Raw genomic sequence first — 71,316 nt, forward strand, 5'->3', positions numbered from 1 at the left:
GGATTTTGATGTGGCTTTTATTGGCACAGCCCTTCCTTGTATAAATTGCAAACTTTAGATCAGTTTAGACATTAGAAACATAACTGCAGAAAGTATAAACAACAGAGCCAGGAGAAGTGATCAGCTCCAGATGACTGTGCCAGGAGGACTGGGATGAGCTCCTTCCAGGCTGGAGCCCAGCTCACTAGCAGCACCACACAGGGCTTTTATTCCACAGAATATCTTCTTCTTCTCCTTCTCCGTTCCTCTCTTCACTGTCCTTCCTCACCAACAAAGAGAGAGTGGGCAAATCTTCTGCTGGAGTCCTGAGATAGAATCACAGAGTCATTTAGGCTGGAAAAGCCCTCTCAGCCCATCAAGTCCCAGCTGTGCCCGATGCCCACCTTGTCCCCAGCCCAGAGCACTGAGTGCCACCTCCAGCCCTTCCTGGGACACCTCCAGGGATGGAGACTCCAAACCTCCCTGGGCAGCCCCTTCCAATGCTTGACAACTCTTTCAGTGAATAAATTCTTCCTGATGTCCAACCTGAACCTCCCTGGAACAGCTTGAGGCAGTTTCTTCTTTTTCTGTCCTTTGTTCCCTGGGAAACAGACAACACCTACTTGAAAGGAACAGGGGAGAAAACACCAAAAATTTATCTGTGAAATACAATGATGGTTACTAAAAAGGCAGTTATATGCAGTCATCCATGCATGTACAGATGGTCAGTTATCCAAAATATCGGTGAATCTGTAGTTTCCCTGCAGGAGACTCTGCATTGGCTTGCGCTGAGCAAGTGCAACTCATCACGGTAGTACAGAGATCAAGCACTGCTGCAGGGGATGCAGCACATCATATTCAACTTGCTGCACTTAACACAGGACAAGAATGTGGCTGGAAGATGTGGAAAGGGCTGGACAGGACACAGGATGCATCCTTAATTGCCTGAGTGGTCTTTTCCAGTGTCTGCGTTGCTAAAAAGTAAATTGCTGTGAGCCTAACTGATTGTAACTGAAGAAATAATGCAGATATAAATCATGGACTTGCATGCAGAACCTCATGGAATTTGCAAGTTGCGAGATAAATCCTGAAATACACATGATTTCTGTATCTAGTTCTTGTTTGGATTAACCATTCACTGACTTTTCTCAATTTTTTATTTGAAAAAGGGGGTTTTGCACATTCTGTATTTAGGAACCATTTAATTCACTACTGCAATGCAGTTTCAACTCAGATGCAATCCAATTCACATGCCAGTCTGGCATTACCTATCTTTGAAATTGGACAAGACATACACTTCTTTATAGGAGGGACCAAATAATTTCTAAGTGCTAAAGATCTGTTTTTTGTCAGTTCTAGCCAAAAAATTTCAACCAAGATATTTTTCCCAGAAAATTTAGATTGTTCAAAAAAAAAAATACAGATCATAAAGAGAAATATTTCTATTTAAACATTGAATTTCACTGACTTAAGTAATCTTCTTTGATTATTTATTTATTAGTGGGGTTTTTAAGTCAGATGGCATCCTCTGCCCAGCCTGCAGCCAGGGGCTCATTGTTGCCTCCCTGACAGGAGATGTAGGTGGTGCATCTGTGGATACATCCTGGTGCTAAGAAGCACATTCTCCTTGGAGCAGAAATGTTTCCAAATCAGTTCTTTTTTTTCTTTTTTTTCTTTTTTTTAATTTTTATTGAAGCATTCTACAACTGATTTTGGTTGATTTGTTTTTTTTTTTTTCCCAGGCAAGCTTTATTTTTCCTTTGTTTTTCTTCCTTTTAATTTTCTTTTCCCCTTGATGAGCTTGATACTTGATTTTCCAAGCCGGAAGAACAGCTCAGAAGTGCCTCAATGCTACAAAAGGCCCCAGCTCTCCTATCTGAACACCCACAAATGAGAGGGTCTGTGGTTCCAGATCCCTTTCATCCACATGGAATTGTCTACAACACTGTGATACGTATTTAAGTGCTTCTCTGAACATATTGCCTCAGCTCCAAGAGCTGTACCTGTGATTTTCTATCCTTTAGTGTCAGCTCCTCAGAAAATATCATCCCATGTTCACTCCTTGTCTTTGCGTGAGCCAAGTGACATTGCACTGAAGTTATTGTCGTGTGTTGGAAAGCTGGAGGCACATCTATCTTGGGAATGTGCCTTCATTATTTAGGCAATAAAAAAAAAAGGATTTTTGGTTTCTCGGACCTGATTCACACCCTGCTTAACAAGGTTCTTGATTGCCTGGCATTGCTCTGGCTTAGGAGATGCTGAAATTGCAGTGAAATGAGGGGCACAATGAAAGCTACTGGACAAACAGTTTAAACTCAGGAATGAACACTGGCATAGATATTGGCTTTTACTCTTAGTTTGCTTTCAAGGTACAGAATTAAAGACCTTCAAAGTACCACCTGATGTGTGGACAGGAACTGAATTCAGGATGCTTATAGCTGATATCTGAGGTGCATAAATCTGGCTCTGAGGTGTTGAGTTTAAGGTGTGAGTGCTCTGGAGGATAAACAGGGACTAAACCAGCAGCTTTAAAATGCCTTCCTCTCAAAATCAGGCCAGGGGAGCCAAGCTGAACAGGCAGAAGAGGCAGATTCCCCAGAGGGAACACGAAGGAGAGAGAACCAGAAAAATTCCCAGCAGAGCCTCTTTGTTTCTGTTGCCAGCAGTTATCACCTCCCTGCAAAAGGTAACAAACCCAGAGCACCCTTTTCTCCGATCCAAAAGCCTACCTGTAGGGACAACCAAGCTCTACCACCTTGGAAACAAAGGGATAAGAAAGACTTATCCAGGATGGGCCCTACAATGGCCAGGATCACTCTTGTTTCTGTTCTCATCCTCTGGGCTGCTGCACGACAGGGAAGGGGAGATGAAATTACAGGTGAGTGAAGCAAAACTGGCCAGAGAACAGCTTAGTTTGGATGTGGGATAGATATTTCTTTGAAATAAACCAGCCAAGGTGGCCCTCTCTGGAGAACTGGCAATGTCCCAGCGACCATTTAAGGATCCTCTGTTGATAATTAAACAGAGAAAATCTAACCAAGCAAAAACGCAACCTTTGTCTTCAGCCTTTCATCCTCGGGCAAAATCCTTGTCTTTTCCTTTGTGCCAGAAATAAACAAGGAGAATTTCTGCTTTGTCTTCAGTATTGTGCAAATTTTTAATGAAAGTTGTCTTTAAAATAAGCTTTAGGAGGAAATGATGTAGTAATGTGCCTGGCAAATTCCTAGAGGTGCATAAAGTGAGGCTGTAGAAGACATACTTAAATATCATCTGTGGTGTGGGCTGTAATTTTGAAAAACCCTAACCCAATTGTAACTGCTAAATGAACTCCTAATTTACTCGTCATTTCTGCTTTGATTTATGTAGATGAGAAAATACTGTGATTTTGGCTGCTCTTTGTTGCTTTTCTTTACCTAAGTGGTTTTGTGAGTCTCAGTTAAATATAAACCATATTTCTTAGAACCTTGCAGACTTTTCTGTTATTCTGTCAAAGCCACAGGTGAAAAGAGGCTTGTAATGATTAGGGCCAACAGAACCCCCATCCTAGTGCCATTTAAAGTAAATAGTGTTGACTTTAAAATTTGGAATTTGGAGAAAAATCGAGCCCGTGATCCATTTTTTTTTTTTTCATGTTTTTCAAAAGTAAACTTGAATCTGCCCTCCAAGAATCTGTTCCAACAGACTACGTTTAAGGTTATGTCAAGATAAGAAAGGGGCTTATCTTTTGGTCTTGCTGCTCTCCAGTGAGAAAAGATTTTGCAGATCCCAGTGGTTCCTGTATCACTTGAGGGGTGAAGTTTCCAGAACTGCAGCTCTGTCTGTGGCGTAAATGCTGTGAAGCATTTTTTGCTGCTGTTTTTTGATCATGCTCTCAGTGCTGACCTGGGTTTAGCCTTGAGTTCTAAGGAGCCTGCTCTTGTGCAGCCTTTGCTCCCAGGCTTTCCTCTCAGTATTGGTTTCTGTTAATAAAGGGTTTTGCTTTAATTGTTTATGCTCTTGCTTAACGTTAAAAAAAAAAAAGATATTTTCCCTGATGGTACTGAAAGCTGGTGGTCTCTGGGAAAAAATTGTAAAATCCAGAAATGATAGGTGTAACATATCCATACTAACAGCAGGTGACTGCCTTCTGCTGTGCCACTGACTTCAGCTTTGAGTCACTGAAAACAACAGCCAGTGCATTTTAATTCCATTTGATTGTGCCATAATCCCATAGACGGGAGTAATGAGAACAGAAAGCCAATTTGCTAAAGAGCCCAAATTGATCCAAGCCACATTGCTCAGCAGCAAACTGCTGTCAGCAAAATAATTGAACTCTGTGAGTGTCAAAGCTTGTTTTGAACGGTACAGAAGTGATGGATGGGGCAAAGGTTGGTGGTGCTGCACCTTTCCCTGCCACCTTCAGTCCAGCTTCTTCCACTGAGGGCATCTTTTTGTACCACCCTAACCTTATCTGAAAGCTTCTCTTTAGGCTTTGGCAGTCTCATTCTACACCTAGTGCGTGTACATATATATATACCTACTATTAATGTTTAAGTATGAAATATGACTTCATATCTGCTCTGACAGCTGTCGCTTCCAATTATAAACTGCGTCTAATTCTACACCATCTTATTCTCAGTTTCATACCTGTATTTATGTTGCACATTGCTGTAGAGACTAAGCCAGCTCAGCTGACACTGGAATTTTTAACTTTCCAGTGCTACATCCTCGCTGTGGCCTGAGCTCTGCATGGACAACACGAATCCTCAGTGCTCTCCTTACTCAGTTTTTCCCTTCCAGTCCCTGCTTTGCTCTTGCCAGGCTTTACGTGAGCTCTGGAGAAAAGGAGGGGTCATAGGGATGAGGAACAAGGCTGAGCTCTTGCTTCTTACCTGCCCTACTCTCCTCTAATTTATACTATCACAGTCTGGTTCCTTAACACATGAGTTTCTCTTTCTCATTTTCATAGAATAAAATTTGTCCTGCTCCTCCCTCCTTCCCGGGTCACAACAGATGTTTGTGCACTTTCTCCAGGGAAAGGCTGTAACCAAAATTATTTAGGTATTGCTTCTGTTCCACTCTGCCATTCAGGTTACAAACTAATTAAAAAAAAAAAAGCCAAATAAAAAAGCTGAAGCAAGATTTTCCCCCCCCACACCTACATGCCTAGAAGCATTTGCAGAGAAAGGTATTCTTGGATCACTCTTAACACATGGCAAGGGAATGCTTTCCAAAATGCAATGACAGCTGCCTGTTTCTTCTCAGGCACTTGTGCCTCATGTGAGGTGTTAATGGATCAAATGCATTGAATAAAAAGCACCCCCTGATCTCTGATTTCTGCTCCAGAACCCATGTTTGTTTTCCTTTCCCCTTCTCCCAGAGAGTTACCCTAAAGTTAGCCAGAGGGAGAGACCACCTTGCTTTCTCTGGCTCACTTCTCCTTCTATCTCCTCCTGCACAGCCACAGCTGGGTCCTGGGCAGTACTCCATCCCAGCCTTTGGGATCCTCTCCTGGCTCAGGCAGGGTCTGGGCTGGAGCCAGGCTTTGAGCCAGGCTTTGAGACAGGCTGGATGACTCCCTGCCCCTCTTGACCACCTCCTTCCACTCCCTACTTAGGCACAAAGAGCAGCCCTGGTGCCTTTCAGGGATGTGAACACCTTTCAGCCACTCTCCCAGAGCTTCAGGGACCGGACACAGAGGTGCCCTGCTGGAGGCTGGGCAGGAGGAACAGGCAGGGAGTGGGGCTTCCAGCTATGCCTTCACTCAGTATTTTCCTGCTGACCTGCTCCCAGCAGCAGCACAGAGTCCCTGGAGCCTGCTGGGAGGTCTCTGGCTCTCACATGCACTCCCTGGAGCACAACCCGGCATCAGCTCTGCCTTTTGCTGCAGGAGGATGCACAGATGAGTGAGGCAGGGCAGGGCTGGGCTTCCAGGGGCCGTATCTAGACATCATGTCTAGTCCATGTTTTCTTCTGGGGACAGTCCAGAAGAAAACATGGACTAGACATGATGTCTAGACCCATTTGTGCTACAAATGGATTGTCCATTCCAAAGCTCTTTTCCTAGTCCTGCTCAAATTGCACAAATGTCTTTTGTTTAGCTGGAAAGCTAAATGTGATAAAAGCACAGGATTCCTGAAAGCCTAACAATTCTGGTTTGTCTTCTTGAATTGTTTTTAACATGTTTCATCTTTTCAGGCAGGAGATAAGTTGTACAAATAAGATAAGCTGTAAATGTTTTAATTGTATGCCTGTTGTGTATATTGTGTTAGCTTCAGTCTGTCTGTTGGCTGACCCTGGTGCCCTCAGAGCTCTCAGAAAAAAACAGTCCTGCTATATTTGAATCTCTGCAGCTAATTCATATTTATTAAAGTTTCTTCTGCTTTGGCTAGAGGATGATACAGGCATTTTAATTCCATCCGATCTGTTTCCCAAATGGGACACAGGGTGACTCAGCCCCTCTGGCTCCTATAACATCTCATTAGGGAGCCAGCCTGATGTCTGTGACATGACTGTAGGTTGCTTACTGCTAATTCTTAAACTCCATCTGCTTTTGTTGCTGTTGTTGGGCTTTCTTTCTGTTGTTTGCTGTTGGGGTTTTTTCCCTATCCCTGCTGAAGTATTTCAGTTTTAAGTACAGCATGTAACGAGTTCACTCCTCATCAGAAATGGTTTCAGAACTCTGGAAGCTGAGTCCCTTCCCCAGACCTGTGTGAAATGATGTCGTTAATGGCCTTATCACTGACTTTGTTTATACTCGAAGTCAATGATGCACTGCAGGTTTCCAGTGGCCTGATCAACAAGGCCTGCTGCAAATGCAGAGAGGCAGCACAGGATCTCCAGGAACACCTTTTGTGTCAATACGTGGAAGTGCTTCCCACTGATGTATGAGTACCCAGTTTTAGCCTAGGGTGATGTCTGAAGGATGTCTTATTCCAGACATCTACTGTGACTCATCTGCCCATGAGTTCCTCGCCCTTTGTTCCCTTCATAACAGGGGGGAGTGATGAAGGCTTTGGCAGCAGGAGGCTGGAGCGGGCATTTAAAGTACTGGGATGACTCTGCCCTGGAAGTGCCTATTGTGCTCTACTGTTAATTTAAATTAACATATGTAAATGTCCTTAATATTAACTTGAGTTAAATTGCCCTTTTTCCACCTCGAACCTGAAGGCACCAAGAACTCTTTGAATTTTCTGCCAATCTGCATCCTTTCATGACCAAAGTGATGCCTATGACAAGCAGTCACTACCAATTCTTTCTTGTGTCTGTTTTTTGAAGTGATGCTCTTCCCAACATCAGCCTTCCTGGAAATCATTCATCTGTGTTGGTTCTGTCACTGCTTTCTCATAACACTGTTTTTAACTGGATACTGCAGGGAACTTCTGCTCCGGGGTGACAAGTTAATGCTGATCCCTTTCTTTCCTGTTTCTCTCCCCTAGAAAAAGGGCTCTCTTTGCTTGGGTACCATCTGTGCAACTACACCCTGACCAAAAGTGTGTTTAAAATGGTTACCTACCAGGAGTCCTATGAGAAGAACACATCCTGTGGAGGGTGGATCCCGTGGATGGTGTGTCCCCGGACACACTACAGAACACAGTTTCACATGGTCCAAGTCCCTGAAACCATCACTCTCACAGATTGCTGTGAAGGATATGAACAAGTTGGACTCTACTGCTCTCTAGGTAAGTTTTAGTCAGATTAAGAGAGGAAATAAATGCTTCTTAGGGAAGAAGATTCACTTCAGCTGAGATGTGTAAAGGCTTAATTCAGTCCTAGGCCACAGGTTCCTATTCACTGAAGTAAATGAGTCTGCAAAAATGTACAGTAAACTTTGTCCAGCGTGGCAAGGAGTAGACATAGCAGATTAAAGCTCCTCATTCTTGCTCTTTGCCACCCCTAGTCACAAATTCACTAAACTTCCAGGGGAGCCTGAGGAAGGCACCTGCTTGTTACCCCTCCAAGGGCTCATTACCTGTCTGGGTTCAGGCCAATATCCCTGGCCAAGAGCAATAATTCACTGCCTGGTGCAGTGTCTGCTCTGAGCCTGCCTGCATTTACACCAGGAGCTTTCTCCTCAAAGCTAATTCAGGATGCACTTGGTATAACATCTCCTTTGATGTGGAGCAGGGTTTGTTCCCAGATTACAAACCCAGTTTTGGTTCAAATTTAAAACAACCTATCACCTCAGGGCAACTTGGTACCAGATGCTTTCCAACCAAAACTGCACTAGGACCCATTTTCTTAGGGCTTCTGTGGTTACCTGGGACTATGTGGGAGGTCTGAAAACTGGTGAACTTTTTGGTGGATCTGATCTAACATCTGAGTCTTAATGAGACTGCTCAGGAAGACTTAATCACCTTTGTCTCAAGATGGGAACTTTTTCCCCTTCCCACATCAGGGTTACCAGTTGTCAACCAGAAATTCCCAATTTTATCAGAACTTGAGATGTAGATGGAGGGGATTCCTTGGGGAAAAGGAACTTTCTTTCTCTAATGGATAAATTTAGATGCTCTTAAGCTGAACAGGCATCTTGAATTATCTAAATTGTTGAACTGTTCTGTCATCCAGAAAAGTTCTGCAGGACATAGTTTTGTCTCCTATTTTCGTATGACATTGCATTTTCTCTATTTCCACTCTACAGTAGGGCCCTGGGCATTTCCACAATCACACACAGGAACACCAGATTGAAAGGAAAGGTCCTGTTGCAGCCCTAGCCCTTGTTTTGGGTCATAAGACTTGGGTGACTCAGATCTGTGGGAATGTCCCCAAACCTGCTCCTGCACCGAATCATAATGTGGCATGAGGGGGGATGAGCTATATGTCCTGTCATGGGATCTGTCAAGAGCAATGTGTTCATCCCACATTTAACTTGCTTCAGAGCATTGGAAAAAGAACTTCCAAACTTTTTTTTTTCCCCAGGCATTTTCTCCACAGTCACAGGTAGAATATTGTGTCTAGCAGGATTTTAACAGAAGGAAGCAAACACAGAAGTGGTCGATGTGTTTTACTTGTTCCTAAAATGATTTGCTAGAGAAGAGAAATTAAAGCATTATTTTTAATTTACTGTATCCTGCCACTGTTTGGCTCCGTGGCTGTTGTGGAGTCTCAGCAAAGCAGAATTTGAGCTGCAGGTTACTGTGTGTCCAAGCAGATTTATCAGACAGGCAAAGGACCTGCTGTTGATCATCTGTATTTTCCAAGCATCAGTTTCACGCTGGGGAAAGTCTCCAGTATGTCTAATTATGGTTGAAAAGTTACTTCAGTGAAGTCTTTTGGACATACAGGCATGTGCATACATGTGTGCCTGTAAGCATCAAATGGCAAGACTGAGGTAACCAGAGAAAAAGGCTTTTTAATGCTGTAGTACAAGGAAAGAGCTGTGCCAGCTAAATGTGAAAGAGTCACCGTGGTTGTCACTGTTTGCACAAGAAATTCAGGTGTTTCTGAACCTCTGAAAATCAAGACCATCTTCTTGTGAGGAAAAAAAAAAGCATCCTGTTAATGCTTGAAATATTTTTCTCCCAGTATAATCTATGTCTCTTAAAAGCATCTCTAGGGATATTTTAGGCTTGAGACCTGTTGATGATTCTGTTTCATCTAACAGGAACAAATCTGTAAATCTCTTACTGCAGAATTTCCACCCTGCTCTTGCCATGTTGTTGATACACTGGGCAAGTTTGTCCATGAAATACTGTGGTCACCCTGACACTTTTTCCTGTCAAAGTTAATTTGGGAATATTTTAAACCATTTAAGGATTTGTATGGCTTCTAGGTGATTTCCGTGTTTACATTATTCCGGTATCTTTGCTTTTCAGGGCATTAGTCATAAATTCTGTGAATGGTAATGCACTGTCTAGACACAGTCTTAAATAAATGATGAGAAGAGAAACTGGAACTGCAGAAATTACTGCACAGCACGCTGTTGAACTACTGTTATTTTCTTCTTGATGTTATCCATGCTGACGTGCTCTCCATCCTGCCAGGAGTGGAAAGGTCTCCATGACCTTTCACAGCAACCTGCTCCTGGCCACTGTTCACCTTCTCTTCCTAGAAGGAAACATTTACCCCTGCCTGGGATATGGCAGGCCCTGCTTTTATTATTTCTTTACTGTTGGGGAAAAAAATGTCCAGATCATTGGTCAAGTTGCTGTGGTATTTCTCACTAGTTGTGTGTCTATCCATTGGGATAGTGTTACAGATACATACACAAATGACTTTGACATTTTGAAATAACAGCTGGAAAGTTAAGTATCTAAAAGTTAGGAAGTGCTGGAATTAATTCTAAAGGTAGAATTAAACAAAACAGCCTTCGTTTTCTCTCTTTGTGCCCGTGCTTGCAGATTAGTGAGTTCTTTTAATTATCTCATCCAGCTTTGCAGTGCCCCAAGGACCACATTTCCCTGTGCCCAGGGATGATGGAGTCCCTCTAAGGAGCTCCTCAGAGTGTGCCATCCTGACCTCCACATTCAGTGCTCTGCTCAGCCTCTCACTGAGTAGAGAACTATTTATCACCTCTTAAGGTGAATCCTGGGGAATTCACAGGCAGCAATTTGTCTTCATGAAGCCTGTGGGAAGCGAGGGAGCTTCTCTGTCTTTCACAGATGGGCACCTGTGCTGCAGAGAAACTGAGATCAAACCATTCTGTGTTGGTTTCAGACCCACTTTCAGACACCTTGGGTGCAGCTTTAATTTTTTCATAAATTCATTCTGATTTTCATGGTGCTTAGTGCTGCTTTTAACATGTGTGGTTGGGGCACAGGGCTGCAGGTCAAGCTTGTGGACCTGTGAAACCCACAGCTCTGAAAGGTTGTTTCACCATACAAAACTTCTCCCTGCATCTTGTCTTTTAGGTAGAGATAGGATCCAATTCTCCAGGCTTGCTTCCAGCTGCTTGAATGGATGGTATGGTTACTTCTCCTGTGACTGGCTTGCTGCCCACTTTCCAGCATAAGATGAAACCAGAGAGCTCCTTATCTGCCATCTAACCCTGCCTGATCCCCAGCTGGGGAGGGAAAGAGTGCATCAGCACATGATGAAGACTCGTCTTTAAGCACACGTGTACAAAAATGCCTTGAAATAAGAAGGCCCAAGACAACTTTAAGTGTGGAGTTTTTTGAGAGCACTTGATTTGCATTGTTAAGGTCACGCTTTAATCGGAGTGTGCTTTGTGTGCACAGCTTCCTAAGGTTTCCAGAAAAATGTCTGCAAAGTAAAAAAATGTTCATTGTAGGTGCCCAAGCAGCTCCTCAGCAGTGCTGGGACCTTTCAGAGCTGGCACACAGATGTTCCCATGCTGACTGTAACCAGAGCAGCAGGAGCTGGGGCACAGCTGTCCTGAAAGCCAGGGGACAGTGGTGTCACATATGGGCAGCACTGCAGCTTCAGCCTGGCGTGGGAAAGGTGCCAGAATGTCCTATGGGACCTCACCCAGAAGCAGGTGGCTCTGGTTGCCCTGCAGTTTGGGTCCCTTGTGTGCCCCCAGCAGCTGCAGAAATAGGATTGTCAGTGTCCCTGCCTGTTCCCAGTGGTGTCTGCTGATGGGAATCCCTTCTGGGAATTGCCTTGTCCCTTTTTGAGCCCACTGGAGCTGTCTGCCTCCACACGCCCTGTGCTGACAAATTGCAGAAGTTCCCTCCCGTTTGGGTAAAGAAGTGAGTTCTTTCACCCATTTTATTCTTTGGTGAAAACCGGCTCTGCCTTCACCTTGCCTTTGGGATTTTGTAAACCTTGATCACATCCCCCTCAGCCTTCTCCCCTCCAAGGCAAAAGTCCCATCCAAGAAGGGTGCTAAGTATTTGTCAGATGCTGGACCAACATAAAACTCTGTTAGCCCCTGGAGAGGCAATCAAGATGGAAAATGTCCATCTGAGCAAGCAAAGCCTACCAATGCTCAAAGACCCCAAAACCAGGGTTGTATGATGAAAACTGCCAGCCTGCCTTTGGAACAGACTTTCCCAGGAGCTTTCTCTACAATTTCATAGATTTGCCTCCCCCTTCTGATACCTGAGACAAATGCAGGGTGCTGGTCCCTGGCTCTGCCACACCTTCTGGATGAAACCATCCCTTCCAGATGGAAGGAGGGAGAGGGAAGGGGTTATGGCTGAGTTAATGTTGTCCCTCAGCATCACTCTCCTGGGAGATGGCCCATCCTGCAGTCACAGCAGATCCAGCAGCTCTCCAGTGGGCAGGCTGGCAAGTGACCTTTGGTTGCTAAGCTGCAGTTCTGCTTCCATACATTTATGTAAATAAAGGAGGAGAAAAGCCTGTACTTCATCCAAATGACAGAGGAGTTGGCTGGCTTGCTCCTCAGTGCTTGCTTGGTAGGTGACTGTCCCCAGCATGATTGAAGAGGAGGGCATAAATTGGATTTCCAAAGTGCATCTGGTACAATTAGGCAGAAATGTGAAGTGAATCCATCTCCGCTTCCGCTGATCCGAAAAGGATGACCTTTTGATTTCAGATAAATATCTGCTGTGGCACCCAGCCAGGATTCAATAGTGTTTTCTGAGATTGCATGTGACTCATTAAACCATTTACACTGCAGTTAAACACACCAAAAAAAAGAGACCCAGGTGGGAAAAAAAAGCTGCTTTGAACCTCAAACCTGCTTGAACTGCACCTGAGTCTCAGAGCTGGAGGAATTTACACGCCTGGGTCCAGCTTGCCAAGATCCACCTGGTTTGAGCAGTAAGAAGCACTGGTGAACAGGGAATTTCCTAACACAGGGCAATCCCTTGGTGCTTGTGTTTGTGCAGGCTCCAGTGTGAGAGGCTGCTTAGCTCCCTGCCCAGGAGGCTGAGAAGGAGCAATCACAGGAGACTGGGAATGCGTGTGAGACTCAGCTAAGGGCAACCGAGGCTGTATCACACCTTAATGGGGCTTTTAAAATCAGGAGGGATATTTCTAGGAGAAGGACCTGTTTGGGGGAAACACCTGTAGTGCCAGCCCCAGAGAGAGGAGGACCTGGAATGTGCATGTGGCAGCAAGTAATGTAGATTTAGTTTAAATCTTGATTAGTCAAGATAATTTCCCTCATTAAGAAGGTTACTTTGCTGAGGCCAAAAGCGCTAGATTCACTATCCCCTCTGCTTCTCAGAAACCTCACATTTACTCTCATTCAGAGCCTTGGGATAACAGAAATTGGAAAGCCACAGAACTGACTGTTCATGATAGATTTATAGTTTGCAGTGAACCTTTCACTTGCTATGGGCTTTATGACGACAAACGTGGTTTTCCTGCACCACAACGGTTTCTATTGCAACAATCAGGTTCCTTTCTCTCCTGGCTGACTTTAATTGCCCAGTAAAGGATCAAAACCCTATAGGTGCAAAATGAATGGAAAAGAGAATTCTTTCAGGTTGATTAGAAAGACCAGAGCTGAGCATTACTTGGAGCTGTGTTTGAGAGTGTGGGTAAAGAAATGAGTTTGTAGGGCTTGGAAATATTTTCTCTTTCCACAGAAGAGATTTTGTGCTGGCACTGACCCAGGACCACTGTCTGCCCTTGGCTTGGGAAGCAGCAACCTCCTGCCTTAGCTGCCCTCTCTGCAAGGCTCTCTGGCATGGGCTACCAACCTCCTGGAGTGGCCAGCTGGAACAGAATTACTGCAGCTAAGGTTAAATTTGTGCCACAAAATGTTAAATGAAAGTTCCCAATTTCTATCTTAGACAGTACCTGTTTCCTTTATCATTATGTATTATTTGGATTAGTCACAGCTGACATCAGGCACATTTTCTGTTTCGCAGTGCTTCAGTGTCTCCACATTTAGAAACGTAACTGTCCACCCATCCATCCATAATTATTAATGGAAAGTTATAAATTCAAAATTTCTGTAACAGAAACGTCATGGACAAGAGAAAAATCTGAGAATATTTACACCCTTGGAATGAAATAATGATATTTTAGGCTGCTGTTTTCTCCCCATTAAAACCTCGGAACAGACGTGCTTCTAAAATGAGGAGGAGGTGTTTGCTATAAATTAAATATCACAATTTTGTGGAAACAACTTTCTGTATTTTTGTTCTCAGAAATGTTTTTGTTACTTAGCACTCAACAGATCCAGTGTATTCTCCTCAAGACCTGGTATTTGTCCAGTGAAGGATATGGAAACATCTGATTTTCCTTGCACGTTCGATACTGAATGTCCAGGGCTGAAAAAATGCTGCAGTTCTTCCAAAGGAGCAGGCTGTGTGGATCCCATGCCAGAGGGTATGTTACTGATAAATTCAACACTGCTTCTAATAGAAATATCCTTAATTTTCCCTTCTGAGGGTGGGAGTGGGCAGGAAAACTGTTACCATAGCTCTTCCTAAAACAAATACGGGAATCTGCCTTGGTTGAATTCCAGGATATTCAGCTTCAGCGCTTGCACCCATGAGCACTGAGTGGTGTGTGGGTGCTGTGGGTCCAGCAAACCTTCACTGGCTCCCTCCCCTTGGCTGGCTCCTCTGCCTGTGGCATATGGCAAACGAGGCCCTAGCTGGTGGCTGTTCGTGGGCCCTTCACATTTGCCAAGTTAAATCTTGCTTTGTTTCCTCAGAGACTCCCTAAAGCTCTGTCGCCTTCTGCAGCACCAGCCCTCAGATGACTTGGCTGTTTTATTTCCTACACTGCAGGGAGGACGTTCTGGTACAACGTGACAGTGCTTGTGAAAATGGATTTTAATGAATTAATCCGGGTGGATTCCCACCTTCTGAATCATTCCCGCCTTTTGCACTCTGTGGTATGTACAAACACAAACGCTTCCCTCGTTGTGCCCATGATTCTGTTACTCAGGGGCCACTCTTTGCTCCCCCTTTGTTCTGCCACATTGATTTTTTTTGGCCCTATTTCTGATTATTTCTGTATTTCTGATTACTGAATGCCAGCTGCGTCCTTAAGCAGCTCAAGTATAATGAATTTATCAGCTTCTTTAGCAAATTTTTCAGGTCTCTTACCAGGGCAATTTAAAGACATGCTGAAATAAAGGGGTTTTTCCTGCTTAGGTGGTGCTTGCTCCAGTTCTGTCTCAGTTCAGTTTTGGGACTATGACAGACTGGGACCAGACTTCAAGACCTTCAAAGCACGATGTTTTCTGATATGGAATTCCCAGTTAAAGTTTTCCAGAGACAAACCTATCTGCCATGATGTGCTGGCACTGATGGGCAGGAGAATAGAAATGTTAACAAAAGCATGGGTGTAATTCTTCCTCCTATTTGATTTCCCCTTCTCATATCCTGAAAAAGCAGGAAAGCCTGGTCCTGTTGCTGTGTAGCAGGGAGTAGAGGACAAGGATCCACCAAGGCTTTTATATCTTGGAATAAAACAAGCTATGTGAAAGACAAGCACTCAAGAAATGGGGAATTGAGGTGGAGCTGTTCAATAAGCTTCTTCTCAGAGTGTCCTGCTATCTGTTCCACTGACTCCTGATGCTCAGCCTAGCTGGTCCCTTCTCTCATTCCTGACTCTCAGCTGGGATGGTTTGGTCTCTCTGTCGTCTCTCTGTGGCTCTGAATCCCACCCCTCATCCTGAGTCTATTGCTTTTCCTCTTTTTCTTTCTATTCAGTCCTTCTGCCAAAGCATTTTGAGTTCAGCTCCACACCCCCCTTAGCTTGGCATGTCTGTAACATAAATCTGTTGTGAAATGGGGTAATAAGAAGAATTCACCTTGCATAAATACAGGCCTAACTGTTACCACTTTGCCATGGTGTCTGAATTTCTTTCTACACTCAGATTATGATAATAACCATTCCATAATTCATGTGCTGGGAAAGGAACAAGGTGCTCCAGTGTTTGCTGCCCTGTTTTGCAGATTACTGGTGCACTGCAGCACCTGAACACCTCTGTGCACCACATCCAGAGTAATTTTGGGGAAACCTACGCTGGGACAGTGGCCTCCCAGGTTCTCCTTGGAATGTACCATCCAGCTCCTCTGGCAGAGGTTTCCTCCTCCCTGAAGGCCATGGTGAAGCGCGTGTATGAAGTGATTGACGCTGAAGTGCAAGGTCCTTGATTGTAATTCTGTCATATTTTAGGGGTTTTCATCCCTCTTCGGTTGGGATCTCATTTACATGACCATTAATTTGCTTTCAAAGATAGCATAGAGGACCTTGCAAACTTTGCAAACACGGCCCTGACCTTTCTGTTAGCAGATGGAGAGTTGATGATTATTTTGGAGTGAGTAGTTTGGAAGGGAATGCTCCTGAACCCTCAATTAAATTTATTTTCTCCCAATAACATAGTTTTTCAGGTGAAAAAGCAAATAGGTGCATATTTGTAGCACAATCATTAGTTGTATTAAACAGGCTCTTAAAAAAATCTGTTTTCTTGGGAAGCAGATGGACTCTGTTGCCATGTTACTTCCAGTAGCTTGCATGAAACAAGTCATATTTATAGTTTGTTAATTACTATAGCATACTACTACATACTACATTTCAATAGATTAATTTTAAATTCTGTCAATTTACTTATTGCTCTGTATTTATCTGAACATTTTCACTTCTGCAGTGCTTCATAAGCACCATTTTCAACTCTTCTTATTCTGTGTTTACTCAGTCCAGCTTTCAGTGAAATCACTGGGTAGTTCTCCTTCCTCCTGTGCTGACATCTCAGGTTTGGATGGCATCCTACAGGTGCAAGCAGGAGCTGCCCCTAACTGTCCTTCAATTCCAAAGAATTGGGGTAAAAACTGATTGGGTGATAACATCCAGAATGGCTTTAACAGCACTAGTGCAGATTTACACTGAATTTATCATACCCAGAGCCTGATCTACACACATCAGTCAGACGTGTGATCAATCTTGATGCTGCTCTCAATATCTGTGCAAGGTGTGCTGTTCTTCCTAGATGTCAATGAATGCTCCTATGCTGAATTCAGTGCTTGCCCTGAGAAAAGCAGCTGTGTAAACCTGGAGGGTCATTACAGCTGCCACCCTCAGCATGAACATGCCGGGGTCACCCCTCACCAGCTGAGCTCAAGAAAGGAAGGTAAGAAATGGAGGTCTCACCTTGGGAAATACTGAGGATGTTCCTGCAGGACTTTGTGCTCCTTCACAGGAGGCACCTGCTGGGATTTCTGGAACACGAGTGCCCCTTCTCCTCCTGTTGGGAGAAAATGCCACATAAACCTGTTACCTATTTCTGATTGAAGAGCAGGGTATTAATTTCACAGTTTGCTGTTTCATCTATTTCACCCTCAGCTGTCCTCACTCACCTGCCAAAACCTGTTAACTCCAGACCCTGACTGCTTCTCAGAGCAAGTCACTTGTTGTCAGTGCACCTCCCCAGCCTCCTGAGAAACAATTAATGGCATTATTTCTACTATTTTCTTTTTTCCTGTTTTGACTGCAGCCCAGACTCAGTGGTGGTATGGTCCCACCCCAAGCTGCTGCACTGCTGCTGAGCCCTCTGCTGCAAGCAGCTGGAGTTTGGCACTGGCTGAAATAATTCCTTGTGGTACCAGTTCAGCAAAATATACTTACAGCCCACAGACATCAATGGGCCTGCTAATAGGCTTTAAGCTAATGAGATTAATAACTGCTTGCAGATTCGATGCTTTAGTTAGAAAACAATTTTACAATCCCTTAATCTCAAAAATTAAGGTAATGTATTACTTCATGCTTTTGTGATGTGATAATACTTTTATTTTCTATTTATATTACTTCTATTGCTGCTCTTCATGTGGAAAACATGAATGGTATTATTTTGGATTTGCTTTCTTAGAAATACTCTAACTCTTTGATAATATAATTTTCCCCTAGGCATTGCAGCATTTAGTCCAAGTTCAGCAGTAAATGCTGTTAACACTGGCAGTAGCTCTCCTTCTGTAAGGAAATCAAATCTCTTGTCCATAACCAACCAATCTACAAATGCTGGGTGCTGTAAGTAACCTTGGATTTTAATGAATGTTTTCTTGATTTGTGATGGGAACAAACCTCAGTAGATTTGTGCTTCTATGGATGATCCAGCCCTTTCAGGCAAGAGTTACCACAATCCTTTTAACAACACCCTGTTCTTCTTGTGGGAGGAAATAGCTTTAAGTGGTTCTTTGAGAGTTCAGAGAGACAGACTGGATATTCCTGATCTTCATCCACAACTTCTGATCAAAGCTGAAGCTAGAGGAATTAAACTGAGGCCCCTCTAGTGCAGGGGGGAGTGGCTTTTGAGGCATTTGGCAGCTACTTGGCTCAGAGTGCCGGAAATAACTGTGTTCTATTGAAGCAATTTATGAAAACAACCTTTTTTTCTTAGTCTAACCGTCAGCATGAAAGAATTGGAGCTGTGGCAGCAGCATGCCCTGGTCTCTGGCTTAGCACAGGATGTGATGCTCATGTTGGCTGGCCCCAGCTCTCTCCAGCAGAAGTGTCTAGGCTGGGCTCTCTCTCTCTCTCACCAGACAGACTGGCTCTGCTGCAGGGCAACTCACCCTACCCAGTTTAGACACCTCCTCCTCCCAGGAGAGGAATCATCTCTGAAGGGCCCTGTCTTTTCCCATTGACATGACAATGATTGCACTGGACTGGAGTGGAATAAGAGGTGAAGTTCTGCACGCCACTCTGCCCCCAGCCTCTGTTAGTTGGGGTCTGTGTGGGTTTTCCAGGATAAATCCAGGCAACCTTTGCCTGAACAGGTGCATTTTGATGATTAAAGTGACAGGAGGCAAAGCAGGTGTCAACACATGTAGAGTACACAGAGTCACTCTTCCAAGCTTATTCCTGTTGCTTGCACCTGTAGCTCACTGGTTGGTTATTTGTGTGACTGGAGATTTGGAGGAGATTTGGTTGTCCAGAGGAATTGTGGCTGCCTCATCCCTGGAAATGTTCAAGGCCAGGTTGGATGGGGCTCTGAGCAGCCTGTCTAGTGGAAGGTGGAACTGGATGGGCTTTCAGGTCCCTTCCAACCCAAACCATTCTAGGACTCTGTGATTCAGTGGAAATGCATATACTAGAAGGAAATAAAAAGATTAAGCTCTAAATCAGTCATGAGGGGACCTGGTAATGTGAGAGGGGAAGATTCTGTCCTGACATAAAGAGGACCTTACCCTATTGACTGTCAAAGTGCTTGTGTGTAGTGGATTCAGAATAGCACAGTTTAAAGGAGAAATGTTGCTTTTTCTGTGCCAACTCTTCCTGGGACTGCAGCAGATCCCTCTGCAGTTACAAACCATCGAATCCTCAGCGTTACCAGCAACAGCTTTGAAATGTCCTGGCTTGTCAGTTCCACTCTGAACCACACTTTCCAAGTCCGGGTGCTCAAGGGCAATGAGACTGTGCAAACCCTGAAGACAGAGGAAATGCAAATGGATGTGTCTCACCTGGAAGCAGGTGTGATGTATTCAGTAGAGATCAGTTATGAAGCCTGTGGAAAAACCATCATCTCCCGTCAAAATGTTAAAACAGGTAAAGAAACACTTAAAAAAAAATTTAAAAATATATATACTTTTTTTCTCCTCCCTTCTCCTCCCTCCATCCCCACTCACAGTTCAGCAATGATCCTGTGCTCCTCACTGAACAACATTTCCCACCTTCTTCAGCACTTTTTATCTCATCTACTCCAGCATTTATCCAACCCAGAATATCAGGCAGCAGAACTTTGGCCTTAGTTGATAAAGCAGTGCTGGAGCTGATTAGACTATTACAGATATCAGGCTAACCTATAATTATTTTTTTGAAATTTATTTCTTTGGTGCCTGGCACTGCTTTCTGCTGCCACCTATCTCCCAACAGGCCTCATTTTTTCCTGGTTGATGGCTGTGGCCAGTGGGAAATGCAGGCAACCAGTTTGTCAAGGGCTCAGCTGAGCTAACAAGAGTGCCCAGAGGAAGGGCAGATTCTGCTGAATAGAGGATTAAAGGGAATTACAAGGGCTGAGTAAGAAAGCTGCAGACTACCTGCCCAGTTCGGTTCAATTAACTGGTGATGGTAGCTTCCTGAGGCCCTAGTGTGTTGATCAAACATAATTTTGCTTTTCCCCTAGTCTTAAATGATTTCCTAAGCCTCTGTGCAAATAAAGAAATAAATCTCTCCCCATTTTTTTCAAAAAGCAAGCAGTGAACTATTTATTCCTGACCACAGTGAGAATGCTGCTGTTCATGTTTATCCCTAAGAGCCTTCCCTTTGATCAGATGAGGGATGACTCCAGTTTGGGTCAGAAGGGAATTACTCCTTTTGTGGAGGGAAAGTAGGAGGTCTAGTGGTTATGAAAACAGAGGGCTGAACTTCAGAGTATGAAGTTGGAGCCCTTGAAAAAAAGAAAAGTTTTCCAAGGATCAGTCCAAGGAGTAACAGCCTCGGGGTGTTTATACAGGACAAAGCAGTTAGAGATTCCTTGGCTCTTGGTTTTAGCTCCTGTGCTCTGTACATTATCTGTCAGGGCTCACCACACAGACAAGGGGCATGCAGTGCTTTTTGTTGTATTTTCAGTTTAAGAATGTATTTACTATCCCCACTACCAAGATCAGGAAAATAAATAAAAATTGTGACTGGTGGGCCAGAGATGAGCCCACAGGCAATTCAACCCTGAGTGTAACTTCAAGGCAGGAGCTGCGTAGGGCCAGGCCCAGGTATGTGTAAACCCACACATAAAGGTATGTGTACACCCAGTTCTCATGCAGTTGCAATTAGGCACCTAAATATCTCTTTAGGCTTGACAAATGTGCATGTTCTCAATGTATCAGAAGCTTGTAGGACCCTATTGGCTTTATTTTTTTGATTTAATACCGATCTTTCAATCTTGTCCTCCCTTCTTCCATCGTCAGACATTTGTTCTGGCTACATCAGTTTAAACTGAATCCTTTCCTACTTTGTCAGTGTGTTTTAATGTTGTGTCTACAGAGGCCAAGATATTTGCTGTTACTATGAGGATTCTCAACTACAATTTCACTGATGATTTCCATAATTCCAGCAGCTCAGCATATGAAGAATTTTCAAGACTGTTGCTTACAGAGGTAAAATGAAAATATCTCTGGGTGATGCAGATTTTTTTTCAATTTACAATTGATTTAATCAAACAGAGGATTTCATGCCTGGATGAAATATTCCCTCAAAATCATCACACTGTTTCCTGTGACCTTTCTTTATAATTAAAACAAAATTCAACTGACTAGACAGATCAAGCCCTTGGCCTTGTTAGCAATGAAGCCAGTGAGAATTTTCCCCTACAGAAGAGTGAAGGAATTATAAATGCAGGCATGCAACAGAGGCTCCTTTCCTTGGATCTTTAATTTGGCAATAAACTACCAGTAAATTAACTTGAGGCTTTTTAATGGATTATTGAAATGGCATTCCTGGCACTCATTTCAGCACAGTCTTCTCAATAAATGTCTTACTTCTCTCAAAGCTCTTTCTTCTTTTAGGAAAAGTGTCTGGACCAGGCTTTCTTCTCCAGCCCCATTCCTTGCCTGCACACATGTTGCCACTGTCCACAGTCAGGTGTAATCAGCCAGAAACAAAACTTGAGTCATGAAGTCTAATACCAGCTCTCAGCTTCCCAAAAAAAAAAAAAAAAAAAAAAAAAAAAAAGCTGGAGCAATCTCCTACAGTTTTGTTGCACAGAACAGGGCCCATACAGTGGAACTGGGGGGATCTCCATCCAAAACAAGGCTTCCCCAAAGCAAAGGGTGACTCATAATCATGTGTGAATTTAAATGCAACAGAAAACCCCAAAACAATAATGGAGCTTTACATTCAAGGGCAGCAGAGAAGAGGCATTTGCCCAAAAGAAATTGCAAGTTGAACCTCCCGACGTGGTTTTATTTCCCATAGTTGCAAAGTGTTCACTTTTGTTGTGTAGGAGGATTTTGGTGAGTGAGTCTTCTCTGAGATTAATGCAGACCTGATGGGCTTCATCGGGTTGGGAAGAAAAAGGAGCATCACCCATCTGTGTTGCTGCTGCCTCCTTGGGTGTTGGGGAGCACAACATCCCCTTCTCACTTCTTCTCTCCTCATTTTCTTGCCTTCCTACCCTGATATGAGCCTGGACCAGTTAAACAGCTTGTTTGTAGGAATCTTTTTGAGCAAGCTCTGACTGAATAGGAACAAAGCTGTGCTGAATTATGGCTCTGCGATTCGTGCTCCAAGGCATGCTCTGAGGTGTATGCAGGAACAAAAGGCTCAAGCAAGGAGCTGCCTTCTAGACATGTAAGGTAAAACTGCCAGCTCCTGCACAGCTCAGATATTGACAGCAGTGTGCCAGCTTTAACTTTCAGAGTAATGCCATTTGTTCAGCTGAAGTGTCTGCTCACTGGTTTGGTAATTAACCATGATGAAAGTGTGATACTGCCTTGAAGCTGGGCTGTCTCAAACACTTTTTTTTTTAAGTTACCCACCTCCATTTTTCTGGTCTCTCATCCTGAGATTTCTTTGGTTTTGGACTCGGCTGCAGGCTGAACTTGAACTGGGGAGTTTCAAATGCTCCCTGGGAGCTAAAGCCATGCCCACACTTGTAAATAAAACGTGTATGTGACATATAGGGATAACATCAAGGCTCTGCTGCATGCACTTACCAGAACAGTTCAGCTCTGTTGCAAGCAAACAGGTCCAGGGGGAATTCTGCTCCCTTGAGCCAAAATTTGGAACTTGGTTTGTGGGACCTGTGCTCAGATGGATACAGTTTTCAAAGGTGTCATAGAATCATATAGTCACAGAATGGTTTGGGTTGGGAGAGACCTTGAGGATCATCTAGTTCCAAACCTCTGCTATGGGCAGGGACACCTTCCACCAGACCAGGTTGTTCAGAACCCTGTTAAACCTGGCCTTGAACACTTCCAGGGATCCACAGCTTCTCTGGGCAACCTGTGCCAGGGCCTCACCACCCTCGCAGTAAAGAAGTTTTTCCTGATATCTAATCTAACCCTACTCTCTGTCAGTTTGAAGTCATTCCCCTTTGTCCTGTCACTCCAGGCCCTTGTAAATAGTCTTGCCTCATTTTTCCAGTAAGTTCTCCTCAGGTACTGGAAGGTCACAATTAAGTCTCCCCAGAGCCTTCTGTTTTCCAGGCTGAACAATCCCAATTCTCTCAGCTTTTCCTGACAACAGAGCTGTTCTGATCTTGGTGCCTCCTCTGGCCTCCCTCCAGCAGCTCCACATCCTTCCTGTGCTGGGCCCCAGGGCTGGGGCAGCTCTGCAGGTGGAGTCTCACCTGAGTGGGGCACAGGGGCACAATCCCCCCTTTCCTGCTGCCCAGGCTGATTTTGGTGAAGCCCAGCACAGGGGGGTTTTCTGGGTCCCAGCACATACAGCCAGGGCATGTCCAGCCTCTCATCCACCAGCACCCCCAAGTCCTTCTCAGCAGGGTTGCACCAAGGAGACTCATATTACTTTGTGCCACAGTAATCTCTGAAAAATAAGACTTCTCAAACACTTTGAAACTTTTCTTTTTACAGCATCTTCTATGTTCTGTTTATATAAATATTTAAAGAGGTACCTGTTGGCTTCCTCATTCTCAATGCTTCTCTCCCTTTGTTCAGCTTGAGAATTCATTTCCACCCAATATTTCTGCCTTGTACAAATCTGGGAAGCTGAAAATGAAGATTGAATCCCTGGCAGCAGGAAGCATCATTGTGAGGCTCAGGATCACCATGCAGGATCCTGAGTTTCCAGTGGATGCCTTCACATTTGCCCCAGTGCTTTCCTACCTGCACAATGGCTCTGTGCTTGTGGTGGATGAGCAAAACACTGCAGTAGAAGGTAATCTTTATTATTATTGTTTCAAAGAAGAAAGCAAGGCTTGTGTTTTGATCACGTGCAGTATCACCAGTATTCTTCACAAAATAGAGAAACAAAGGATGTGGTTAGTTGAAGAGAAAACCATGGTGTGAGAATTCTTCCAGGGGTTCTATCCATAAGCCCAGAAGGGCCAGCCAAAGGGACACTGGCTGTCCCCAGGTACCCGCAGGCACTGCTTCCCCTCACTGTGTTTAACCCAAGTGGAGCCCTTGGCTTCCCTATTCATTTTCCTCCCTCTCCTCTCTGTCCGTGGCTGGAAGTTTGCCATATCTTCTGGTGCTGAATGGCAGACAGGATTACTGTGGAATATTTGTAGCCTTTAGATACACACACCCTCTAGACAGTGTTGTGCTCCAAGACTGGGGGACTGTATTTGGGCCAGGGTTTAAGAAAAGAAATCTAACATCTTCACTCTAGAAACCCAGCCAGAGAAATTTCCAAATGTCCTTACTGTGAATAGGACTGAAGAAACATGCATGGAATTTACATTAAACCAGGCCTTTGTTTGATCTTCAGTAATCAACACTTTTATCTTCAAAGGACTGAGTTCTGTCCTCAGGTTTCCCAGCTGGCAGAGACAGCAGAGTTCAGAAAGTTGCCTAAGCCAACAGAATGGGTTATTCTTCTCTCTCTGTGTATTAAGCCTTTAAAAGCTTAGTTACTGTGAGCAGGAAAAACTCCCTTTGGAGTTGCAGAGCATACGGAGGTTAAGGAGAACAGGACAGGAAAAAACCAGGAGACAAATTGCACTCGAAGCCTACAAATATCACAGTGGCAACAGAGACTGAACTGCAAGATGCTGATGTGTGCCAAAATACTTTATAAATGTTATTGATCCTGGGACCAAAAGGCTGAGGAGGAAGAAGGCAATAGCTCTGGACTGTCACTTTAGCTGCAGAAAACCAAGTGGCTTCCACACTTATCCGGGAGCACAGCCAACACCTCCACTCCTCCTTAGGGGCTGAGAAAAGGTGTTGCAGTGCTAGGTTTGGTTTAGCAAGCTGCAGCTTTCCCAGAGAGCACAGCTGGGCTGCTTAGGGCAGGGCAGACATTCTGCCCTCCTGTAGTCCTTTTGGATTCCCTGAGCTCCTGCTCTGGCTAGCTGGGCTCTGCAACACAGTGATGGCAGAGGAGGCGAGAAGGGTCTCTCCATCGGGAACCTTTATTGTTTCCTGTTGTTGGCTGGTTCCCAGAACCAGAGTGCCCAAGAGAGGCCTCGTGGTCGGGCAGCAGAGGGGTTTTCTCAGGGGCCCAGGGGCAGTACATGGGCAGAGCTGGGGTACAGGAACCAACAGGGAGAACCCGAGGGAGTGGCCAGGGCTAGGGACAAGGGAAGGGGAGGAACAATGTGGAATAAGAAAAGCAGTGGGTAAATAGACCACCACAAAAAGGGGTTTATTTCTTAGGTCTAACCAAAGAAGAGTTTCTTCAACGTGAGTTTCCTAAGTGGAAAATAAGGAGTGAAACACACGAAGGAAGGACTTGTATAATGGGGTGTTTTGCTTCCTGACCCCGGAGAGGCTCAGGACATGACCTTTGGCAATAAACCCACCCAGATCCTGTCCCCTGGATCCTCCCTGCAGCCTGGCCACCACTAGGCTTTGTGCTTGGTTGAGTGACAGTCCATTTATCTGTCAAAAGCAGGGATGAGAAGTCAGAAGGGACAGCACAACAGAAGGGAGTGGACCAGATCTTCTCGAAGATTCATAAATTATTAAGTTGACTGCCATGATGAAGAGAAACAATAAAATCTGTTGCGTGGGGCATGGTAAGAGAAGAGAAAGGGATGTGTGCTGAGTCAGGCCCAAGATCTTTCTAGCACAATGTCACGTCCTCAGTACCAGCCAGGAGCCAATTCCTGGAGAGGCATCGCCTACCACTAATAATCCCTTAGCCAACAACTGTTTTCAGCTCCAGTACTCCCTGAATCCAGAGGGATTTCTTTGGGTTTCTCCTCCATGAATGTCCCCCATGAAATCAGACAAATCTTTAGCATCTGCAACATCATTTGGGAGGGAATTTCACAGATTTTTACCCTTTGCACATACCCCTTACGGGTATAATATGTAATCAGAATGTACGCAAAGGTGGCTTTTTAAAAAATTTTTGGACTAGGACTGTTGGTTGAGGTGTGTGTGTAGAGAAGTGCCAAAGGTGAAAGGCCAGAGAGGTGCCAAGAGCGCAGAAAGAGAATCCAAAACACATCTTAGCTGAGATGTGATGGTTTAGAGAGGAAAAAAGTGCAGTGTGTGTGTGTGTGTGTGGACGTGCACAAGTGATGCACCAGTCAGCACCAATGTTTTGACCCGATGCATGATTGAACGTGGCCATCAGAGGTGAAGGAATTTGCTTAAAAAGCCGTGCTAAGTGAGGAGAAAGGAAACCCTCAGAGACAATGGAGGCAGTGAATGTAAATGATTTGGCAATTAGCATCTCTCAGATGGTGTTGGAAGCCAGCAAGAGTCACAATTACTTCATAGCGCAGTAAGGAATTCAGGAGATTTCATCTCTGGTGTTCAGTCGATCTCGCACCCTTCTGCATTCCCTCTAAGTGGCTTAGGCTGGAATGTAGTATGGCAGCTGCTGGCCACAGGCACATGAAATTGTCTAATGGAAACTGTCATGGACACAGCAATTACCCAATGACAAAAAAAGTAAAAAGAATTGAAATACTAGCTGGAAGGCAGGAAAAGCAAGCAGCAAGATGAGTGCATGTATGTGCATACACAGGGAATGGGGCACTCCTTTGTTTCAGAGAAATAATCATCCTCATTAATCTGCAGGTTTGCAGGACAAGGACTTAATGTTAATTTGTTATTCAGAACAATTTTCTAGGCTCTGATCAGAATGATTTGTCCCAAGACACGGTTTTTAGCCTCATTTGCTGCTCTCCCTCTCTCAGGGCTCTGAGGCAGCGAAGGTGAGTGCACGAGGGAGTCACACAGGGAGGGCTCACCTGGGATTCACTGGCATTGTTCCTGTTCAAAGGACTAACTCAGCCTTTGCAACTTTTCTGGAACAGGGTGTGAATGGCAACACAAGACTCCAGATATAAATTCCTCAAAGGAGAAGAGACTCAGCAATAAAATAGGTCTACAACTGCATGAAAAGGCATCTCTAACTGATTCAGAGCAGCTGAAATCAAACTTAAGGAACACTCTTAGAGCATCTTCATGCATTGATGAATCAGGATGTCTTTTCTGATACTACCAGAAAGAGGCTCACAGTTTTACAGTACAACTTTTGAGAAGAAAAATTGTATAAAAAGAGATTTTGCCCTTAGCACTTCCTCTGTTAAGAACAGAAGAGTGCTTCCCGTGGGAGTTACTAGCATTTACTTTTTATTTGAAGCAGAAGATTATTTGGATTAAGTCTCTATTTAACGTTGTATCTGCTGGTAGCTAGTGGTAACAGATCTATTAATTACCTGATACATCTGGAGGTGCTGTACACAGAGCTTGGTATAGTGAGTGCTTTTGATAAAATTGTAGTACAAACCTCGAGCATTTTTTCACTTTAAATGTGTTTACTTCTAAAAACAATTATTTAAAAAGTCTTTACTCAGAGAAAATACTTTTCAGAGTACAAGAACAAGAGAATAACAAAACACAGTGTTCTGCATCACTCAGAACTTGGCTGACAGGTAAATGATGAAAAAGGAAGACCACATAAATACATTTAAAAAGGACTACTTAATGATTATTTCTAGCTTAATGCAGCCAGCAGGGAGGCTCTCTGACCCACGTTCTTGTTTTGGCCCCACAGACTGGGATGAATGTGCTTCCCAAGCTGAGAATGACTGCTCTGTGTTTGCAGAGTGTATCAATTTGATGGGCTCCTACCTGTGCAGATGCAAGACAACCATGGATACCAATCCATCCCAACCTGGAAGAAACTGTGAGGGTGAGAAAAAGGCTGGCGTGTAGTTTTTCTTTGCCATGAAACATCGGAATAAGTTGTGGGTTTTCACATCTGCTTTTATTGCATCTGTTCATATAATTGCACCTTTGCAGTCTGTGCCTGAGGGATTATATATGACTGATCTGTAACTTTACTTATTTATTTATTTATTTATTTTATATATATATATTATATTTTCAGATGAAATCTCCCTGAGATCCTCCTTGATAAGCCTGATAACTTCAAGGAGTACTTTTCCCTCTTTGCTATGTCTGTGGCTAATTTCCTCCTGTTGAGTTGATCCACGGCCTTGCCAACCAGACCCAGGAGATCCAGGAATCAACTCTGCTTCTTTGTGTCAGCACAAGCCCATAAAAATCAGATTCAACCCCATAAAAATCGCAAATTCTGCAATGCGTTCATGAACATCCAGCACCTGTTTTTGTAATGCTGCCACGGGTGCTTGAGTGGCCTTGGGGCCATTTTCAGGCCAGGCCCTGGTGCCTCCTCCCCCAGTTTGAGGCCCCGTTTCAAGGAGTGTTTACTGTGTTGCAGGTGAGATTGTGGATCCTCTCACTGAAACCATGGCTCCTGAAATAAGAAACAGCACAGACTTTACTCTTGAAGAAGGAAGCCCTGCAGGCCCTGCTCCCACTGCCACCACCGGGACAGTGGCTGCTGCAGACCTGGAGTCAAGCACCGTCACACTCCTCCCTGCTGTGCTGCCCCTGGGTGACAAACAAGCATCCCACAGTCCCACCAGTGCCCCTCCAACCCCTTGGGAAAAAGGTCTGGCCCCACAGATAGGTTTCAGCAGGGACAGCAGCCCCACGGCCACGGGAGTCACACCCAGCGGGGCACTGGCCATGGGCACAGAAGCCACAAGTCCATCACAGCAAAGCTCCGTGGGCAAGGCTGCTCTCCCAAATGTGCCCATGGGCACGGCCAGGCAAGAGCAACTCAGTTCAGTTTGGCTGTCTCCAAATCAAACAGCCTCTGCTGCCACCAGGACTCACACGGGAGGTGGCCCTGACACAGCTCTGCCGGGCACAGGGAACATTCCCACCCTCAACGCCACTCTCAGAGCAGATGGAGAGGTGGGGAGAGAGAAGAGCTCTTGGTCTGAGGAGCACACTGGAGCCCTGGGGTCACCTGCTTTGCCTGGCACATCTGCAGCCCCCAGCCCGGACCACAGTGAGTACACATCCCACGGGATCTGCACATGTGGGAATTCAGCTGGGGGAGAAGCGAAGCCTCGCCCAGAGTTGGGAAAAAGGCATCTAAAACTATTTTTTCAATGTCAAAACAATTTTCTTGTTGTCTGCAATTTTTTCTATATCAATGATATTTTCTGCAGGAATTGGCACTCTCTCTTTTCTAAATCAGCTTGTGAAAACGATTCCTCTTCCTGGCAATTTAGCGGTTGCTTTTATTGCTGTTACATTTCTTCAGCTCAAAGAGGAGGAAGCACATCAAAGAGTGCACTGCGAGTGGCTCACGGCAACATTTGCTGCTTGTCCTTTTGCCACACATCCTGGTTTTTCCTGCAGCCTCTGGCACCAGGGCACTGCAGCAGCAGCTGTCTATGGAGTTAACTTAGGCAGCTGGGGAGGAAAAGGACCTGCCTTCCCATTCCTCTCAGCAGAGGATGATTAGTCAGAGTCCTTCACAAATCCCCTGTGAGGCAGGAGCTGCCTGGAAACCTGTGAGACAGTTTCAGGAGCTGTAATTGAGAGCAACCAGGCTGGCAAAGGTTTCATCTGTTTGGGTTTGGGCAGATGTGTTGCAGCTAATGAGGGGATTTTTCTGTTGATTGGAGCTGAATCATATTTCAAAGAATCAGATTTGGTCTTAAAATTATGGTTTTGTTTGGGATAGGACAGCTGCTGTCTCTGCCCATCACTAAATGTATTTTTTTTCTGTAGTGTGTCACTATTCAGTTTGGCTCTATCAGTTCTGATTCTGCTTGTCTTTGTTGTGTCTCTCATGCCCTCCACATCTCTCTGATCCCAAGTCACACTTCACTCTGCTCTTTTCTCTCCCCCTCCCCTGTGATCTCGTGTTCCTGGTGGTCTCCACTCATCCAGCCCCACTTCTGGTTCTCCTTCATTCCTTTCTCCCTGGAAAATGCCTTTTTCAGCCCTGTAAGGCCAGTTCTGCTGCTTCTCCAGCCTCTCTCCTCCCCCAGCCCTGCTCCCCTCCTGCCACCCTGCCCTGCCTTGGGCAGCTGTGCCAATGCCCTGTTCAGCTCCTGTCTTCTCTCCTCCTAAAAAATGTGTTTGGTTTTTTTAAAATGAAAACAAAGTGAGTTTGGGGTTTGTTTGTTTGTTTGTTCTAAGTATAAAATTTGCTAATCGTAACTGACAAAAAACCCCCATAAAGGTTGTTTTCTCCCAGCTGGAAAACAAACGGAAGGATTCTACACAAAAAAAAGTTCCATTTATAGAAACTTGTTTTATATTCCTTATGAGTCAAATATTTATCCAAGAGCTTTTGCTGGGAAAGAAGCTTGTGAAGGGATTATGCCTAAGGAATAAGAGCAAGAGCCACCAGAGTGGCATCTCACTAGCCCAGGGCAGCAAATTCGGAGGGCAAATGCCCACATTTGGTGAAGTTTCATATGCAGCTCCTCCTTGTGGCATCATCTCTGACCTGGAGGCTCAACCTCAGGCAATTTTGCATAGTCTGGTCTTTTAAATACCAGGGGTTTTATTATTATTTGAGAATTGTTCAGAACATTTTCCCCTCTCACCTGAGATGTGTTTTATCCCCTAAATACCTGTGTTCATGTGACAGGACAAGCGATGGCAAAAAACCCTGCCCAAATCCTTTGATCTGACTGGTGGTGGTGAGGGCTCCTTTGGGATCAGAATTATGCTGGGATAAAGGAACCCTCCTTCAGTGGCTTGCTTCAAGCAGGCAATTCTCCCCTCCTCTGCAAAGCTTTACCTGATTATTATTTCTTTTTCTCCAGTATCTGTCCCAGTTCAAATGATTATTTTTCCAGTGTGAGTAGAACTCTGATGTAAAGTCATCCACAGAGCTTATGCAGAGCTTTATAATTCCTGCTGCTTCAAGGAAAGCAGCTAAAATGGGAGATGAAAACTGAATATAGGAGTCTGACAGTGTCAGAGCTGGAACCTGGTGCTTGGTATCCTGTGGAGATGCACTCAGGTGTGTGCAGGGAGGAAAGCAGGTTGCTACATCAGAAAGTAAAGACTGGTAACTTGATTCACAATTTTAAACTGAATCCTTAGCCAGATGACAGAGTTCTTGAAGTTTTGGGTGAAGACTATCCTATATTTATATAAACCATTGAAACATTAGGTCTTGCTGTGCCAGGAGTGATGATTTGTTAGGAGCTGGGGGCAGAGTGAAGGCAATTTGCTGGCAATGGTCACAGTGTTGGGTGATAGCAGTCATCACTAAATGGATGCCAGGGGTACAACCCATGCCTTGAGAAGCCCTTTCTCTCATCTCTGATCACCTCCAGTGTCCACAGTAACAACGTCAAACCCAGAGATATTGGGAAACACAGAGAAATAAGGAAAGAAACTAAAATGTTTGAGTCTGCCTTAATGCCATTCAGCAGATGTGAATTAATGGGGATGTGCACACCCAGTTGGGATTCATCTTGTCCCACCACAGCTGTCCAAGGTGTGGATGTCTAAGCTCAGGCAGCCACCCAGCCTTCCTCTGAGGCTGCAAGGAGGACTTGGTGCTGCAGTGGTTTCCCTCTGGAGGGACTGGTGGGACAACCAGCTGAGCCTGGGAGAGCAATTCCAGTGCCCGAATAGAGCAGCATTTCAGACATCCCAGAGCATCCAAGGCAGAGCTGGCAGATATAAGACCTACAGGAGGTCAGTGCCTTTCTTGAGAATCATCTGGGGCTCTGACAGGGCAGACTAAGATGCTGGATGTCTTCTTTTTAGACTTTTGGGGTTTTGGCTACATTTCAGAGGGCTGGCCTTCTGCTGCTATGAGTTGATGCATGTGGCCAGGAATGCTGGACACTGTCACACACCTGTCCATGCACTACAGTCCATAAAACACGTATTTAAATTGTCTTTTTTCTTACTTTGCAGCCTTCCAGAAGCTTAGTGGCACAGTTTGGATAACAAACATGGAATACTTTCCAGGCTTTAGCAATACAAGCAGTGAGGAATATCAGACCTTTGCACAGCTCTTTGTTGATGAAGTAAGTGGGGAAGGAGGACGTGACCTGTTACCTGTCTCAGTAAAACCCCGTGTATGGTCTTTTCCCCCAAAGCCTGGATAACTCGTGTGTCACTTGACACACCTGTAGGGTCTGGCTTTCCCTGACTGCCTGAGATGAGTGTGAATCTTTAGAGGGAGATCAGGATTTTGGGATTCTCTGGCGCCTCCATGTCCTCTGCTTCTCATGCCTGGTTATACTGAATTATTGATCTCCTCCAGGGGTGTGGTGGAAAGTTAATGGAACTCACAGAGTGCTCTGATACCCTTGCCCTGAACAGCACTATACTAATTAGCTGAATGATTGTTGTTATCTTTTGCAGCAGTACCTCCAGGCTGGGAGTTCTTGTAATCATCCTGGATTTTGTAGCCCCATATCTGGAAAGGGAGTGGTTTCTTGAAAAGTCACCTCTGCCCTCACTTCTAACTAGAGCGCAGGATATCAAAGCACAACATAATATCTGCTGTGCCTTTAACCCTCTCAGGATTCTCGGGCATTGCCTTTGACAGAATCTAATATTGTAGTGAATTTATCGGAAGTTTGCTCCTTCTGGTGCTCCCTCAAACACACCCATGCCTGGAAAACTTCTGGTTATGCTGGGCTGCTTTATTGCCTTCCTTATCTCCCCTTCACTGTCTGTGTTTTCAGAGGCCTTGATAAGTGTGGTGATAAATCCATCACTGGCAATTTTATGGATTTTCAAATCCTGCAGAAGCCTCCCCAGACTTACTGGGGACAGAGCCACGATGTGCCACTGGAATACAGCTGGCACAGGGGCACAGGGCACAGGCCAGCCCAGCCTGGGGTCACAGACAGCTGCAGGGAGGGAAGAGGGTGATCCATTTATCCTTCTTGGACATCAGTTTCCCACTGGTCCTGACTGGTTTGCACCTTTCTGGGTGTGTTAGGAGAGCACAGCTTTCCTGGAGCTGTTTTGGCCCCAAGCTGTCACATCAGAAAAACTGTGACAAAACGAGAGTGACGTGATTAGCAAAGTGAAAAGGGAGCAATTCTCCATTGACCTCGCTCTCATTCAGCACCAGGCTCTGCCCGAGGCTGTTTCAGAACAGCACAGTATTGAAATGGACTGAAATTAATGTATTTTCTTCGTTCAGTCAGGTATCTTAGTCCAGAAAATCAGAAGTACTAATATAGTAGGAAAAATTGTAAAATGGTTGCGTAAAGGAACAAAACGAAGCTTTTTTGTCAGTTTTACCTGGGTCTCAAGTTTTCAGGCAGAAAGTGATTGCTTGTGATTATAAGGAACTAACTCCTTTTCCCAGCACTCTGGTTTTGTGGATCAGCTGGAGAGATGTGTTAGTGTTGATTCCTTCCACCTCTGAGCCACTGTATATGGGCTATAATTGCATAGCTGCTGTAAATAATATTACAAATACTGCATTTCTAGATGCCAAAGAAAATTCAGGAGACCAGAAAAATCTGTATATTTTCTTTTCAGGTTATGAGGACCAGAAATGGGTCTTTTAAAGTAAATGAGGAAAGTTTTATGAGCTTTAAAAGCACTCTCAGGTTCCAGTTAAATACAGTTTGGCAGAGATTTTTTTTTAAACTTTGGACTCACCATCTACAATTCAGAGGATTTATGAATCCTAATGTGTATAATGTTCTTTAGCCCCAGCACTTAAGTGCCATGTGGTTAAATTGGCAGCACAGCAAATGGAAACATCATCCTTTAAATAATGAGTAGATGAGAAGGAGGTAAAAACTTGATGTTACAACTTGCACTGTCATTGTCCAGGTCAGTTCCACCACCTTCCTTGTAATGCAACTTAAAAAACAACATGGCCAAAGGTAAAAGAGTATTTAAGTCCTGGGATTCATTCAGCTTGTGTTTTACAACACCCCAAAAAGAGTACCATGGCTTGTCCTCAAGAAAATCAGTCGGGAAAGCAAAAGGTTTGAGTTGAAAACACATTCACTGAGGTGCAATAAATTCCCAAGTGGAAAGCTTGTTTTGAATTTGGGTGTCTTAAACTTAGCTGAGTGACAAGAGGTGTGAAACTAATAAATGATAATGCCTTATGAAAGTGACCACCTCATTTGGAAGGCACAAAGCCTACGTTTGTGTAGCTGAATGCACCTAAAATGATTGCAGTTAAAGCCATCTGAATATGGGATGAGTGTTGGTACAGGGATTAAGGAAGTTTACTATTCCAGTGTAATTTCACCCTTTTTTTTAGGTTTGAGTTTGCCCACATCCACATCCTGGAAGCTGCTGGTGATGGTGGCTGGGCAGATGTCTGCTCCGGTTCCTTCTTCCTGAAGGTGCAGCCAAACCACAGACAGTGGGGAGGGATTTTTAATCTCTGAGTGAAAAAACAGGCTTCATGCAGTTTTCTGTTCAAATTAATTTACCTTTTACTGACTTATTCCCAGTTACCAGACTATCAGTGCATTCCCTGCTTAGGTTTCCTTTGTGTGCTACAGAAATTGCAGGTACAATGACAGACCTGAAGATAATTTCTCTTGTAAGAAAAACCCATACTCAAGGGTATTATATATTGCATATTTCTGTCCAAAAGTTCAGTTTCCCCCCTTTTTTTTCTAGCCCTGCTTCATCAAGCATTATTTTGACAACCCAGGGTGTGGTACCTGTTGGGAAATCCTGGAATCTCTTGGCTAAAGGGTTTTGTAGTGTCACCTAGTGGCTAAATACAAATACTGTGAATGTGCCCCGACGCTTTTCAAGCTCCGAGTCCTGCTTTGGGAGGAAAAATAGGAATAAGGACAGAAACAAACCAAACAAACAAACACTGTAGCCAGCTGGGGGCCGGGCTCTGCTCCCAGGGAACAGGGACAGGAGGAGAGGGAACGGCCTCAGGCTGGGCCAGGGCAGGCTCAGGGTGGACAGCAACAGGAATTTCTCCATGGAAAGGGTGGTCAGGCCTTGGAAAGAGCTGCCCAGGGAGGTTTGGAGTGCCCATCCCTGGAGGTGTCCCAGGAAGGCCTGGATGTGGCACTCAGTGCCCTGGGCTGGGGCCAAAGGTTTGACTCGATGATCTCAGAGGTCTTTTCCAGCCTAAGTGATTCTGTGATTCTGTGAAAAAAAAGAACTGATGAAATGAAATTTCAGGATAGACAGTGAAAGAGGATGAAATCAGGGTGGGCTAAGAGGATGTCACAGCTGTCTGTGTTTAATGTTGAGAATTTCAGACAAAAACTATGAAAGCTGAAAACTTAGGTTTGACCTCCAAATTCCAGTACCTGCTTGTGAAGCAGCAGAAAGAAAGAGTCAAAGGAGCCCAAGAGGCCCTGTCTTAGTGAAATGGGAGATTTTGGGTCTGACAAGGCCAACCTACATTCTGCCCAGGTTTTTAGACAGGAGTCAGCTGTCTCCATCCTCCCAGCTCTGCCTGCGTGCTCCGTGGGGCACTCCAAGCTTTGCTGTGTGGGACTTGCAGGCCCATGGGAGCCCTTTCCAGGGGCACACGTGGGGTTTGCTCTGTGCCATGTTACCTTGGCACCCAGCACGAGAAACACATCAGCTCTGGTGACTCAGGAAAGGGCTCAGGAAAGGGCTGCAGGACACCTGCAAATCCTGGCACCACCTCAGGGCTGGGTATCAGACAGCAGGGAAGTCAGGGCTGGGTAGGGCACAGCAGGCAGGGCACAAGGGGTGCAGAAGCTGTGAGAATCCAGCACTAAATGCACCAGGCTCTGTGTGTGGGTGCAAGGCAAACAAGGATGCTTCTCCTGATGCCTCCCAGTGCTTGCCTCTTCCCTGGGCTCTTCCTGGTGGGAATCACTGCTGGCATCCCCGAGCATTACCACTGAAATAAACTTGGCCTTAAACTCATGGCTGAAATCCAGCCCTGCTGCTCCAGAGATTTCCTGCAGGAATCATGCAGAGGAAGATGTGGTTGGAGGTGGCCACAGTGTAGCCCCCATCTGCACCCTTAATACCCTGGTCTGGGCATTTAAAAAGAGGTGGGTTTTGCTTGGCTCTGGTGAGAAATCAGCTTTAAAGCAAGGCTTGAAGGTTACCTGCTCTAAGTCGTAACACTTCTGGGCTGAGAGAGCCCTCTGAGGCAGTGTGGAGTGTCAGGAGAATCTTTACTTCCACCAGCAATTCCTTGTACCGGATTGCTCTTCTCCCCAGAGGCGTTGTGAGAGGCTGAACATGGGAGCGTCCCTGCAGCCTCCTCCCTCCCTTTCTGTTAGCAGAGGCAAGGTCTTGTGCCAAATGACAGATGAGATAGCTTAATCACTTGGCTTGTTTAATATTCATGCTTAAATATGCACCACATCCTTCAGCTGCTCTGGAATGAAAATGTTACAAACCAAAAGGTCAATTTTCTGCTGCTTTTCTCCAGAGAAGGAAGCACAACACTCATTTCTGGGCAGTGTACACAGCCTGAAATGTAATTGCTCCATCTGCCCACCTCCACATACATTTTGTTTTTATTCCAGGTGCATAAATCTCTGCCCCTTGAGGTGCTTCAGCAGATGGATGCTGGTCTGATTAAAGTGCTGGTAACGGGTGTTACTAATGGGACAACAGTGGTAAGCTTCAATCTGCTGGTTGCAGAAGATGTGGATGTCCACCATGTCATCACCACTTTTCGTGAGGCCTTGGAACACAGCTCCTACTTCACCATCGACAGGAGCAGCCTCTCCATGCACAGTAAGGAGCAGCTTGTGCCCCAGTAGCTCTTCAGAACTAGACAGATGACAAAGGCTATTATTAATCTGTATCTTCTGAGGTGAAAGCATCTGTAAAATACATGGATGAAAAGCCTTTCTCTCTCCTTATATTGCTCCTGCTTATCCATCCAATAAGTTTTTCAGAGAACACCCATAGGTGATGTAGGAAGTGAGGTACCACTGATCCAAAAGGATAAAACCAACTGGTCTTTTTGCCTATATCCAGAATCAGTTTTAGAGAGAAAAAGGTAAGGGGATGTGATGCCTTTTCCTGGTCTTAAAATCAAGAATCAAACATGGTTAGGAGGCAAAAAGGGATTTTATCTTTGTATTTATTTTAAGGATCCTTAGGTGCACACGTCCAGGTTGAATGCACTCCAACGCACACTGCAGTGCACACACACAATAGATCAGGTATAACATTATAGGTGTTACTAATTAGCAGATCTATCGAAGATTCCCCAATGAGAGGCTTGAGTGAGCCCCCCTCCCCAAGGAACCTTCCCCTGGATGGTTCTATCTTGGTTTACAGAATGTGTTCTGGAGAGGACCTTGGGGTCTGGGGCACACTGATCCCTAAATACGAAGCTTCTAAAATGTTTACTCTCCTAAGCTTGACAAACAAGTCCAAGAATGTAGGCAAAAAGCACTAAGAATACAGAAGTTGTAAAAAAGGTACAACAGGGGTATAAAAGAAAAGGCAAAAAATCATAATGGCATCAGATGTTAGAAAAAGTGGTCATGACTTGAGGGGTTTATAAGCTACCAGTGGAAATGGGTCCCTGAACACAGCTGTAACTAGCACTGTTTAAAATCCTTCAAGAACACATTATCCTGTGCTTTGCACTGATAATTTTTCCATGAGACAGAAATCCCAAGAATTAAATGAACATGTGAATTCTTCTGCAGTGGGAGTAGTTGTTTCCCTCACACACCTGTGGGTCTTCAGGTGAAAGCCCACACTTTGCCAAGCCCAGCATGATGGCTGATTTTACAACTTCTTTCCTTTTGTATGTAATTGAGGTAAGTAACAAGAAACATTAGTCTCCTGACTAAGAGAATTCTGCTGAATTCTGTTTCACAAGTCACCTCCAAAAAAATTACCAAATCCGTGACACGACCCAATTGTTCCAAAGAATGTTGTTATAAGCTGTAAGTAAGAATCTCATGCAAAATTACTTCAGAAACATGTTTATGCTCTGCTCTATATTTCTTTTTGCCTGCTACACTCACAGCTGTAAATCTGGAAATTACCCATCGTGGGAATTAGTAGGATCACAACTATCTTGTGGTAGTGCTTTGTAGAGTGCTTGCCTCCTTCAAACCTGGGCTAAAATAAAGGGCTTGTTGCAAGGACAGGTCCCCATAGAGCAGTGGTTGGTGCTGCTTTCTGAGTCCTGCCTATGGTAAGGTTTGCTCTGGTTTTTAGACTTTGGAAAGAGAAGTAAAAGCATGTTTCTCCTCTCAAAAATGAAAATTTTGGCCAGGTAAAAATTAAGACAGCAACTAGACTGCAACCTGGACCAGTCACACAAGCTTTCTACTTCGCTCATGCTGGGCATTTACTCAGCATCTCCTCAGGAGTGTGAAATGGGGAAAAACTGAGGAGGCCCCTGGGGTTAGAAGCATCCCCTTGGGCTGTTGATCACTTCAGGATGAGAATGTACTATATTAATATTTAATGCTGTAAGGTTCTATTAACAGTTCTGTTTCTCATACTTGCCTCAAAAAATAGACAGGATTGCCAAGATTATTGCTGATTTTCATTAGCAGAGGCAGAGGGGACAGAGGAGGTAATAGAGAAGGTAACAGAAAGTACTTGATAGGTGGCTTGACCTCTGTATGGCAGCAGGGAGGAAATGCTGGTATTACAAACTACCTTTTTGTATGAGCTGATTCCTCTGGCTTCTCTCTTTCCTCAGGCCGTTTGTTAGCTGATGTATGATGGGTCTTTAATCTCCTAAATTCTCTTAGGCTTCTTCAGTAATTTATATTTGGTTTTGTAACCACGGCGATAAAGAACGTTTTTACTGAAGCCACAGCGATTTGTCAATTGACACCAGCCTTTGTTCAGTTTTGTTTAACTAAGATATTAATGTGATAGCAAGTTTCTGGGAGATCCAGCTCTGCAGGAGCTCCAACTTTATTTTCTTTCCTCTATTGTGCAAATCAGCAACTTTTTCATTCGGGGCATTTCTAGAAGCTGGGCAGTTCCAGAAGGATTTATGTATGTGTACAGATTTTATATATTGTTTGGGAAAGAGGTGGTATTTTTATGTTTAAGCCACTAAAATTATTTAAGGGAAGTTTTGAGCGATGAGACACGTTGTTCATGCTTCCCTGAAAATTGAGTTTATTATCTTGATTCTCTCTCAGTCAGTAATGGGTGAATACTCAGGGTGTAACCAGGGAATTACCCCAGACCTGTGCTGGATGTTGGGTGTTGGACACACACATTGATCTGAACCTGTGCTTCCCTCTTCGCCCACTTTTTCTTCCTGGAACCATTACTGATTGCTGCATTTGTTCATCAGTCTGAGGAGACACTTGTGCAATATGGGGCTGCCACGGGAGGTTTGTCCCACACTTCTCCCAAAATGGGCTTTCCAAAGCACTCAAGGTCCCATCTTTTGGGTAGTAACTGGTCACAAACGAGGCCAGGTTTTTTATCAAACTCCTTTCTATGCCCCCAGCCAGAACTGGGCAGTTTACTACAGCTCCAGGCAAAAACATACAAGCATTTGTTGAGCAACTTCCAGTGGGGGGTACTGTGCAAGTACTGATCTTCCAAAAGCTGTATGTACATGTGTTACACATTAATTATTGCAGCTGCCAGGAAATAAAGCACTTCAGCTTTACTGATGGGCACTTTATGTGTCTCTTGGGCTCCTTTTTTAAAAAAGCCCCAGCTTTGGCAGTAAGTAGAGCAGGTTAAAAGAACCAAAGAAGTTAGTTTCCTGCCAGTAACCGTGAGTTTCCTCCTAAGAGTTTGCTTTTGCCTGATGAGACCAATCTGAACTTGTAAATTACAACAGTTCCTTTATTTTTGGCACTCTTCAGCATTTCCCGTCAGCCAGAAGGCAACAGTGACGGATGAGAAACCTGTGAGCAGCACAGTTCTGCCTGTGACATCTTTGCAAACCTCAACTCGTGTTTCCTCCCCTGCTTCACTGGACTTCTCTCCTGCTGAGCATGAAGCTCTGGAGGACACCATGTTCTCCAGCACAGTGCTGCCTCCTCTCACCATGGATCCCATGGCAACTCTTGATGTTTCTCCTCGAGCATCTCCAGTCCCCCTTGTCAAACCCGCCCAGGAGGTTTCCATTAAAGAGGCAGTGAGTGTGTTTTGTGAAATTGAGAGGATCGTCCTCACCATCCAGAAGAGATTCTTGCAGCAGGAGTCTATCCCAGAGAGTTCCCTGTTCCTGGGGGAGCCTGGCTGCAATGTGAGCACCAGCAATGGCACCCACATTGTGCTGCAGGCAGGCTGGAGCGACTGTGGCACCCAAGTTGAGACCGTAAGTCCTCTGGTCAAGGGAATGCCAACAAGCTCTGGAACACTTTTTTTTCTCTTTCAGGAGGGGAGAGGCAGTGGCAGACCCTTAGTTGGGTGTACAGTCTATTAGTTGCTGAAATTCCTTTGGAGAAAGAAATCCCCTTCCTGTGATGGAAAATTACCTCTCAGTGTGTGATGAGAAGCACGAATGAGAAGGGGACTCTTTGAGGTCAGGCAGCAAAACTCAAGGGCCTTTCCAAACTGAGAGACACTTACCATGCCTCTTCTGGGTTCCCTTTGCAGCTGTCTTTTCTTAAAAGCAATTTCATCGTCTCATGCTGACAAATACTTCAGTTGCTACCAGGTGTGGGGACAAAGAGTGCTAGCTCTCTTCAGACCCCAAACCACTGGCTATGCTCAGATCATGCCTAGGTACAGAAATTCACTTCTGGAGCAATGACCATTGCTAAGCAATGATCATTGCCCCATCCCTGGAAGTGTTCAAGACCCAGTTAGATGGGGCTCTGAGCAACCTGGTCTAGTGGAATGTGTCCCTGCCCATGGCAGGGGGTTTGGAACTTAATGGTTTTTAAAGTCCCTTCCAGCCAAAGCTGTTCTGTGATTGTATGATTCTGTGTTATGGTAAAAAGGAAAAGGGGGAAGACTGGTGGATTTTCATTGTCTCCCTGTGCAGCAAGAAAGATACTGGAGGTTTAATCTGTTTGATTTTTGCCGTCAGGAGAGTGGGGAACACCCAAGCACCTGAAGATGGAAAGCTCTGCTACCTCCCTGGAAACACTGATGTTCATAAGCTGTGCTTTCTCCTTTCTGTGCTGCAGAACATGACTACTACAGTAGTGAAAACCACCCTTTGGAATGAGGTTTCTGCTCAGGGAATAACCCACCACTTGAACATTGCCAGTCCCATTCACTGTGTGTTCCAGAATGATGTCTTGACTTCCTCTGGGTACACTGCAGAAGGGTGAGGAACAACTCTCTCTGTTTGAAGTGCTGCTGCATTGGGAAAACTCCCAGGGACTGTAGCTGTATCCAGTGACAGTTCTTGGATCAGTCTGCCATCCTGAGAGTGCTGTGCTCAGGAGATCCCTGCTATGTGCTTCTCTCCTACTCCAACTAATGTGCCAGGAGTTCCAACAAGCTTGGCCTTTACCTGGCTAAACCACAGGTGAAAATAAAGCTTTGGGAACTGCTGGTTCAGGAGTCAGAATTCCTGACTCCTCTTTGCCTTCCTGGGCAATCCCTTGTAGAAATAACAGCATTTTCCTGCTTTTGGAACATATCATGTATCTTTTCACTGATGGGGGCCTGCAGACTGCTGTGTGGCTTCTGAGAATGGCAATTTTTAACCCCCCACAAATCCTTATTTGGTCAACTTGAAAAACCAGAAGATACATCATGCAAATACTTTTTTCTTGTGGAAAGCCCCATCTTCAAGTAAGATGGAATCAGAGCCACACTTCACAGAAAATCAAAGCCGTGCTCATAGAAAAATGTGACACCACAAACTTTGCTCTCGTGGGGAGTGTTCTCCCTTCATACAAGTGCACCTCCTCTCTTGCCTATCATCGTGCTTCAACTCTTGGCACCAAACCCAGTTTCTGTTTCCTAGCCCTGTCCAGAGATTGTATTTTCCTTTCTATTCCTCAGCAAAGTCTTTGTCAGGCCACTTCTCTTTGAGCTCTATAATTTTCTCATGCCTTTCACTTTTTCTTCAGATTTGCCCTGTCTCATTTTTTTGGCTCTTCTCTTCTGCACAAAGCTTTTACTGTCCTTATTTTGAGCTTTCAGAGAGGTCATAGTCTTGTTCCCCTTCTGCTCCGCTCAGGCATTTCTCTCTGCCCTATCTGAATTGCTGAGACATTCTACCCTTTGGGTTTTCCCACTTGTGTTTCCATGCTCTCTACCTTCCCAGCTGAAAACTCGATGCATTTTCACCTTTCCTTTTGAACAGTGTCCTGACACCCTGGACTGCAGATAACCCTTCACTATTTAAATGTGTGGAGTCACAGGCACTGATTTATGACTTGCTGAAACTTACAGTCAAATTGTTGGTCTTTAAAGAAGGATCATTGATTTTTCAGACTTTACACCATCTTTGAGGATTTGCACGGATCAGGACACTTCAGAACAGAAATGCAGTTGTTTTTTGGAAACTCCCCAATCCCCCAAAATTTCAGCGTCTCTGCCAGTGAGGACGTGCTGATCGAAGTGGGGATGCAGAGGGCAGACAGCAAGCTCAAGGTGGTTCTCACTGACTGCTGGGCCACTCCAACCAATAATTCAGTGGATCCCCTGTCAATTGTTTTTATCAGCAACAGGTACAGCAATGTCAGTGGTACATGTTATATTTTAAATGCCTTTTGCGTGTGTTCTCATCATTCACATGCACGGTCCCTTTGCATTTGGCCTGGTTACACCTTCTTTGAGCAAGAAAGGTAGATATGAAAAGGGATTTCGAAGGGCCATGTGGAAGTTTCTTGAGTTTTGTTGTCTTCCCTACAGTTTTATCAGGGAATTGTGCTTCTGACCTGAGGAAAACACTTGAAGGTGATTTTGGCAGTCAGTAGTGAAAGAGCATTTGAAAAGTGGGTGCTTTATCTCCTTCTCTGTGGTTCAGAGATTCCTCTGGTTTCAGCTTTACCAAGAGCTTATGTGCCTCTTGTCAATGAAGAAATAGGTTATTTGATTCCTCACACATGATATTTCACAGCGTCTGGTGAAAGAGGAGGTTTGTTCCTGTCTTGATCTCTGATCTCACCCCAATGTCATATTCCTTGGGCTCACCTGCCACCTTAAAATATAGGATAATCCTTTTGCTCAATAAAAAAACCTATTTCTTTTAATATTATGTTCTTTCAATTTGTGTTTGGTGAAGCCAAGTTTAAATCCTTCTTTCTGTTACTCTTTCCCTTCTTCTCCAACTCTCCAACCACTTCTCAAATCTCTACTTGGTTACTGTGAGAATAAAGCAGCAGACAGCCCCTTATCACCACTGCACTGCCAGAACTGCTTCATGGAGGGTCTGGCTCTGACTTCCTAGAGGAAGGAAAGCCTTGAAACCCAAGTTCTGTGCTATAACCACAACCTGCCTTCTCTAGCCTTAACTGCTCTGTGTGGTTTTTGTCTCCCTTTTCAGCTGTCCCATCCCCAATACTTATACCACACTGCTGGAAAATGGGAATTCGAGCAAAGCACAATTTAAGATGAAAATCTTTTCCTTTGTCAACAATTCTGTGGTTTACTTACACTGCAGGATTCGTATTTGTATGGAGACACCAGGAAGCGCCTGCAGGACTGTAAGTGTTTTGCTCTAATACACTGTTTTTCCCCCCAAAATATATTTTTCTCAGTGCCATATGGAGTCCTGCAAAGCAATGGAAGGAGTAATGTTTCCAAACAGGGTTTAAAACAACTCTTGAGGTTTCCTTTGTTCTCTGCTGAGAGCAGAGAGGAGTGGGGAAACACTGCAGCCATATGGAAGTATCAGTCTTCCTTCCCGTTCCTCATCCTCCTAGATAAAAGCATGGAGCTTGCACAGAGCTGGGGAACCCGAGAACTGGACCTTTCACCTCTGCACAAAGGGATGACTAAAAAGCCATGAAATTAGGCTGGTTGGAAAAGTATCAGCTGAGATGGATGTGTCATAAAATAGGAACTCCCAGAGTAGCGGTGTCAGAAGAATGTCTGAGTAAATTTATACATTTTTCTGTCTTTTTTTTTTTCCCTTTGCAGATTTGCTTCTTCAGCTGAGAGTTTAGGTGCCAGGAAAGGAAGCTCAGTGTCTTTAAGTTTCTAGGGCTGTGACTTTAATAGAGTTTACTATGGCTTTTTAAAGCCTGAGTACTTTTTAAAGCAATAAACCAAGCCACGTCCTGATAAGAACTGCAGTTTTTAATTGTCTGTGCTACAAAGCATTGCTTTGTTTCTTTTCCAAGTAAGTGATACACAACTTTATCTAAAAATGTGTTGCTAACATAGAAGTAAGAAAAAATATGTTTTACTGGTGGCTTTTTTTTCTTACTAGCAGACACTTGAGAATTCTCCTCTTCCTCTGCCAACCTTCCTGGCTTTTTTTCTATCAAGGATGTTTTCATTAGCAGTTTGGTGTTCCCCCATTGTTTAACACTTTCCTCTAGCTCTAAATAACACAGTTCAAACCAATTATAAAGCAAATGATCTCTTCGTAAAAGATTAAAAAAGGCTACTAGAAGATGCTTGTTTCCTTTCTCAAAGTATAAGGCTTCCTCCAGATTTAAAAAAAAAAAAAAAACAACCAAAAAAAGTAGGGACAGGAAACATGACTGACAATGGTAAGATGGCTCCAGTTTTTGCAGCTGAGTATGAATATAAATATATATGATGCATTGTTCTTTCTCCTATGTAAAATTTACCCCTATGAAAAGTCAGTGAATTCAGCGTCTTAGATTGAGGTTAAACTGTGATGAGGGAAAGACAAGCACCAGGCACATCTACACAGGGTGAGCAACGGCTTTCCAAAGAAGGGGAGAGGAGCTGCAGAAGATGCAAAGATCAAGGAAGATGAGCAAGAACGGAGGATATTTGTAAATAATGTAAAAATGGCTGGGAAAGTGCCCTGAGTCTGGCATCTGACCTTCTTATCTGTTACTCTGGGGAAGACTGACTTCATTCAGGGCAGGTTTAGTTCATGCAGCTCTTTACCCACAAAATTGAGACTTACATCTTGTATTATTTCCTCTTAGTCTATTTATTCTTTGTTTTCTCTGTGGAAGAGAGTAAGGTGCTCTAAAGTTTAGAGCTAAAAAAATAGACAAGTTGAAGAGTTGTAAGAAATGAGTAAGAAACATGACTTTGAATGGGAAGAGGAGGGATGTGCCACCACCATGCAGATGTTTGGTGGAACGTGGCTGCTCCATGGCCATGTGGAACCAAAAAATCATTGTCATCAGGGAGCAACTCCATAAATGTGTTCTCTAACAGACCCACCTACCTGGGAAAGCTATTTGAGGGCAGGCCAAAGTTATAAATAACCCCATGGGTATTTTTCTGGGGGCTGACCCAGGCACTGTTGCTGGCAGTGGATTGTAGAGGTTTTCCAGTGCCAGACAGGTAACACTGGTGAGACATTCTTGAGTACACAAGCCGGTAAGACACCCGCTGGTTTTGCTGATCGTGGTATGATGCTGCAGTTTCTCTGGGGATTTTTTGCCCTTCCAGTATCCATTATTCAAAAGTGTCTTTTGAATAATGCCAGTAGGTTTTGGCTCCCATCAGAGACCTTTAGGCTGCAACTTAAAACGATAAGGTAGCAAACAAAAAAAGGAAGTGTGCAAAAAATGCATGTGCAAGTGCTGTTCACACAGAGCTAAAGCAGCTGACCCCCAACATCCCACAGGACAGGGACTCCAGACTTGCAGTTCCCAGATTAGTTGTTCCCATGTCACTGAAGTTGTGGGTAGCTTCAGAATGACATGTGGCTCGTCAGGGTCTGAAAGCTGCTGCTGCTTTTGCTGGTGCTGGTTGCAGTATCTGCTGTGCCTGCCATGGGCAGGAGAAACATCCAAACAAAAGTGCTTACAAAACCCTGGCATTAGTGATAAATTTATTCTCCCATAAGATTTCTCTAAAATAAACAGAAAGTTAATGAAAAGGTTGTCTGTGCGAAATGTCTGTTCACAGCAGTGTGTTCCAGTGTGATTAATTACAGATTTTATACTGATTTTTCCCTGATGCCATTTCTTTTGGACTTCCTTTTGATGCTAATTTCAGTTTAACAGAGCATAACATTAAGAAACAAAAGCCCGATGGTGAGAGTAGCACTGGGCTTTCGCAAGCTCATCAGAAGGCTTTGTATTTTTAATTAGTAAGCCACATGACTTTTTGGAGTTTGAATTGATCATTGCAGAGATGCCATGCAAGGGCTCGACTCCTGAAGGCTGGAGAAACCATCGCCCTGCACAGAACATCCTGGGGACCCCTGTGTAAATCAGCTGGTGAGTTGCGAACAGATGCCTCAAAAGGGGGGGCACAGCATAACTATCATGCCAAGATTATTTTGTACTGGCAAAGGAACCTGAAGGCCTGTGATACACAAGGTTTTTCTGCCCCTCTCTATTCCTTGGGAGCAGGCATTCCTGCTGGAGCCATGTGGCAGCGTGGAGAAGCACGTGCCCTCCTCGGAGCAGGGACTGTCAGCCTGTCAAGGGAATGTAGAAGGGAAGATAAAGTGCCTTTGTGTAGCTGTTTGCACAGGGTAGCAAGTGCAACAACCACAAAATGAAACAATTATTTCAATTGTGAAGTGTGAAAGCAGCATCGATCTTTCAGATTGCAATCGGTTTTCCAAGTGTTTACACTGCTGTTAGCCTGCGATTATTTTGGGCTCTGAAGTCCCAGATCGGAGGATGTAAAAGATTTCATTGTTGTGTTTCCTTTGGCTCCCTGGTATTGACTTCATTACCACGGTGAGGGGAAGTGGCAGAGCCCAGCTGATGCACAGCACCTTTGGTTAATTTGGTGCAGCACAGGTTAATTGAGGGCAAACAGCAGCACTATGGACAAGCACGGTCTAATTTGTTATGCACCTGCCTTTTCTGCATTTAATCTGAGTGATGCTTTCCAGGGCACCTGAGGTCTCTCATGTTTTCAGTCATTTGGTCCCCTCCAGCTTTACATTTATAACTTATTAACATAAAACACTCACTGAGAGTGTTTTGGCTCACCAGTATCAGAGTCTTAACATGTGGCTACCGTGAGTAGACAGTTCATAATGTTCTTTTGGACCTAGGAACTGACTCTGACTTAAAAGAATGTATTTTTCTTCCATTACACGGTCTGTTCAAATAGGCCCTCAGTGCTCATTTCTGAATTAGTTATTAAAAAAAAAAGTAATTAATGCAGCTTTCTTTGTTTAGCTCTTACAACAAGTAGCTCTCACTCCCATTTTTGCTGGAGATCCTGATGCATTTCTAATTTTGAAAAATGGCCATTTGCCTAAAGGGCCTCTGGTGAGGGGAGCTTTATTTGGGTTGTACTATGTTGATTTCTAGGCAAAGGTAGCACTACTGGCTGCTGTGTCCTGTGTCCAATTTGGATACTCACACCACATTTTAAGTGATCTACATCTCTGTGCTGAAGGAGACAACGTGAATTATGATGTCAGGTAAAACAGGTGTAACTGCTGCAGTGAAACATGAAAAAGCTTTACCTGCTCTGCCAACACCTGGTCACATGTTACAGCAAAAGCCACTGTTCCACATCCTCAGGAGGGCCTGTTCTGTCTGTGTCTGGCTACAGGCTGCCATTTCCACTGTGCATGTTCTGCTTTATTCCTTTGTTTTATGCTGAAATTCAGAAATAAGACTAAATATATTACACAGCACTGCTTTGCCCTGTCTTAGAATGATGCCCTGGGTGTTATGTAAGCTTGGACACTGCTCTTACTGACCTCTGTGGTTGCTAGCAGTGCCCTTTGGCCACAAATCTTGTTCCTAATTGTAGGCATGTGTACAGTGGTATTTGTTTTCTGTGTACCTCAGGCACCACACAAGTGCCTGGCAAAACAAGTGCTGTCCTGAAAATGTAAGCAAACAAATGCATGTTTTTGTAGGTGCATCGAGCCTTTGCAAGAAGGAATTACAAGAACTTGCACAAACATGAAGAGAGGCACAATGAAAAAGGGAGAGGGGTTTCTGCTTGCAGATTTGGACAAACATATGGAAGTGGCTAAAAGGGAACCAGGAGAACACTTTCTGCCTGTGGTCTGTGGTGCCTTGGGAGGCAGTTGGCAACGTGGGACTTGACTCTTGCCCACACTGGGGCACTTGGTGTTTGTTCTTTCCTCCCCCTCGGAGTCTGGGTGCTATTCCAGCAGAGCACAGGTCTCCTGCAGGTCCTGTGCCCTGTCTGCCAGACTTGTGCAGACACTGCAGACAACTTTGGGCTGTGCAGTTGGCTCTAAATAACTGCTCAGGTGCAGAGTGGAACCCGTGGTGACCAAGCCAGGGTGACTCCAGTGACCACCCCAGCCACACCTCTGCTGGCTCAGCTGGGAGCTTAGAGACCCAGCACACAGAGAGAATCCTTCCCCCAATACTCTGTGTTTGAAGAGCAGTTACATATATGATAAAAGCAAATCCAGTCATTTGTATGATCATAGATGGATAGAGGCAGGACTAAGGTAGGAGAATGCTTCACCTCTAAAGTCCTTCTGAAGGTAAGGCAGCATTTCAAAAAGTCACCAGCGCTGATTCTTTAATTCTTATTTTAGCTGAAGATCACACATGTCTGCAAGGACTCTACACTTGTATGCAAAAAGAGAACAGGGACTGTTCTCACACCCTTTCCAAGAGAATCACCCTCCCCAGAAGGCTGATACACTTCTGTAGCACAGTTCTGTACTGGCATGTTGGCCAACTTGTAGGCAACTGTTTCTCTCCCCAGTAAAAGATTTAGGAATTTCGAAGCTTTTTTCTTTCACCTCTTGATTTTTTTAATTTTTTTTTTTTTTAATTATTATTTTTTTTAGCATCTGGTATGAAGAGAGAGAAGAAGGCTGGAATGGGAATTTGGTACACCATCCTCATAGCCCTTGCTGTGTTTGGTTTTGTGCTGGGAGTTGTGACCCTTCTCATTTTCCAGTACCAGCGAAAGATGGGAAGATACAACTTCAGGATCAAGTCTGACAACTTCAGCTACCAAGTGTTCTATGATTAGTGATTCACAGATTACCACATGTAAGTACTGAACTATGATCAGTTACATTTCTTACCTGTTTATCTCTTCCTGAAATGGTGAAATACTTGTAGATGATCATCCTTATTTTGAGAGTGTTTGAACCTGCTGTCCTTTTTGCTGTGGGTAAAGGCCATATAAGTAAGAAAGAAATTCCTGCTGTTCTTCCCTGTTTTCAAATACTGCAGACTGTAAGAGGAGGAAGACAGCACTGTGTCCTTCATCTTCCTTCATGGCTTTGATCTCAGTCTGAGTAAATGGCACATCACTTTAGAAAACACCAATAAGCATTTCCACAAAAAAAACCCCATATAATTTTTGGGTTTAAACCAGTGATTAGTATAATAAAGGAGAGAAACTTTACCACTCTCTTTATAAATTTTTCTTCAGAAGTTATCCCTTTCTGCAAAAGCTGGGATTTAATTATTATTTTTTGAGATTTTTTGAGAAAGTAGTGGGATGTTAAATATAGAGAGCTTGAAATATTGATGATGCATAAGCAGTGCTTACGTGTGCCTGCAGAGAGTCTGAAAAGACGGCTCTGAGGAGACTTAACCACTGCCACATTTCTGCCTCTGAAACCTGGGAATTCAACACTTTTCCAGGATACCACAGGATTCAGCACTTTTTCTGTAAAATTAGTGTGCTCTGGCAGCTCACCATCATTTGCATGCTTGTGTCTTTAAGAGGAAGAGAGAGAAGTGAGAAAGCTGGCAGGCTGAAAAACAACACCTAACGCTACTTCACAGCTCAAGGATGTTTGCTGTGGGTCGGACTCTGCTCCCGGGCTCATTTGCCATTATTTCCAGAGTTAGTTAGTCAGTGACCCTTCCCTGGTGCTGGCCTCACACAGGACAATGCCCTGGATTCATCACGATGGCATTTGCAGATATTTCATTTCAATAATGTTTTATATACACCACAGGGAAAGGGCAGGGAATGCTGTCCCAGCTTCCTGCTTGTAAATCTTGAATAGTCACATTTAGCTGTATTTCCCTGTCTTTCATCCCACAGACCACCCTCTTATCCATCTCGGGGCAGCTCCTGGGAGATGGCTACAGGTGAGGGTGATGCTCTGGTGGCTTCCCAAGGGCTGGATGTGTCAGGAGTCCCAAGGGAAGGTACCTGGGACTCCTTGGTACAACTCCAGCAGCTGTAGTTCCATCAGGGATACAAATCCCACCATGGAGCCAAAACCCAGCATAAAGGGCATATCGAGGTTCATTAAATTAAAACCTACACATGAAACCTCTGAGTCTCTCCCCAGAGGCAAGAATGGCTCCTCCTGCATTCATCGTTCTGCTCTCCTGAGTAATACCTCATAGTAATGGGAATTCTGGAGTTGTGCAAAGAGATTGTAGCATAAAGGAATTAGCAGGCTCATAACGCTTATACATCATGTTGGAGTCTCAGCTAACGGCTCCTTTTAGGAGCTGGAGCTGCTCAGCTCTTCTTTCCTCTGTATTTACTGTCTTTGGAAGGTAGTTGATCACCTGTCTCAATCCTGATTAATTTGATTTTTATTTTTTTTCCTAGTGGGGATCATGTCTCATCACATGGAGAACTGAAGTTTGTCTTCACTCAACATTTGGCTCTCCTTGCTCTACACAACACTGACTTTTCCAAATTAATGTCATATATAAAAGGTTCCTATACCCCCTTTCCCCCCCTCCACTTCTTTTTTCTTAGCAATCTGGTTCTTCCCTGGTGTCCTAAGAACTCTTTGTGACAACAGCTCCAGGTTGAAGTGAATTTTGGTAGTTTGTCCATGGATAAAATAGAAGGGAAGAAAACAAAGACCTCTGGTTCTCTCTTCAAGTTCCAAGATCTGTCTTCTCACTGTGACACATCACTATGTGCCCATGTTAGCATCACTTGTGCCATTAATATTGACAAGCTGCATGTTTCCATAGATATTAGAGAAAGTAAATCAGCAAACCCCCATAAAGATCTCTTTTTCAGTTTGTAACTCGCTATTTACTTAGGGTGAGGTTGAAACTTTGAGCTGCAACAGCGTTGAAGACCTAATTGTGCAACGCCTTAAGTATACAGAAGATGGGAAACAAGCATTGGATTTGCCACCAAGTAAGGAAAAGCCACTGTGGATCTGGGGCTTAACCTACTCAGGGTGTCCTTCAGCATGAGTTTTTAAATTTTATTCATTCTGTAATTGACAAAGACTCAGTGGAAGAGAAAGAAAAGAAAAAAGAAACTATTTTTGTTGCTGGCAGCTCATGTTTTTCCAGATAAATCAATTGGTACCTGTGTATTCTGCTTAATTAGACCCTAATGATTGTGCAGTCAGGCCACACAGTGCTGCCCACCTAAGAGAGAGCTCTCCAATTGCAAACAAAGAGTTATAAATTTGACCTGGGTTTTTCCTGGCTGCAAGACCACCAGTGCAGCAGCACAGGCTCAGTTTACATGGTCCATTGGGTACAACCACAGTCTGTTCAGCTGGATAAACTGGAGCAAAAATCTCTTCCATGCAGTCAGCATCTCCTGCAGGGCTCTTTCCTGGGCTGCTCTTCCCTGCTGCCCCAAATCTCCACCTCAGCGAGTGTGTTGGAAGATGGGGGGTGAAGAGGAGTCAGTAACCTGTCCCACCACCCCTTGGTTCTGTTTGCTGCACTCACTCCTCCTACACAGTGATAATCTGCTGTGCCTGGGTCACATCTAACTCAGTAATTTATAGACAAACTAATTCCTCCTTAAGCTCAGTGGACACCATTATAACTAACTCTTAGTGGGAATTGGTCCTTAGCTTGAAGCCATGAATGTTTCTAGTGGGCATAGCATTAAGTGCTGATTTTTTGGTACAGAATAGCACAAGAAAGTGGCTTTTCTATCTTCCTAGTCCAATTTCTATTAGGTAGTAAGATTACTGGGTAAAAGACTTCCACATTTTGCAAAAGGTTGTAGTGATTGAATTTAGAGCTTTTATATATACCTTTTAAATACATCAATAAATTTCAGAGTAATCATTTGCATTCTGCTTTAGACTCAAGGGACTCTGTAAGGAGTAAGACACTGACTTGCCTTTTCCTTGTGGAAATAAGAGTTACCAGATCCCGATCTAAAAAACCAAAAATCCATTTAGTTGCAAGGGGTGAAACTGTAAATTATCTTCTCAGTCTTAGTCTGATGAACGTGGAATCATAGAATGGTTTGGGTTGGAAGGGACCTTAAAAACCATCCCATGGGACACCTTCCACTATCCCAGGTTGCTCAGAGCCCCATCCAGCCTGGCCTTGGACTCTTCCAGGGGTGGAGAGTCCACAACTTCTTTGGGCAACAACAAAACCATTAGTTCTTGTTATGTGGGAGTCTCTTAACTCTTGCTCAGCTTGCTGTCAAATGTGACCTGTGTTTGCCTTCTGCAGTCAGTGACAGGATCAGCTATTTTACTATAAATATTTTTCTAGTTTTTAGTACTTACAATCCTGAACTTCTTGGAGGTGACAGGATGAGAGATCTGCCTGTTTATTTTGGTGGAGCTGTGCCATTTACAAAAGCTGAGCACTATTCCTCAGGATTAAATGTGAACCAGTTGCTTGTATTTGATACCTTGCATGCTCAGTAGAAACTGCTATTTGTATCTGAGTCTATTTATAGGAATTTTGGTATCTTAATAAAAGCAGTCTTGTAACTTATTGTTGACTTCTGTGCTGTTATGTTTTCCTGTGTGATTTAGTCACAGGTATTAGGATGATGCTCTTGGTGGCTGTGGCAGCTTCTGAACCATTCAAGTATCAATATAATGTTCAGACATCACTGAAAACATGACACAGGACCTTATCCAAACCCCAGTGGACTGTAGTTACCAACAACTACGTACATGTACTTCCTAAGGGTCTCTTTCTTCATCTTTACAAAGGGTAAACATACTTTTTCATGCTTTTTAGCAGACAACCAAATGAATATTTAATGTTCCCAGTCCAATTTATTGCAATGCATTGCAACGACGTGGTGATTCAATCTGAAGCTACTGTCACACCAGCCTCCCTAGGTGTTTAACTTGCACAGTTCTGACAGGTGCTCCAAAAGAAGAATTGAGTGTTCTTTGCTTGCAGAAATAGGTTCTTAAAGAGTGGACAGCTCTGGACAGCTCCTTTATCCCTGAAGGAAGTTGTCCAGGGGGTCCCATCCACTGATTCCTTAAATAACTGCAAGTTTGCTCTTCTAAAATTCAATGTTCTGACTCTTTGCCTGGCCCATATACCTCAGACTTGTGAAACCCACGAGGGCGTTGTCACTGCAGCCCAGGCTGCTGCCAATATTGACATCTCTACCATTTAAAAACATAAATGTAACTAAATAAATATATAAACATATAAACATAATTAAATATAAACAAAGCCCCCAACATTTATTTTATCTATGCTGGTAAGCAACGGGTGTAGTAATGCTTCCTCTCTTTTCGCACTATCACCTGGATTAAGAAATTACCCTTGTTGCATTCCAAGAGTGTCATGGATTGCTTTCAGATCCTGTGCTGCTTTTTCCCCTTTCCAATCTGGCATTGCCCATATTTTGTTCTTTCAACGAAGCACTGGCTCTAAATAATTATTTAAAACAATGGATGAAAAATACATAGAAATGAAGATTTAGTTTTGACTTCTCACACTGTTTCCTAAGAACCACTTCAGGCCAGTGGTGTGCGTGTCCAATGTCCCCATTGCTCACTGAGAACACAACACTGCTGACACCTGATGCAAAACATCACTATTCCTTTCCCCCATATCATAATGCTGCCAAATTCTGGCCCCAGTGGGGTTGGGAAAAAGCTGAGATAATTGGAAAATTTCCTCATCCATTAAAATATAAACAAGACTGGTTTTTAATGCCTGTTTGGAGAGTTTTCTTGCAGGCTGCGGAAGGAAACAAGTTAAAGGAACTGAGAAAGTTTGGCTGCAAGTGAGCTAAAACCATGATGTTGGCTATGATTTAGTCAAAGCCTAGAGCAGAGAGCCGCCTAATGGCTTCCCTGATCCACAGGTAGAAAATTCCCTTCCCTGCCTCTCCTGCCCTTCTTTCCCCGGTGATTTTCCCTCTGAAATCCACAGAAAGAAGAGTTTCAGAGACCTAACACAAAGATTTATACACTAAAAACAATCATAGCACAAATGTAAAAGAAGAATTGAGAAAAAGCAAGAATATTTGGAGATGGAAAGGAAAAGATCAGAGCAATGAAGTTCAAATTCTGTGTGGAAGTTTCACTAATAAAACACTGGTGTAGTGCTTGCAATGGATCTCAAAACATCCACTCACAATATTCCCTTAAAATCAGCTGGTGCTCCATCCTATCTGTGATGAAGGCTAAAGGAATTGGGATGGTCAGGGTAAATGAGTGTTTCTGCCTAGAAACTGGATTTGTTGAAATAATAACTGTAAGGGAAAATACCAGTTTTATCAAACTACCTTTTTGTGTGTTTAGGTGTGTGTTAGAGAAAGTTCAGCACATTTAGGAATACTGCAATTTTACAGTGCAGTATTTCCCTTTCCCTCTCCCTGACCTTACAGAGGAAATATTAGTAAAAGTGTTTTTTCCCTAGGTAATTTTCTCACATATAAAAATATTTAATACCTTCTGGAAAATTACAAGTATTTGTAGGAACAGTTGAGGTAATAAACCTCTATTTAAACAGTGATTTTCTGCTTTTCCTGCTTTGCTACAGAAGTAATCAATTTCAAAAGGGACGTGGCATTTCTCTTCCACACTATTTCTGTTTAAGCCCATAAAGAACACAATCATTTGGCAGTGGCTTTTCTTTGAGATGTCTGGTGTCTGGTTTTGCTGCAGGTAACTCTGAGGGGGACCAGAACCTGAGGAAAATGAGAAGAGAAAATAAGCTTTGATTAGTTTATTACTGATGCAGTGAATGTTTGGCAAATTGCTGCAGGGGACTTTTTACTCTTTCCTCACCTGGATGGAGCCTTTGGGAAAATCCAAGGAGAAAGTTGATATAAGCATTGAGGAGTTCTTGGGACCTCCAGGTATGGTGGCATTAAGGAGTTACTTTCACTGGTATTTGGAAGCAGATCAGACAGGTTTCGGTAGGATGTGAGGAGCGGCATTCTCAGCAGGCTGGCACAAATCCATCCCAAAAACCTTTCTTCCTCCAGGACTGTGAAGGTGACTCTGAATTCCAGGAAGAGGCTGCCTTCCTGACAGAGTCATTTGGGTAGAATTTTCATTTAGGTATAATCATTCCTGCAAACAATATCACCACATCCTTGGGAATGGGCTGGCAGCTAGTAACACTACAGACAGTGTGGATTCCTCATGGCTTATGCTCAGTAATACTGAAATGCTGCAAATCCACTCAGGAAATGTCTGGCTTTGCCTCTCAGAGTGTCTGGAGCTTTGATACAGAACACTGGCCACAAACAGTCCTCTCATTTATTAGCTGCCTTTGGCATCTGGCAATTTGAAAAGATGAAGGAAGGGGTTCACAGCAATATTTTGAACAAATACAGCTGTTATTGGTACATGGAGACAGAAGGGTCTTGTGTTTGTTCTAGTGCCAACCTTGAGAGGCTAATTACTGACTGTTACATATGAATAGCATTCTCAGCCTTGTTCCAGCACATTTAGTTGTGCTCTGTATCATACCTGCCCAGTGAGCAAAGTTGTCCACTGGGTTACTCAGCCATAAAAGTGGAAATATGGAGGAACTGGAATTCAGAACGTCATGTTTACTGAATCCAACTTTAATTTTTACCAAGCAGCTCTGGGGCCACACCTTTGTCTGTGTCTGTAAGGAAACGTCAGGAGTTACAGCTGAACAAGATGCTATTTGCTTCTGGGCATGTTTCTATTGACCCAGCAAGATTTTCAGCTGATAAGTTGTTTGAGATTGTATTTTGAAGCCCATATAAAAATCAGCTTAGTCACAGGAAATGGTAGATACTGCCACAAATTTCCTGAGTTTCTTGGCATTTATTTGACTACCTGTTAGCATTTAATTGACTACCTGCTCTCCTCCTTTTCATTTGTTTGGCTACAGCTGTGACATCAAATTCTTGAACAAGAGAAAGGCACCTCTGTTTTCTGAAAGATCTATGAGAAGCACGATCTTGTAAAGTTTAGCCTCTTCCCTGGAAGGGCATCCAACTCTCACCTGACTTCTAAGAGAGCCAAAGTCAGTATGCCAGCATGTCCAGGCTGTGTCCTTGTCCTGTATCTTGGTTGTCCTGTATCCTAGAATTCTCTTATGAGAGAATACTGCCAAAGATAATGTATTTCTTATGTTCTTATGTACCTCTTCTGGTACTCCCTCTACAGACCACTGGAGGCTGTGTGGCCTCCCTGAGAAAATACATATTTAGCATCTTACAGGTTTGTTATTTCTAGCACTTCCCCCAACATTTTATTTCTTAAACTGATACTGGGATTTTCATGGAATAAAGTCATACACGCCAGAGAAAGGAACACCTGGGGTAGCCTAAGCTACTGATTTACTGCCTTCTTTTGTTGTGACCACAAATGGAAGTGTCTTCCCCTTCATATGAGCAACTGATACTTGTGCCATGTCTTGGTGTGGTGGTCCTTTGCTCCTTTGCTTTGAGTTCCCCAGCAAAGCACCAGTGCCACTCAGATCCATTCAGCTGCTGTGAGTGCCTCAGGCACTTGTCACTGAAAGCAAGATGTGACACACATTTGCCTTACAGCAGCCTTCATTCAGGCATGTGCAGGCATCTGCTCAACTTTTTCAAGGAAATTCAAAATTAAGTGTAAGAGATGCAATTTGAGGTTAATGTGATGGTGCCTGGGCTTTTTGAAAGTGGGGTGCTGAGTGAAAATACAACCTCCCTTTGTGCAAGTTACTGATATTTGAGGTTAAGTCTTCATGGCAGCTTCTTACTGGAATTCCTGCTGCGTTTGGCAGATGATGGATGAAGCAGGAGATACCATAAAGGATGAAACAAGGCCTTAACTTGTTTCTGTGATTGTACAGCTTTTGTTTGCTTCAGAACAGGTATTAGTGACTGTCAGCTGAACAAATTGTATCTGTGTTCTAAAGACACTTGCTTGGAGTTTGTTTTCTTTCCCAGTCTCCATAAAGACACAAACAGATCTATTTTAGCACTTCCTCGGGGAGTCAGAGGGACCCTGCTAGCCTACATCTGACAGAATCCCTTAGCCACGCTCTGCACATCGAGTGACACAGGTTTACTCACTTGCAAGTGTCTAGTTACACACAAAATCTGCAATTACTGCTGCTGGAGTTAATAAGTGCTTCATGGTGTCCTTGCAAACCAACCTTACATTATTAATATGTCCAAATAAAATCTCATGGAAGGTTTTATTGCATTTTGCCAGCCAACGCAGCCTTGACCAATTCACTCAGCACAACCAGGTGAGTTAATTTTGTGTACCTGTTTCCCAGTGCTCTGAGCTCTCTCCTGGGAACTCAGAGCGGTGCCTTTGGCCTCTGCTTTGCTAGGAGAGGATCTGCAGTCCCCAGAAACAGCCCTTCACAGTTGTAAGCAGCTGTTTTGAACACTCAGAGGGATTTGAACTGGCAGAGACCAGGAATCTGGCAGCTGATAAAACACCTTCCTCTGAGGTCACACCTGATAAAACACACCTTCCTCCTGGAGATGCCCTGGTTGAGGATCAGCCATCCAGCCCCTGACCCCTGGGCTGGCAGTGAGTGGTGAAGGGAGAGGGCAACTCTTCCTCTAACTTTTCACACAGAAAATGTTTTCCCTCCTGCCAACAGGGTTTGGGTTTGGGGTTTTTTTCCCTAACCCTGCCATTGCTTTGCCATGTGCAGGTGCCAGTGGTAGGGGAGCACCCAAGGCAGGCAGAGGATACTGTGAGGGTGGTGAGGCCCTGGCAGAGAATGCCCAGAGAAGCTGTGGCTGCCCCATCCCTGGAAGTGCCCAAGGCCAGGTTGGACAGGGCTCTCAGAAACCTGTCCTAGTGGAAGATGTTCCTGCCCATGGCAGGAGGCTGGAAATAGGTGATTTTTATGGTCTCTTCCAACACAAATCATTTTATGATTCTAAGTCCTAAAACTAATCTCCTATGTTTAATTCTTGCCCTGTTGTGTGACATTGCAAAGTCAATTTCCTCCTTTTCTTTCACAGATTTCATGATCACAAAACCAGGGGCAGGCAGCTGTACTACACATGCCAAGGTGAGCCAGCACTGAGTTACACATGGACAAAGTGCTTCTGTCACATTTCTTCCTTGTCACATGATTTGGCACTGATGGACTTTCCTTCCCAGCAGAAGGTGGAAGCTGCTCAGCATCTGAAACGAAACTGTTGTTTCATTCTCAGTACAGTATTTCATTCTGCAGTGAGAACTCTTTAGCAATCTGGCAAATTATTCCTGTTTATCTACCAAGCAGAAGAAGACATATAAATAACTGTTCAAAGTAGTTTGAAAGCATGTCCCAAGAATACCACAGGTTCCTACATTTTTTTACAGGCAAGCAATAAAAGGTTTGGGTTTTGGTAGGGTTACTTTTTCCTGTTGTGACCATACTTATATTTCACATTCAAACTTCTCAAAATATTAGAATTTCTGCCGTATTTTAAAGCTCAATGACTGTCTATGTCTTGGCAGAATGCATTTATTACTGCACACTGTATGTCATATTCTTTTGTACCACAGATATATGTAAATTCTCAATGTGTGGTTTTAGCTGACAAAGAGAGTTATGGAGTCGTGCACAAGAAATGCACGTGTGATCAAGAGATCACACACAAAACATATAAAGAGCATTCTTCCAGAGATGCCTGACCTGTAACTCCCTCTCAAGTCTGTGCAGGTGGTTCTGACCACAGCACAGAATTTTTTTACTCATTCCTCCACACCTTTCTCAAGTGCTCCCTTTAAAACAGCAACATATACAATAATTCAGTTTTTCACAGTTTGTTGCTACTCGCTGTGTACTTTTATCTGGTTAACACACATTGCCTGTGGTTTTCTCTTTCTTTGCCCAGTGGAAAATGACACATTCCCATAGAGATCAAAAGCCATATCACTTTCTTTATAGAACTGGATACTCAGTTATTTCTATGTTTCTTCACGTGGAAATGGCTTTTGTAATACAGATCCTGTTCTGTGGCTTGAGTCACCCAACTGAGCAAATAGACTTTATATAGGAGCATGTAGTGATAGGACAAGCAGGAATGGCTTCAAAGGGAAGGAAAGTTGGTTTAGATTGGATATTAGGAAGAAATTCTTCCCTGTGAGGGTGGTGAGTCCCTGTCACAGGTTGCCCAGAGAAGCTGTGGATGCCTCATCCCTGGAAGTATTCAAGATGAGGTTGGAGGGGGCTCTGACCAATCTGGGATAGTGGAAGTTGTCCCGGCCCATGGCAGGGAGTTGGAACAAAATGATCTTTAAGGTCCCTTCCAACCGAACCATTCTATGATTCCATGAAATAACTCATCTCTAATTGCAGCCAGTGGCACGATCTGAGAATTCGTGGTCAGATGGGTTGAACTCAAAGAGGAAATGCAGCCCTCTGTAGCTCACAGGATGACCTCTGGTAGCAGTGAAGGCCCAAAGCTTGGAGAGAAAGGGTAGTGCAAGTCTTCCTTCCTGTAGCTTTTTCTCTGCTGTGCACTTGAATCTACTCTCAGGAATATACCTGAGTACACTCTCAGGAGACATTCCTGCTCATCTGTCCATGACCTGTCTGGAATGCAACCCATGGCCTAACGAGGATTTGAGACCTGATGCATGTGGGCAATATTTTAGCTCTTCCAACTACTGCATTCACAGAGGTGCATGAGCTTGCACTTTGTACTTTCCCTTATTTATATGCAATGATGAATTTATTTGTAACTGATCCTTACAGATGACGTAATTACTCTTTTTATAGTTCCAGTTTCTGTTGATAACCATCTGGTGAAGCTGTTGGCTCTCTCCTCACATTGCTGCAGGGAATTTCCCCAGGTTGGGGGGACAAGTCAAGGACAGGCATAAATGAGGTGTGTCATTATTTCTGTCCTTCCCCTCTGCATTTTTTACCCAGTTTTGACCAGCTAGAAGGGCAACAGAAACTTTCTTAATTAGAGCTGCATTATAGGCGTGCCTTTTTGAGGTATCTTACTGTGTGATTGCATCACTACTGAAAACTGCTTTTTCATTTCTGCTCATTCAAAACTCTTCCTGTTCACCTCTTTCCCCCTTTCACCTGGGGTAGACTCCTCTCCCTCTTCAGCCAACAATTGTTTGGCTGAAAATACTTTGAAAAACTGTAATACTGGGTTGTCACAAGGCTGAAGTGTAGCTGGTAAATTCACTATCCCAGCAAGATGAACCCACTCATGGTGTCAAGAAGCCAGAGTTTGGGTGGTAAATTTAAACAAAACCAGAACTCTCCTTGGTTTTATTATTTTATATACAGAAAATCAAAGGTATTCTTTACTTGGAGAAAGGAGGAAGCTTTGGGATTTTAAGGGAGTTTGAAGAGCCAGCCACGAAGAGCCAGATCTCAGCCTTCATGGGATAAGAGTGAGTCCTTTCTGGAATCCTGCAAGAATATCTTTGCATCAATTGCTTAGTGGAGAGAAGACCAGCCTAGGATAGAAAATACGTTTTTCCAGTCAGATAATGAACCCCTAACTGCTTCTCCCTCCACCCCCTCTATTTCTGTATTGGCAGCAATAACAATAACTATTAATTTCAAGTGTCATGAGTTTGGGAAAGTGTTGCTTTCCAGTGCTATTATGCAGGAAACAAGCAAAACCACAAGCCTGTCTATAGACAGATGATGAGACTCTTTTTCCAGCCTGACCTCATGGAGACCTGCTGTGCTGTGTACTTTAGCCTGGAGATTGTTTTGTCCTGGCAGCTGATCTGGTTACCTGTCCCGAGGTGACCCAAAACACAGCATCTTGCCTGCATATGAAGCAGTGAGGTGAGGGGTTTTACAAAACCACATTTGGGACAGGGAGAAAAAAGCTTTTAAGTGTCTGCACGTCACAGTACAAACCCAAGTGCTTATAAAGTGACTAGAGCAAAGACAAATTTTAGCACATCACCTGGACATGCCAGTGGGACGTGCTCTGTTTCTAGCTGGGATCGACCTTCTGGTGTTTGGAGAGTTGGGCTGTGACTGAGCCATGGTTTCTTTCCAAACCTTCTCTCAGGCAGTGCAGTCCTGGTCCCCTCCTTCATCCCTCACGTTTACCTTACAGTCAGCCACAACGTGCCACCACAGTAATGGACAATGGGAAAAGCCCTTAACAATCCTGCTCTCAAGCTGGGCCATGAGGCACTTACACCCAGGAGCAAGGAGAAAAGAATGTGCTGAAGAAAAAGCAAACACAGATCTGCAGTGATAAGATCAGAAATGGCAACGGCGTTTTTTGTTCTCAAATGAATGGAGGTTCTGACCTTTGTGGGTTAATTTTGGAGACTTGACATTGAATTCCAGGTAGTGTTGCTTGTTTGGAGAGCACCTGTAGTGAAAATTGGTGTCAGGTTTATGAAAATACTTTCACTTCAGCCAACAAATCCCACAGTTGAATAAGAAATCTATAGGGAAATATACTTGAAGAGTATTTGAATAATTGCTTTTCATTAAATATCCAGGGTGTGCCCTTTTCTTTTACATGTGTATACAAATCTGTCCCCATAAATGTTTTTTTCACCTGCTGTTTGAGGCACTCAGGTTAGAAGGTAGTTCTCACCTGACTATTAACATTGCAAAGTGATGTGTGGATTCAGGATTGCACTATAAAGGAGGGGCTCCTTCCTTGGCTTATCTCCCCCTTCCCTTTCACCTCACCCACCAGTGTAATTTCCCCCATCCCTGTTACATAGCAGAGCAGAGCAGAAAGTTGTCATGGAATCAGAGAATCACTGGATGGTTTGGGTTGGAAGGGACCTTAAAGATCATCTCGTTCCAACGCCTGCCATGGGCAGGGATACCTTCCACTATTCCAGGTTGCTCAGAACCTCATCCTACCTGGCCTTGGACACACCCAGGGATGGGGTAGCCCCACCTTCTCTGGGAAACCTGTGCCAGAGCCTCACCACCCTCAAAATAAAGAATTTCTTTTAAATATCTAATTTAAACCTACCCTCTTCCACTCAGAAGCCATTTCCCCTTGCCCCATCACCACCTGCCCTCACAAAGTCTCTCTCCATCTTTCTTGTAAGCTGAATTGTCAGCAGCTTCTTACAAGACTAATTTAGAATTTGTAGCCAGTTTTCACTTCTTGAGACTGAGTTTATGGCTGCTTTTGTGTCTTCAACAGTAACTGGAAGACAAAGGCAGTAGAAATGCCAAGCAAGTGGGTTTAATCATTTGTGTCACAGTAGAGCAGGGGAGGCAGATTGGCAGTGGAGTCACTGTGCTTGGTGCTGACACTTTGTAGGACATGACTGTCCCTTCTCCAAGGAGACCACAGCGCAGTAAGTGACAGTGGAAGAAATAAGCTGTATGCAAAACACCCAGCTACTGATCTAAGAAATATTTATGGGGCTTTTTATGCCATGCAGTAACACGTCTCCCATGCAGTGATATACGTGGCATCACAGAAAAGGAAATTACTTACCAACAGCTAGAGGACTTGGTGGTTTATATTTCACATGTGCATATATTTATGTCTTTTCTCTATGCTGTACCTGTAAGGACACACATGTCACGAAGACCTCAGCACTGAGGCTTTTTCATTTCAGAGACTTCTGGACCCACCTCCCCTTATGTTCCACACAAAGGGGCCCTTACCACCCTCCACACCCAATCTATTTTGCACACTGGTTTTCATTCACCTTCAGAAACCTGTTGATCAGACAGACACGTGGTGGAGAATGAGCAATAAATGTGCACATGGACAATGTATCTCAAAGTACTCTAGTTAGCAGCAGATAACCATTTCTTCCCTTCTTGAGGAAATACATTTACATCTTCTCTATTTCTGTCCACCTACATCTCTCCACAACTTACCTTGCTATCATAAAAGTAAATAAATAAAATACATATCCTCACATTGTTTAGTCACTTAAATTTATTTGGATTTTAAGCTTTCTTCAGGGAAATAGAAAGTTTTCCAAGTGCTTGCAATTTCAACACACCAGTTCTTCACCTCTTGTGGTACCAACTGATCTGCTGCACTAATTCATGTGAAAGCTTTCCGTGCCAGATGTGGGCAGATTTTTAGTCTCTGAGGAGTGGTATCCGTAGTCTGCAGGAAATCTTTGTGGAAGTACTTGAGCCAGCTACTAACCACTAAATTTCTCTGTTAATAAAACCAGGGAAATCCATCTCAGAGAAACCCTTGGGGAAGATGAATTACGAAGTACAGCCAGATCATGTTTCCAGAAGATTCTGAACATCTCAAATGGCAGCTGCTGTAGAGATGCAAACTTTAAGGTTGTTTCATAATCCTTTGGCCTTGAAATAAAATGACTGCCAATGTCAACACAAGCTTGGAGGACTTGAGTGGATATTTTAAATTATTTTAATATTGTTTTATTTGCTAGTGATCATAGATCCTCTCATTACCCTATGCACTCTGTACTTGAGATACAGAATCACAGAATATCCTAAGGTGAAAAGGACCCACAGGGATCATCCAGTCCAACTCCTGGCCCTGCACGGACACCCCAACAATCCCACCCTGTGCCTGAGAGTGTTGTCCAAACTCCTGGAGCTCTGGCAGCCTTTGGGCCGTAACCATTCTCTGGGGAGCCTCTTCAGTGCTCAATCACCCTCTGGAGGAAGAACTTTTTTCTAATATCCAGCCCAAACCTCTCCTGACACCACTTCATGCCATTCCCTCAAGCCCTGTCACTGATCAGAGAGAGCAGAGATTGGTGCTGCCCCTCCACTGCCGTGGTTTGCACTTTGTCACATTTATTTTCTTTGCAGGGCTCATACAGGAATTTGAAGATTTGTTTTGTGGTGATTCATTTAAAGAACTGGTGCTTTAGAGAAAGATCATTAGTTCAATTGCTTGGGATAAGATCCCTTTGTTTCTGGGTATATTCTTGCTAGATGAATGTGCCAGTTTATCATATGTTTATTTTGAAAGCTATGGACAGATCAGGCTGGTGGAGGAGAAAGTCTCCAAAGTCAGAGTCTAGGCTAGAAAATTATTGAATTAATATCCCTCTGGAAAGCAAACCAGACCAAATTATGGCAAGGAAAGAAAAGAGCGTTCTAAGGAACTGAGACAGAAAAAAATAACAGCAGAGGACAAGTCTTAGTCATTGATCTCCAGCTGGAGCCCTCAAAGGAAGACAGCAACAGGGAAACAGAGCCTTCCATTATATTCAGTCCTGAAATGAAACAAAACAAGAATATGGGTCCCACCCTCCTCCCATGAATGCTGGCAGGCCCCAGAAGAATAATTTGCATTCCAGCTAAGGCCTTGTTCTCATGTCTGACTTGCAAAATGGTTTCTCACAAATAATGCTGGAACAGGCACAGAGAGCTAAGCCCACCTGGCACTTGGATTGACTCAGAAAGGAGCTTGATGTCTTTGAGCTGCCCCAGAGCTGCCCCAAATCACAGGCAAATCCAAAGTCATCTTAAGCTAAAACACCTTTCACAAACTTATGGGGTGGTTGCAAACAAGGCTGTTTAAACTCTCTGTACCCTTTTCACAAATGTCACCAACTTCTTGTTCCCAAAACTGTGTTGTGTAGGGACAATTTTGTGAGGCTTTGGAGCACAAAAAGGGATTGTGCTGCCATGCCAGGTATTCTGAGCGCTCATTACAGGTAATTAATTTTTTTTTTTAAGCACACAGAGGTTGGGACTGTTTTTCATCGGGAGAAAAAAGCAGCTAGAAGCATTTGATAATCCACATATTCATGGCATTAACTTTGTCACTAATTGTAGTAATTGGCACTGACATTCTGTTGTGGTGCTGAGGATAGGCAGAGAGTGGGAGAGTCATGCTGTGTATTTTTAGAGATGGAAATTTCTGTAACTCTATATCCAGGTTGGATGGGGCTCTGAGCAACCTGGTCTAGTGGAAGGTGTCCCTGCCCATGCTAGGGAGTTGGAATGAGATGATTTTTAAGGTCCTTCCCAGCCCAAATCATTCCATGATTCTATGTTGTGCACACCTTCAGGGTAATGTGTGTTATAATGCATGCAATATTCATATTTTTATAATTATATGAGTCACCTATTATCTCATTTTTGTATTTGCTCACTGCTTTGAAATGTTCATTGTGTTGTCATTTACCTGATCCACACCATTTATTTACTGTTTTTAAGGACAAATACCAAGATTTAAAGATATTTGAGTGTTTAAGGATAAATCCCAGGTTTTCCCTGGGACAATTCTACGTAAGGGATACGTGCCTAGAAAAACAGGTTGCAACTGCCTTGCTGCTAGTGAGCAAAAGTCATAATTCTTTGTGAAAGAAAAACTGAACTAGTGGAAGAAAATTTAAAGTAACTCCCAGTGTGTTCCTCTGGAGGCTGGGCTAGTGAGTGTCAGTCCCTCTGCCAGCTCCATTGCCCTTGTGCTATTTGTGCAGAGGGATTCAACCCAGACTGGATTCCAAGGCTGTTCAAACAGGGAATATTTGGCTACTACACACAGTTGGTTAACTCAAATGTACAGAGTGAATTCTTGGAAGGAAATCACTTATTTAGCACAGCAGTTATGATCAGCATTCAGTCCTCATCCAAAAGAGATCCCCACATACCTTTAGCACAAATACATTTTATTCATGGTGGTCTCATCTCCTAATTCTGATCCTGAACCTTTTAGATCTTGCACCGGTCAGTGAGACAATGGAAAATTTGTGACTGGAGCCTTTCTTTGCAAAAAAAACCAGAGAAAAGCTTCCACAAATGTCTTTTCTGAGCAAAAAGAGATAACACATTCTCCCCAGTGACATCTGTTCTTCTAAAAAAACACGGGCCAGGGAGCGAGTTGATGCACAGAACCTCTGATCTCTCACAGTGCTTAACTCTAAGCTCACTCCCTGGTTCTCCCCAAGATAAACCTGCTTTAGAAGCATGAGCTCTAAGAAGTGTAACTTTAGCCAGTTTTTGTCTCTGGCCTGGGGACCCAGGAGCAGTCCAGAGCTTCTGTTTAGTGATGTTCATGCTGAGAGCGATCTTTTGGCACCTCCTTTCCTTCTTCACTTCCCATTTCTAGAAAAAAACACTTTGTTGTTTTTTTTTTTTAAACCTCAACCCTTTGAAAAAGGTGGTGGAAGTCTGGAATCCTGATCCTGGCTGTGGAGGTATTTGTTGTGTTGTAGCAAAACCAATGATTTACAATGAAAAGGGTTCAGGGATGAAAAAGGCAACATGAGATGGAGCAAATTTTCTTGCACAGTCATTGCCTAAATCACATCAAAGAAAGTGGTCAGCACAGAGGAGTCACTGGCAAAAAATTGCTCCATTGAAAGGTCTTTAATTACTTTTTTTTTTCCTGAGAGAACCTGTTTACATGAAAAGAAAATCTCCTTCAGAAATAGACTGATTTCACTGGAATTATCATGGAAAACTTATCACAACACTTCATCCCAAAATACTGTCAAATAAGTTTTACTTTGCCCTTATAATTGGGTATTTTAGATAAAATTGCCATTTTACATGATTGGGAAATCAAAGTGTTTAAATTAAAGACTTTGGCTGTTTAAACCAAACTGTTCAGCCTTAATGCAACCAGAACTTTCCTTCTGACTGAATTTTTTTTTCAGAACACTTCATTTCAGTGGTCTATGATTAATATGGGTATTTGTTCTCTGCCAGTGGGGTATTTTAATATGTTCCTGCATCAGATGTTGTGTCAGTGATGCTGCTTCATGGAGAGCTGGAATTCCTTCTCTGGAGAAGAATTTTCTCTTCATTTTCCTGTCCAGACTTAGGGGGACTACACAGCTTTATTCCCTGATAGAGCAAACTACTGCAAATGCACAGGACAAATGCACAGAAGAAAGTTGTAGCGGGTTGAGTTTGAAACCGAGCGGAAACACCAATTAAATGTAGTGGTTTTGGTTCAAAATATTCATTACTTACTTATTTTCCTTCTGTGAGATAAGAATTAGGAGAAAAGCAAAGCAGGCACAAACCTTAAACAGCTGCAGTACAATGAAAGAGTTTTATTACTAATAGAATTAAAAGTAAAGAGAAAATAACAAAACAAAAATAAAGCAAATCCCCCCCCTCCAGCACTTCTCTCCTTTTACCCAGCTCACACAAGGGATAACAGAACATGGGATGTTAGTCAGTGTTGCAGTTCTTGAGAAGTCTCTCTCTTATGCTTAAGGAAAAAAGGGTTTTCCTTCAGTTGCACGTGGTTCCCAAACTGCCACTAACAGCAGATCCGCCCGGAAACAAACAATCTGCTGTGAGTAGAACATCTCTTCCATGAAAAATCTCACAGTTCCTTCACACTACAAAACATGGGCCATCACATGGGGTTATTCATCTTTTTAAGGATAAGTTATTTTGGCCTGCACACAAAGGCTTTTCTTCGCCACAAGTCTCTAACAGCCTCTTACTACTTCTATATAGCCTGGCATAGGCACTCTTCACAATCTTCACAGGCACACGAAGATACTCCATCCCCCCACGTTCTTCAAATGGATTACAGAGACAAACAGTTTGTGGTATTACAGTTTCTTACCACGGCATGCAAGAAGGTTTCTTTTAAGCTGCGCGCCAGAATCGCGGCGCCGCCCTCTTTTCTCCTGTCGCCATGCTCAGCTCTGTCCCATGTGGCTCACTTCTCTTTCTCCCTGACTCTGAAGCTGCCATGTTGAAGGGTGTTCTTGTTCAGGCTTTACGGTGGGGAAAGCCTCGCTCCCTCTGTGCTGCTGGCTGCGTGGTGTCCTCTTCAGCACGAAGTGTGCTGGCTGCAGACAGGAGGCTCTGCCGGCTCCCGTTGACTCCGCCGGCTCCGCATGGAGAGGAGAGGGACCCGCCTGTCCCCAGAAGCCGCGCTGGATGGGTTTAGCTGTGAGCAGTCCATGGCTGGGTTTAGCTGTGAGCAGTCCATGGCTGGTTTGAGCTGCCTGCGGCTCTGGGACAGTCCCCCGCAGCGACCCAGGGTCCGTGCCGCAGTGATGGGAAAGGGGGAAAGGGGCAGTGGCCCCGGCCCAGCGGGGCCGGGAGGCTCGGAGCCCCCCCACCTTCCAGCAGGCCACCTCCGACAAAAAGGGGCAGTCCCACCTTTCTGTGCGGTTTAAATATGTAAATTGTGAGAAGCGTAATTGGTCTTAAAGACTGTCCATCAACTCAGGGTCAACCCAATACAAAAGTAAAGAAAAGTGGCTAATGGAGTCACAGAAACAGCATGGTGTAATTAGTATAGATCAGGATTACCAGGGTAATTTCTATTCTGGTTCTAGGGCCACCTTGGCTGCTCTTACCTGAGTTATCTCTCTGTGCAGTGCTGCTGGGTGAGGTAGCAACATCCTCTGATGATGTTGTGCTTTTGGTTTGGTGCCCTGCCCAAATGCTGAACACACCTCCCCTCTTCCAAACTCCTCTCCTGCACAGAAAGCTTCTCCCTATTTTTGCTACCCTTATTTCCAGAGCATTCTTACAAATCCATGAGATGCTTGTTTGGAAGCCTCAGGGATTCCAAGCTAGACTGTGACCTGTGGGCATTGATTTATTTCAGCTGCATCTCTGATTCTTTACCTGTTCTGTTTGTTCTGGTATTTTGTACTTGATTCCTCTTCCATTTGCTCTTTTCAGGATAATCCAGCGCAAGGCTGGGAAGGAAAATGTGGGTTTTGTTTAATCAGAGCTCGTTAGAGCCCGCTCATCACCTTTGTGGCTCAGCACCATGCCTCATCAGTCCTCCACAAAGGGAACTATGCTTTGCCAACTGTAAACAGCAATGGTTTCTAGGAAACCCACTGTGCCAGCCTGGAGCTTCTTGTTTGATGACACATCGAAGATTTAAACGTATTTAAATCTTTAAGCTCCTGTCTTCAGCATTCCCTGTTCTTCTCTCCAAATTTTCAAGCGATACAACACATCAAAAGGTTTCTCGACATGAACTTCCAGTTCACTAAATCTAGGAGGCAAATAGAGATACCTTTGGACCTTGTTTCTTTCCTTTTTATTTCTCCTTCCCCACCCCACCCCCCCCCCCCCCCCACCATGAAAAAATAATGACTTTTCTAGCCTGGTTGGGCTGAGCTTTGGATCTTCTTTTAACCAGATCTTCAGTATGGATGATATGGGAGCAGGGACACTGCTGGAACATGATGTGCTGTTTAGGTCTCCAGTCAAGAAAATTTATACTCTTTGAACACCCAGTGCTAATACCATCTGATTTCCTTATATCTGATTAAATTTGAATCAGAAATACTTTTGTTTCCTCTGAAACATTTTAAACCCTCATGACCAATAAGTTTTGAGTGCACATTTAAAGCCAAACACTTTGTATGTTTCGGGGCTTCTGGGATTTATCATATCTGTGCTGTTTGAAATCACACCAAATTAGAAATGCATGAATTGGTTGAAAATAGGAGAGTTGTTGGGAAAAAAACCCACATTCTCTCTGGCACTGAAATTACAAAAGGTAGCTCTTCTGGAAGCAATTTTGGACAAGGGATAATCTTGTGATTTCTTTTGATTTATTTTGATAATTTATTTATTTATTTATATATAATATTATTTAATATGATTGATGAGAGAGCAAACATAAAATAAAAACCTAAGAGACAGTCCTGAGTTACTATATAATAGGCTGATACAGAAACAAACCCAGTGATTTCTGCTGAATAATGCAGCTGTGCATTGCTCGGGGGGCTGAGCCCTCTGAAATCAGGATCACACAATGAGGAACTGAAGGGAAAATTCAGTGGCAGGGCACTACTTACACAAGTGTGGTTGTAAATAATGCAGAATGGCAGCTGGAAATGTCACTGACTCACAGCTAGTATTAAAATTATGACAACAATAATAGTAGTACTACTAATAATAGTAATGAAAATAGAGAAAATAACAACAACAACAATAATCTTGAGCAATTTTAGAAGGCAGGAGGGTTTGAGTGTCTGAAATCCATATTGTGACCACACTTTGTGACAGTGCAGGTACATCCTGCTTCTAAGTGAGGCTGTTTCATTCACCAGCATTTCCTTATGGGACCAGGTTGGTTACAGAACCCTTTTGGGTTATTCTGAGATGAAACACATTTTGATTTTTACCAATGACAGTTGTGTGAATTTACAGACATCCTTACACACATGGGAAACACAGTTCCTACCTAAAAACTCCTTTTTCTTTCACTCCCAGCGTCCACAGAACAATGAGCATCCTCACTGACAACACTGACACACTTTTGGAAGTTCTTGGATGTTGAGGTTTGGTACTACAGCATGATAAAAGAAGTTAAAACCAGCATTATTCTCTTCCCCCAAACTGTGATTTTTCCAAGAAATTCCATCTCTGACTTACAAAAGGACAAGTGAGAATCTGGAAGTGTTTGGGGATGGCTGGCAGGAGGGAAAATAAGAAAACTGAGTACCTCAGAATGGGTTGTTTATTTTTCAGCTGTCACTAGCTTATCTCCCCAACATTTGATGCTTCTGATTCAAGTTGGCAGAGCGGCTTAGAAGGCCAGAAGAGTTTTGTTTTTCTCCACATTGTATTCTTTGATTTAATAAAAGATACTGCCTTCACCAATTCACCTGACCTCTGTATTTCTTTTAGCTTCATCTTTTTTTTTTTTTTTTGGTTTGTTTCAGGAAGTTAAACAGAGGCTTTTAAAAATGTATTCTTAAGCAGATGGAAATTAGTATCTAAAGAGGGTTTTTTTTTTTAAAGTCCTGAGTCTTTGATCCTCCCAAAAGAATGCCAAGGTTTTTGCAAGTGAACTTTATGTCATTTAATCTGGTTATTTCCTTGTGTACCTTCACCTTCTAACTCCAGGTGAAATCCGAGTTTCCTCAGCATCTTTCAAAAATAAATGTAAGAAGTAAGTGATCACTTAAATCTTGAGTTTATAGATTGGTGAGGTGAGTCACAAGGCACTTAAAATATTTGAGAAGGGTCACCAGTTTCATACTGGGACGTTTCCTAGCTGTAAGGCATGTGGCAAAACTTGTTCTGTGTTTACCAGAAAGCAAGTTTTACTGTGAAGTATATGACAAGCTGAATTAAAAGTTAGTTTGGTTTTGGGGCATTGTCAAGGTGAAAGAGGAAAAACTGTAGAATTGAGGCTGCTTAACAGAGGAGCTTATCTGAACCTCAGCCCTGATGACAGGCTCTAATGCAACATCCAGCCCCTTTGCTGTATCTATTTCCTGAAAAAAAAAGAAGAATTTGGGGTTTTTTCTAATGCTATATGTCATTTGCTGTATGTTAGTAAAAATGGGTTTATACTGCTAAATTTAAACTTGATTTCTTCTTTTGCTTCCTAAGAGACTTCTCCCTTTACACAAGTTAAGTGTCATTGCACATTAAAAACCAGTGGTGCTTCTAAGATACTAAAAATTTGACTTAATAGACCTTGCAGACAATTTTCCATGGCTGTCATTTCATAGAAAATCCTGGTTAAGAAAGTGGGGAGTGGCATATCCCACCCTGTCCTCCATAGTTTGCAAGAGCATCAAAGGTTATTTGCACATGAGTAGGACCTGCAGAGGTCAGGGAAGGGGTTTAGGGTCAAAAACTACTCTGGTATGTGGAATTATACCACCACAATTCCCAGCTGAGTATGAATT

General features: G+C 43.7%; 1 protein-coding gene and 1 long non-coding RNA gene across 2 annotated transcripts in view; one reads left to right on the forward strand and one right to left on the reverse strand.

Annotated features, from left to right (window-relative positions):
* The window catches only part of LOC121666743, a 422-nt gene extending 1 nt beyond the window's left edge, over nt 1–421 (reverse strand). The window contains exons 1-2 of the long non-coding RNA XR_006016768.1: nt 384–421; nt 1–305 (exon numbers count right to left, since the gene is read on the reverse strand). The exon at nt 1–305 is cut by the window's left edge and continues 1 nt beyond it. This is a non-coding gene — a long non-coding RNA (uncharacterized LOC121666743). The remainder of the gene's footprint in view (nt 306–383) is intronic.
* A 2,360-nt stretch (nt 422–2,781) lies between these two features.
* UMODL1 (uromodulin like 1) lies at nt 2,782–52,324 on the forward strand. The gene is made up of 20 exons (XM_042032709.1): nt 2,782–2,857; nt 7,359–7,640; nt 14,005–14,166; nt 14,574–14,680; nt 15,750–15,937; nt 19,037–19,335; nt 20,770–20,882; nt 23,403–23,747; nt 26,564–26,581; nt 27,321–27,564; nt 28,117–28,755; nt 31,647–31,759; nt 36,209–36,422; nt 39,503–39,960; nt 40,778–40,920; nt 42,041–42,277; nt 43,096–43,255; nt 45,844–45,931; nt 48,466–48,673; nt 50,208–52,324. Exons 1-19 carry the CDS (start codon nt 2,782–2,784, stop codon nt 48,651–48,653), a joined length of 4,074 nt encoding a protein of 1,357 aa, XP_041888643.1. The 3' UTR covers nt 48,654–48,673; nt 50,208–52,324.
* The last annotated feature ends 18,992 nt before the right edge of the window (nt 52,325–71,316 follow it).

This window comes from Corvus kubaryi, unplaced genomic scaffold (assembly GCF_017639235.1).
Source record: "Corvus kubaryi isolate FWS band 111438036 unplaced genomic scaffold, C.kubaryi_AGA036_p1.0 133, whole genome shotgun sequence".
In the NCBI taxonomy this organism is placed as follows: Eukaryota; Metazoa; Chordata; class Aves; order Passeriformes; family Corvidae; genus Corvus; species Corvus kubaryi.

Excerpts from the sequence above, each read along its gene's own strand:
- UMODL1 (XM_042032709.1), top strand. The coding sequence starts at position 2,782 with ATGGCCAGGATCACTCTTGTTTCTGTTCTCATCCTCTGGGCTGCTGCA. Across the intron at positions 20,883-23,402 it reads CAAGACTGTTGCTTACAGAG|CTTGAGAATTCATTTCCACC; the intron begins GTAAAATGAAAA and ends CCCTTTGTTCAG. Across the intron at positions 40,921-42,040 it reads TCTGGGTACACTGCAGAAGG|ACTTTACACCATCTTTGAGG; the intron begins GTGAGGAACAAC and ends TTGATTTTTCAG.